Below are 72,089 nucleotides of genomic sequence, written 5' to 3'. Positions count from 1 at the left end.
GCACCAAGAGCCAATGTTTTTATTGATATCATTTGGGGGTAAATGTGATGTTTTGATCACCTTATTTTACAATTTTTTGTGTGTTGTTGCGGAGGCCCCAAAACCGCAACTGTGGCATTTTGATTTTTTTGAAATCAATAAGTCGTTTACCAAACAGATTAATTAATTTTATATTTTGCTACATGGGACTTTCACGAATGCAACTATACCAAATATGTATTATTTTTTTTAAATTTCTCAATTTTTAATGTGGGAAAAGGAGAACTTCTAGTTTTTTCATTTTTATTTTTTAAACCTATTTTTTTTTTTTTTACTTTTTACTATATTTTTAAGGGGTTGTCCGGTCTAAAATGATAAGTCTGCAGTCACTTTGTGTGACTGCAGACTTACGGTATGAATCCCCGCCCCCAACCCCCCAGTGCATGCACTGTGCGCTGCGAGGAGTCAAAGGTTTCCAAGAGGGTATATATCCATTAAGCATACTCCCGGGCAGTGGGCACGGCCTCTCTTCCGTGCACTTGTATAGAGCGAGGCCGTGCTCACTAGACGCATACGTACCCACCGGTCGACTGCGGGAGGCGGCTGTCAATCAGCATGCTGTTGGCAGTCATGACCCTCTGACAGAGCAGACCAGAAGAACAGCAGCTCTGTTGACTTGGAGCAGCCGAATCGCCGGCAGGAGCAGTCAATGACCGCTCTATGCCGCCACCGTGTAGAAGCGTTAGGTACATTGCAGCTATCTCCCCTTTAGTTTTTAGGCCCATAGTTAAGAAAAAAAGAAAACCATAGTCCTGGATAAACCCGTTCAAGCCAAACAATGCAAAGGGTCCAGTTGCTCTGAGCCCGAAGCACAAATAGGCACACCAGGAGCTGCTCTAACCTTAGCACAGCCCACCAATCCAGTTGATCCTCCATGATCTCCCTGCATTGCCGCTGTCTGTTCTGTAGACCGCAGGTCGCTTTAAGCCTGTGATCTACAGAAGGGCTAAGGTTCCAATGCACGCTCAGGACATCAAAGTCCTAGCACGGTGACGTCATTGTGCCGCGTCGGGACTCTGATGTCCTGTGTGTGTCGGTCTGCACAGCACGCTGGTCCACCCAAGCCTCGCCGGTGGAGTTGTAAGGATCCTGGGTTAGGTGAGTGCATGATGTTTTATTATTTTTATTAAAACTTGCGGGGGCATCATAAACATTGGGGGACTCTGAAATAGTGGGTGGCCCTCATACTTTGTAAGGACTACCTTGGGGGCACTTGTAACGTGTTGGGCCCATTATGCAGTGTAGAAGCTAATGTGAGGGCCATTAAGAAATTATAGGAGCTAAAGTGGGGCACATTATGCTGTGTAGAAGCTAATGTGGGGGCCATTATACATTATAGGAGCTAAAGTGGGGGTCATTATGCTGTGTGGAAGCTAATGTGAGGGCCATTATACATTATAGGAGCTAAAGTGGGGGTCATTATGCTGTGTGGAAGCTAATATGGGGGCCATTATACACTATAGGAGCTAAAGTGGGGCACATTATGCTGTGTAGAAGCTAATGTGGGGGCCATTATACATTATAGGAGCTAAAGTGGGGGTCATTATGCTGTGTGGAAGCTAATGTGGGGGCCATTATACACTATAGGAGCTAAAGTGGGGGTCATTATGCTGTGTGGAAGCTAATGTGGGGGCCATTATACACTATAGGAGCTAAAGTGGGGCACATTATGCTGTGTAGAAGCTAATGTGGGGGCCATTATACATTATAGGAGCTAAAGTGGGGTCATTATGCTGTGTGGAAGCTAATGTGGGGGCCATTATACACTATAGGAGCTAAAGTGGGGGTCATTATGCTGTGTGGAAGCTAATGTGCGGGCCATGCTACAGTTTGGGACTAATATGAAGGCCATTATACAGTGTGGAAGCTAGTGTTGGCGCCATTATACAGTTTGGGGACTAATGTGGTGCCATTATAGCTGTCCTGTGATCACTAGTATGTTCTGCAGCACTGGTACACTGTGTATGTCACCATATGGCAGTAACATCAGTGTGCCACCATGGTTGTACTCGGGGTTACTGCTTAGGGTCACACGCGTATGTTTTTCCTGCCCCTTAGGTGAACCCTTAGTTACGCCTTTGCTGACCATATAATAGTGAACCGTGAGTGTTGGCCTCCGAGCAAACCATGTTCAAGATTATGTGGCCATTGTGTTTGATAGATAATTCTAGCCGATATATGCTCCTCAATATTATGGTTGTTAGCCATGTTTTTATATTTTTCGAATTTCTCCATTTTCCTTTACCTACATTATGCATTTTTTTCTTTGTAGGGCCTCTTCGGTAAAGGTTAATAGCAGTTGCCTACCAAGAACCCACACAAAAAATTCCCCGAAAATTGGGCAGACAATGTCATGTGTTACAGAAATTCCAGAACCTGGTATAATTTATTTACTTAAGGAAAGCATCCAAAAATTACCAAAAAGAGAAGGTAACCTTGAAGATGACCATGTCCTGAAGAACCTTTGCTCTATGACTGATCAACACGTAAAAACCCTTTCTGTAAAGAACGGTTACAGCATGACACAAGCTCCTTCCACCATGACTGGTAATGCCATGGAGCTGCTAAATCTAATTAATATCAAATGCACTCACTTAAATAAATTAGGAGGAGATGATCTCAGGATAGAAGATATGGATCACCAGCGGAAACACAACGGTGGTCATGATGGGCAACCTAAAATGGTGGAAGATGAAATTGCAATTTCCGATCTTCTTACCTTGGCTTCTGCCAGTAAACCACAGAAGTTCTGGGAAAGTCCCAATATAAATGGCGGCCTGATATCTGACGAGCACAATTCGAGCACTCTAGGTGAAGTATCATCTGTGGAGAGAGTGGAAAACAAAACTGGAGAATCTTCCTTACAAAACTTCTCCACAGACTATGGGGGCTGTATCCGGAAGACCCCCCGAAAGCAACCGACACCAAGGAAAGGTGTGGAAAATCTGGACCCTTCATTCAAGGGCATTGAATTTCAGATGCATCTTTGCTTCGGGAAGGAGAAGTGCGACGACTGTCAGCTCATCGTGACTTCTTGTTACAGGTACGGAACGGAAATTAATGGGGGATGATGTACTGTAGGTTCTGTAATGAGGTATCCCTAGTAAACCAATGGTAGCACCCATGGGGAAGCGGCCAGTCATCAGAGCTGGGTCTTCTCCATCCATGGACGCCATAGCTGGGGTATGTGTTGTATATGTTCCTTCACCCGCTGAAGGCACAAAGTCTGTGGATGAGTAAATGTAGAACTGTATAATGCGCAGAATGAAATGTTACTAGCGGGACTCACCTTTTGGATTCTTTGCAGCCGAGGAAGAAGTAGGAGAAAGAGCGCAGAATCCAGACTCCGATTTAAGTCAACATCACTGTCCAGTGGATCAGAAGACGATCATCTGCCTGCAGCGTCCTCAAGTATATACCTCAATATACACTGTGATCTATGGTGATGATGACTATCCATGGATAATATCACACTTCACAATTAGATATCTATACACTGATATTAATTGCACCATATTAATTATATAGAATTAATTTCATATCTCCGTTTAGGAAACAAGCAATGTGCGTCTTGTAAGACCCAGAAAACTCCGCTATGGAGGGATGCAGAGGATGGGACTCCACTATGTAACGCCTGTGGAATCAGGTAATGTGTCAAGTGCACGACCGCTCATTTATTACTATGTCATGTTAAAGGACAGTCCCAATATCCCCGGTGTATAACATCCAGCCCCTCACCCCCGTGGTGTATAAAATCTGAGTCCTTCACCCCCCGATATACCAGTGTAGAAAATCTGCATCTTTGCTCCCTGGTGTATGACATCCTGACCCTTCGCCCCTGGTGTATGATATTCGTTCTCTTTGCCTCTGTGCATAACATCCGGCCCCAGGTTATAAGATCTGGCCCCCAGGTTATAACATCCGGCCCCTTGCCCCTCAGTGTATAACACCCGGCCCCCAGGTTATAACATCCGGCCCCTTGCCCCTCAGTGTATAACATCCGTCCCCTTGCCCCTCAGTGTATAACATCCGGCCCCTTGCCCCTCAGTGTATAACATCCGTTCCCTTGCCCCTCAGTGTATAACATCTGGCCCCTTGCCCCTCAGTGTATAACATCCGTTCCCTTGCCCCTCAGTGTATAACATCCGTTCCCTTGCCCCTCAGTGTATAACATCTGGCCCCTTGCCCCTCAGTGTATAACATCCGTTCCCTTGCCCCTCAGTGTATAACATCCGGCCTCCAGCCCCTTGAGCATAACATAAATCAGGAGGGCGCATGGAAGTTCATTAAAAAATAAACATAACTTTATTAAATAACACACATAAATACATACAACTGTCACATATTGACAGCGTAAACACAGACACAACAAGTAAAAGACACCAGAAAAAGTTGGGTCTACCGCATACAAATAGTAAACATAACACCAAACAATAAGGTATAGTAAGGTGCTGGTAAGAAGAAATCCCCACTAACGTCTCCCAATAGTCCAAGTCTCATATAAAGTCAATTCAGAGTATAATGTATAGGTAGTCGGAGACTCTCACCCACACTAAGTGCCTAGCATGAGCCACTATAAACGTAAAGGGGGGGGAGAGGGATAAAAAGGGGGGACTGTATTCTCACCTTACTGCGGGTAGGCCGCTTAACACGCCCCGACGCGCGTTTCGCTTCGCTTTCTCAAGGGGATAGTATGCTCTATTAGTGCCCATCAAACCCTTTATATAGTGTGCAGATTAAAAGCAGCTGTCCGGTCCCAGATTGCTGCCGTGAACGTCCGGCGCATGCGCGCGCTGCCCTCACAGGTCCACCCGCCCCCGCCCGGTCATATCCGGCCTCGGGAGCCAGCGGGCACCAACAGGTCCCGCCCGCGCCCGCTGCAGGAAGTCGCCGGAGGGGAGAGGGCGGAGCCGCGACGGAGGCGCGCGCACGCGCACCACGGCAGGAGCTCGATGAGACCCAGGCACCGCCTCCTGTGTTCGTTGTAACCTAGCAACACAACTTGCGCAGACATGGGAGGAGTAACTTCACATAAAGAAAAAGTCCGTAGCATTAAGGAGTCCGTGTCCAATTCAGTCTTTTTCGTGTGTAACATGTCTACAAAGAAGCCAGCAAGGAGACGTCTTTTCGTAAGTGCCGGGTATATAGCGAGATCTCATGACTCCCATAGACGACCACAAGCAATTCGATTTCCTCATTCCATTAAAGAGTAAATAAATGCCGTAGGCCGAGTGCATATCACCAATCTAGTGGAGAGTATCAATCACCGGAGAGCAATAAACAACCTAAATATCAACATAAAACAAATGAGCATTAAAAACATAGCTAAAATGCAGGGAGAGGGAAGAAAAGGGGAACAAAGGGAAAATGATGACAAAAAATAATGGAATCTTAGTTCACATGAACATCTTCATATTTATAAATAAGGACCAAAATTGAGGGCCTCATTAAGGCCGGCGGGCTTAATGGTACCAAGAGTGACTATCCACATAACTTCCCGTTGTGCCAGCAATTTTTTTATATTGCCACCCCTAATGCCTGTGTGTACGACATCAATCCCTCTAACCCTAAATTCTTTAGGATCACAATTGTGTGCCAATCGGAAATGTCTAGGGATAGTTTTGAGGGTGGATATATCATCTACTGTTCTAGCCGCATAGATGTCCCTAACGTGCTCCCTGATACGTATCCTCAATTCCCGTGATGTTAGTCCCACGTATATAAGGGGACAGGAACATGTAGCGTAGTAAACTACATTTTTAGTGCCACATGAAATATATTCTCTAATATCGAATATTTTTTGGTCCACAGAACTAAAGGTAGAAGTCTGATGCGTATTGACACATGCCACACAGTGGCCACATTTAAAGAAACCTTTTTTGGGGTGTGTACTACCAAAGAAATTAGGAGTCGGAGCAACATAATGGCTTTTAATGAGTAAGTCGCTCAGATTTTTAGAGCGACGGGGAGTCATGAGAGGTCTATCGGTGAGGAAGGGTCTCAGGGAGGGCTCCGCACTGAGAACAGGCCAATATTTCGTTAAAATATGACGCATATTGTCCCACTCGTGGTTAAATACTGAAATGAACCGTATATTTTCCTCTTTCTTGTCCGTTTTTCTTTTATGGTACAATAGAGAGTCCCGAGACACCGACTTAGCCCTATTATAGCCATTTTTGATGCATCTTTTACTATAGCCGCGCTGTTCAAAACGTCTCTTTAAGTCCAGTGCTTGATTTTCAAATTTTTGGTCCGTTGAGCAGATCCGCCTCACCCTTAGAAACTGTCCAACCGGGACGGCCCTAACTGTGGAATGACTATGAGCAGTGGTGGCATGTATTAATGAATTGACTGATGTTTCCTTACGGAAGACATCAGTCTGGATGGTAGAGGATGAATCCACCTCCAGACTGATGTCCAAAAAATCAATTTTCACTGCATCATATCTGTATGTCAATTTAATATTAAAGTTGTTATCATTAAGCATAGCCATGAACTCATCCAGCTGCTGCACCGTGCCCCGCCACAAAAATAAAACATCATCAATATAGCGTAACCAGCACAGCACATGGTCAGCGGCCCCCGCCCCCGAAACACCAAACACCAACCTCTCCCAGAAACCCAGGAAGAGGTTGGCGTACGCGGGGGCACAGGCCGCACCCATGGCTGCGCCGCGCTTCTGATGATAAAACTGGTTTTTAAACGTAAAAAAATTATGCGTGAGGGCAAAGTGCAGCAGCTCCAGGATGAGTTCACACAGTGGGCCGTCCAGGTTGGAGGTCTCCAGGAAGAAGCGGACCGCTCGGACCCCATCCTCGTGACTGATACACGTGTACAGCGTCTCTACGTCCGCAGTCACGAGGATGGTTTCCTTATCCACAAGGAGGCCGTCAACCCTAGCAAGGACGTCCGTTGTATCCCTCACATGTGAGGGCAATGTCTCTACGATAGGTTTTAAGTAGAAATCGATAAATTTACATATAGGGTCACACAGACCACCTATTCCAGATACAATCGGACGTCCCGGTGGGTTGACGGCGTCCTTGTGGACTTTAGGGAGTAAATATAGCGTCGGCACCTTCGGGCACTGCACTGTAAGTCCTTCAAGAGCCTTTTTGTTGATAATACCGGAATCAAAGGCTTTAATTAGAATCTTTTGGAGTCGTGCGGAGAAGGACGCCACCGGGTTATAACCTAATTTCGTATATACCTGGTTATCCCGTAATTGTCTGAACGCTTCGCGTTCATATTTAGTAATAGGCCAGACCACGATGTTCCCCCCCTTATCAGCCGCCTTGAACACTACATCATCCAATGATTGCAGTTGGCGTATAGCTTCCCTCTGTTTGTTGGTTAAATTATCATAACGGCGGTGTGGGGATAAAGTTTTTAATTCATTAGAGACTAATTTAGTAAATATCTCCACCGCCGGGCAGAGTGATAAGGGAGGGAACCTCGTGGATCTGGGAAAAATGGTACTGGGAAACCCACCTTCATCATCTGGGGTTTGTTCGTCAAGAAGTTCCTCCAGAATACGTATGGTGTCCCTCTCCGCAGGGCTCCAGCCCTCCAGGTCATTAGTACCCCTACAGTGCAGTTTCTTTAGGACCAATTTTCGCGAAAAGAGATGAAGGTCTTTCAGTGCTGTAAAGTAGTTGAAACCATTAGTGGGAGAAAAAGAGAGGCCTTTACTCAGTACCTCAATCTGACTCTCAGTTAATATGTGATCAGATAAATTAATTACCTGCAGACCTCCCTGAGACTTATTCCCCACCGATATCCCCTCAGATCCCTTCTTTGCGTTTTGTCTGGTGTTCATTTTCCTACTGGTCCCACTGCCTGTGGATCCGTCATTTGAGGCTTCGGCTCGATTTTTAGTTATAGTCTGCTGGATGAGTTCATGGCTATGCTTAATGATAACAACTTTAATATTAAATTGACATACAGATATGATGCAGTGAAAATTGATTTTTTGGACATCAGTCTGGAGGTGGATTCATCCTCTACCATCCAGACTGATGTCTTCCGTAAGGAAACATCAGTCAATTCATTAATACATGCCACCACTGCTCATAGTCATTCCACAGTTAGGGCCGTCCCGGTTGGACAGTTTCTAAGGGTGAGGCGGATCTGCTCAACGGACCAAAAATTTGAAAATCAAGCACTGGACTTAAAGAGACGTTTTGAACAGCGCGGCTATAGTAAAAGATGCATCAAAAATGGCTATAATAGGGCTAAGTCGGTGTCTCGGGACTCTCTATTGTACCATAAAAGAAAAACGGACAAGAAAGAGGAAAATATACGGTTCATTTCAGTATTTAACCACGAGTGGGACAATATGCGTCATATTTTAACGAAATATTGGCCTGTTCTCAGTGCGGAGCCCTCCCTGAGACCCTTCCTCACCGATAGACCTCTCATGACTCCCCGTCGCTCTAAAAATCTGAGCGACTTACTCATTAAAAGCCATTATGTTGCTCCGACTCCTAATTTCTTTGGTAGTACACACCCCAAAAAAGGTTTCTTTAAATGTGGCCACTGTGTGGCATGTGTCAATACGCATCAGACTTCTACCTTTAGTTCTGTGGACCAAAAAATATTCGATATTAGAGAATATATTTCATGTGGCACTAAAAATGTAGTTTACTACGCTACATGTTCCTGTCCCCTTATATACGTGGGACTAACATCACGGGAATTGAGGATACGTATCAGGGAGCACGTTAGGGACATCTATGCGGCTAGAACAGTAGATGATATATCCACCCTCAAAACTATCCCTAGACATTTCCGATTGGCACACAATTGTGATCCTAAAGAATTTAGGGTTAGAGGGATTGATGTCGTACACACAGGCATTAGGGGTGGCAATATAAAAAAATTGCTGGCACAACGGGAAGTTATGTGGATAGTCACTCTTGGTACCGTTAAGCCCGCCGGCCTTAATGAGGCCCTCAATTTTGGTCCTTATTTATAAATATGAAGATGTTCATGTGAACTAAGATTCCATTATTTTTTGTCATCATTTTCCCTTTGTTCCCCTTTTCTTCCCTCTCCCTGCATTTTAGCTATGTTTTTAATGCTCATTTGTTTTATGTTGATATTTAGGTTGTTTATTGCTCTCCGGTGATTGATACTCTCCACTAGATTGGTGATATGCACTCGGCCTACGGCATTTATTTACTCTTTAATGGAATGAGGAAATCGAATTGCTTGTGGTCGTCTATGGGAGTCATGAGATCTCGCTATATACCCGGCACTTACGAAAAGACGTCTCCTTGCTGGCTTCTTTGTAGACATGTTACACACGAAAAAGACTGAATTGGACACGGACTCCTTAATGCTACGGACTTTTTCTTTATGTGAAGTTACTCCTCCCATGTCTGCGCAAGTTGTGTTGCTAGGTTACAACGAACACAGGAGGCGGTGCCTGGGTCTCATCGAGCTCCTGCCGTGGTGCGCGTGCGCGCGCCTCCGTCGCGGCTCCGCCCTCTCCCCTCCGGCGACTTCCTGCAGCGGGCGCGGGCGGGACCTGTTGGTGCCCGCCGGCTCCCGAGGCCGGATATGACCGGGCGGGGGCGGGTGGACCTGTGAGGGCAGCGCGCGCATGCGCCGGACGTTCACGGCAGCAATCTGGGACCGGACAGCTGCTTTTAATCTGCACACTATATAAAGGGTTTGATGGGCACTAATAGAGCATACTATCCCCTTGAGAAAGCGAAGCGAAACGCGCGTCGGGGCGTGTTAAGCGGCCTACCCGCAGTAAGGTGAGAATACAGTCCCCCCTTTTTATCCCTCTCCCCCCCCTTTACGTTTATAGTGGCTCATGCTAGGCACTTAGTGTGGGTGAGAGTCTCCGACTACCTATACATTATACTCTGAATTGACTTTATATGAGACTTGGACTATTGGGAGACGTTAGTGGGGATTTCTTCTTACCAGCACCTTACTATACCTTATTGTTTGGTGTTATGTTTACTATTTGTATGCGGTAGACCCAACTTTTTCTGGTGTCTTTTACTTGTTGTGTCTGTGTTTACGCTGTCAATATGTGACAGTTGTATGTATTTATGTGTGTTATTTAATAAAGTTATGTTTATTTTTTAATGAACTTCCATGCGCCCTCCTGATTTATATATGTTAGTCATATGGAAGTATCTATGATGGCTGTGGCTGATGTCGGTCACTAAAATGAAGCTGGAAATTTTGAGACTCCTTGAGCATAACATGCAGCCTCCAGCCCCTAGAGTATAAAATCTGTCCCCTTGCCCCTCAGTGTATAACATCCGTCCCCTTGCCCCTCAGTGTATAACATCCGTCCCCTTGCCCCTCAGTGTATAACATCAGTCCCCTTGCCCCTCAGTGTATAACATCCGTCCCCTTGCCCCTCAGTGTATAACATCCGGCCCCAGGTTATAACATCCGTCCCCTTGCCCCTCAGTGTATAACATCCGTCCCCTTGCCCCTCAGTGTATAACATCAGTCCCCTTGCCCCTCAGTGTATAACATCAGTCCCCTTGCCCCTCAGTGTATAACATCAGTCCCCTTGCCCCTCAGTGTATAACATCAGTCCCCTTGCCCCTCAGTGTATAACATCAGTCCCCTTGCCCCTCAGTGTATAACATCAGTCCCCTTGCCCCTCAGTGTATAACATCCGGCCCCAGGTTATAACATCCGTCCCCTTGCCCCTCAGTGTATAACATCCGTCTCCTTGCCCCTCAGTGTATAACATCCGTCTCCTTGCCCCTCAGTGTATAACATCCGTCCCCTTGCCCCTCAGTGTATAACATCCGTCCCCTTGCCCCTCAGTGTATAACATCCGTCCCCTTGCCCCTCAGTGTATAACATCAGTCCCCTTGCCCCTCAGTGTATAACATCCGTCCCCTTGCCCCTCAGTGTATAACATCCGTCCCCTTGCCCCTCAGTGTATAACATCCGTCCCCTTGCCCCTCAGTGTATAACATCCGTCCCCTTGCCCCTTAGTGTATAACATCCGTCCCCTTGCCCCTCAGTGTATAACATCAGTCCCCTTGCCCCTCAGTGTATAACATCAGTCCCCTTGCCCCTCAGTGTATAACATCCGGCCCCTTGCCCCTCAGTGTATAACATCAGTCCCCTTGCCCCTCAGTGTATAACATCAGTCCCCTTGCCCCTCAGTGTATAACATCAGTCCCCTTGCCCCTCAGTGTATAACATCAGTCCCCTTGCCCCTCAGTGTATAACATCCGGCCCCTTGCCCCTCAGTGTATAACATCAGTCCCCTTGCCCCTCAGTGTATAACATCCGGCCTCCAGCCCCTAGAGTATAACATGCAGCCTCCAGCCCCTAGAGTATAACATCCGGCCCCTTGCCCCTCAGTGTATAACATCCGGCCTCCAGCCCCTAGAGTATAACATGCAGCCTCCAGCCCCTAGAGTATAACATCCGGCCACTCCCCAAGAGTTTACTGGCATGTGACAGAATGGCTGGTTAGAAAAATCGCCACCACTCTGCTGACCCCATAACTGCAGAGTCCAGACCTCCCGTGGTATTATCATCACAAACACTGCGCCCTCGCCGGGAGCTTTGTGGTCGAGCAGCTGCATACGGCTGAAGCAGTGCCTGCGCGACACTGCCGAGCAGAACTCAAATACGGTAGACGAGGAAGCAGAAACAAAACACCGGCTTTATTGAAAGACAAAGTAAATGAGACTAACGGTTGTTGTAATGATAACAGCAATAAGAGACACAAGGAGAGACAGCTGGAGCGTGTCATGCAAGCTGTGCTCCAGCTATGGCAATATAAAGTTCAATACAAACGGTATGTACTATTTCTACAGACTGAATTCTAAATCCCTGCTTGGCTTCCTATAATTGCGCTACAGTTGCCTAACAAGGGAAACCTGCTCTATACCATAACACAGTTGAACACTGGTGTCACAATCACAGTTCTGCAGCTCTGAGGAGAACATCTGCTAGCTTCTGCTTGGTCCCATTGTAGTGGAGCCGAGTTTGCCGTGTTGTACTCCTCCTTTAGGTTAACTTTTCCGTCTTCTTCTGGGTCTGGGGAAGTCTCGTCCCACCTTCAATGCTGAGGGGTCACTGGTACCTCTTTGTTGCTTGTAACCTGTTCTTTATGTTATAGGTGCTTGAGGCAAACTGTCTCGGCTGTACTATTCGACCCTTTCCTTCTGATATGGTCCTGCTAGTCGATCCTGCGGTAATCGGGCACTATCCTCTCCCTTAAAGCTGCTAATCCATTTAATTGTCTCTCCGTGTTATGACACCCTTATTGGTCTGTTTTACTGATGCATGCACAAGTCTCTCCGTCTCCACGTTTGGATCAGACACTTTCTACTTCTTGCTCAAACCAACACACAGCAAGCTGCAGGGGGTAAGGCTGGGTTCCCATTGCGTTATGGGACCGCGTTAAACGGACAGCGTTGCACGGCGAAATTAACGCCGTGCAACGCGGCCGTTAACGCGCCCATTCACGCTAATGGGAATGCGCTACACTAGCGCGTGCTATGTTCGGCACGCGCTAGCGACGCGCCGGAGATTCCTGGCGCGCCGCGGACGCTGCTTGCAGCGTCCGAGGCGCGCCCGCGGTCCGTTCCCCGCTCTCGCAGATCGGGGATCTGCGAGAGCGGGGACGTTACCGCGACCCCGAACGCGGCCCCATAAAAAACATTGCGTTAGCGCAATCCGCTAGCGCTAGCGCTAAACGGATTGCACTAACGCAATGTGACCCTAGCCTAAAGGACCAGTCCAAGTACACACAAATCAGAGAGGAGCATTGTCTCTTAAAGTCACAGAGTAATTCAGTTCTTGGCAGGGGCTGACCCCCCACACAGCCTTACATCTCCAAGCACAGTGCCGAGCATCCAATGCATTGGTGTTAAGCCGCCACCTCTGGACTCTGGAGGAATCGTGTTCTGTGCAGGGACGGATCACACTTCTCTATATGGCATCTTATGGATGAGTCTTTGGTGATTGTGGGAGGACATTACCCACCTGACTGCATTCTGCCTCTGTACAGTTTGATGGAGTAGGCTAATGCTATGGCTTGTTATCAGGGGTTGTCCTCGGCACCTTTAGTTTTTCAACACATAGTCAACAATTGTGGCTTCCAGCTTTGTGGGAACAGGTTAGGGAAGAACTTTTTCTGCTCTCCTTGACTGTGCTCAGTGCACGAGGTCCATACAGACATGGAGGGATGGAGTTTGATGGCAGAACATGACCGGCCGCACATAAGCTCAGCCCCATCCAATACCTGTGTACATTACTCCCTGTCCCAAATAAACGGAGACATTCAGTGTCCATATAAAGACTGTCCTGAGACTGCCATATATTTACCCCACTAAGCAATAAAAGGAGCCACAACATGGCAAACATAGAGCCAAGAGTTGCTGACAGAGCTATATAGTGCCCAGACGGAGCCATATAGTGCCCAGACGGAGCCATATAGTGCCCAGATGGAGCCATATAGTGCCCAGATGGAGCCGTATAGTGCCCACACGGAGCCATATAGTGCTCAGATGGAGCCATATAGTGCCCACACGGAGCCGTATAGTGCCCAGACGGAGCCGTATAGTGCCCAGACGGAGCCGTATAGTGCCCAGACGGAGCCGTATAGTGCCCAGATGGAGCCATATAGTGCCCAGATGGAGCCATATAGTGCCCAGATGGAGCCATATAGTGCCCACACGGAGCCATATAGTGCCCACACGGAGCCATATAGTGCCCAGATGGAGCCATATAGTGCCCAGATGGAGCCATATAGTGCCCACACGGAGCCATATAGTGCCCACACGGAGCCATATAGTGCCAAGATGGAGCCATATAGTGCCCAGATGGAGCCATATAGTGCCCAGATGGAGCCATATAGTGCCCAGACGGAGCCATATAGTGCCCAGATGGAGCCATATAGTGCCCAGATGGAGCCATATAGTGCCCAGATGGAGCCATATAGTGCCCAGATGGAGCCATATAGTGCCCAGATGGAGCCATATAGTGCCCACACGGAGCCATATAGTGCCCAGATGGAGCCATATAGTGCCCAGATGGAGCCATATAGTGCCCAGAAGGAGCCATATAGTGCCCAGACGGAGCCATATAGTGCCCACACGGAGCCATATAGTGCCCAGTTGGAGCCATATAGTGCCCAGATGGAGCCATATAGTGCCCACACGGAGCCATATAGTGCCCAGATGGAGCCATATAATGCCCAGATGGAGCCATATAGTGCCCAGAAGGAGCCATATAGTGCCCAGACGGAGCCATATAGTGCCCAAATGAAGCCATATAGTGCGTTACTATTTGAGGAGCTACTAAGGCTGCAACTCCACCTGCATTTCTTTCTGTGCTGTGTTTTCTCTCTTTTATGTTTTTTTCATGTAGAGAGGAGAGGTTTTTGGCCCAGGATGGCCCACCTCGCCCCTCACCTTTCTTGTATTTATGACTTGTTGATGCATCTGCAGAGATCTGTCTACAGCCATCATTTCTCATGCCACTCCTGCCCACACAGTGTTTCCACCCTGCCCTGGAAATCTTCCCACATTCCTCAGCCTGCACGGGAATTCCCATTTAGCACATATGCAACTAAGTTTTTCCACTGAACTAACTGAAATGTTGGAAAACATCTGCAAAACCAATGCGTGACGTAGGATGGGAGTCTCTCCTTTATAGGTTCTGTGCTTTGTACCTAAATCCCAGGACAGCGCTCTCCTCTGCTGCTCCAAAAAGCAGAGTCGGTGTCAACTGATTCAGCTCTGCTAGTGGTATATCACAGCTGTATAGCAGAGTTATGCTATAGTAATGTAGCAGAGCTGAGCGTGTCACAAGGCAGACCTAGCCAGCGATGTCGCAGAGTTATGCTATAGTAATGTAGCAGAGCTGAGCGTGTCACAAGGCAGAACTAGCCAGCGATGTCACAGAGTTACCCAGTGATGTAGCAGAGCTGAGCGTGTCACAAGGCAGACCTAGCCAGCGATGTCGCAGAGTTATGCTATAGTAATGTAGCAGAGCTGAGCGTGTCACAAGGCAGACCTAGCCAGCGATGTCGCAGAGTCACCCAGTGATGTAGCAGAGCTGAGCGTGTCACAAGGCAGACCTAGCCAGCGATGTCGCAGAGTCACCCAGTGATGGAGCAGAGCTGATCGTGTCACAAGGCAGACCTAGCCATCGATGTCGCAGAGTTACCCAGTGATGTAGCAGAGCTGAGCGTGTCACAAGGCAGACCTAGCCAGCGATGTCGCAGAGTTACCCAGTGATGTAGCAGAGCTTAGTGTGTCACAAGGCTGACCTAGCCAGCGATGTCGCAGAGTTACCCAGTGATGTAGCAGAGCTGAGTGTGTCACAAGGCAGACCTAGCCAGCGATGTCGCAGAGTTACCCAGTGATGTAGCAGAGCTGAGCGTGTCACAAGGCAGACCTAGCCAGCGATGTCGCAGAGTTACCCAGTGATGTAGCAGAGCTGAGTGTGTCACAAGGCTGACCTAGCCAGCGATGTCGCAGAGTTACCCAGTGATGTAGCAGAGCTGAGCGTGTCACAAGGCAGAACTAGCCAGCGATGTTGCAGAGTTATCCAGTGATGGAGCAGAGCTGATCGTGTCACAAGGCAGACCTAGCCATCGATGTCGCAGAGTTACCCAGTGATGTAGCAGAGCTGGGCGTGTCACAAGGCAGAACTGGCCAGTGATGTCGTAGAGTTACCCAGTGATGTCGCAGAACTGGCCAGTGGTGTAGCAGAGTTACCTAGTGATGTAGCAGAGCTGAACGTGTCACAAGGCAGAACTAACCATTGATGTCGCAGAGTTACCCTGTGATGTCGCAGAACTGGCCAGTGGTGTAGCAGAGTTACCTAGTGATGTAGCAGAGCTGAGCGTGTCACAAGGCAGAACTAACCATTGATGTCGCAGAGTTACCCACTGATGTAGCAGAACTGGCCAGTGGTGTAGCAGAGTTACCTAGTGATGTAGCAGAACTGGCCAGTGGTGTAGCAGAGTTACCTAGTGATGTAGCAGAGCTGAGCGTGACACAAGGCAGAACTAACCAGTGATGTAGCAGAACTGGCCAATGGTGTAGCAGAGTTACCTAGTGATGTAGCAGAACTGGCCAGTGGTGTAGCAGAGTTACCTAGTGATGTAGCAGAGCTGAGCGTGACACAAGGCAGAACTAACCAGTGATGTCGCAGAGTTACCCAGTGATGTAGCAGAACTGGCCAATGGTGTAGCAGAGTTACCCAGTGATGTAGCAGAACTGGCCAGTGGTGTAGCAGAGTTACCTAGTGATGTAGCAGAACATAGTAACATAGTTAGTAAGGCCGAAAAAAGACATTTGTCCATCCAGTTCAGCCTATATTCCATCATAATAAATCCCCAGATCTACGTCCTTCTACAGAACCTAATAATTGTATGATACAATATTGTTCTGCTCCAGGAAGACATCCAGGCCTCTCTTGAACCCCTCGACTGAGTTCGCCATCACCACCTCCTCAGGCAAGCAATTCCAGATTCTCACTGCCCTAACAGTAAAGAATCCTCTTCTATGTTGGTGGAAAAACCTTCTCTCCTCCAGACGCAAAGAATGCCCCCTTGTGCCCGTCACCTTCCTTGGTATAAACAGATCCTCAGCGAGATATTTGTATTGTCCCCTTATATACTTATACATGGTTATTAGATCGCCCCTCAGTCGTCTTTTTTCTAGACTAAATAATCCTAATTTCGCTAATCTATCTGGGTGTTGTAGTTCTCCCATCCCCTTTATTAATTTTGTTGCCCTCCTTTGTACTCTCTCTAGTTCTATTATATCCTTCCTGAGCACCGGTGCCCAAAACTGGACACAGTGGTGTAGCAGAGTTACCTAGTGATGTAGCAGAGCTGAGCGTGACACAAGGCAGAACTAACCAGTGATGTCGCAGAGTTACCCAGTGATGTGGCAGAACTGGCCAGTGGTGTAGCAGAGTTACCCAGTGATGTAGCAGAGCTGGGTTTTTTACAAGCCAGTGGTGTAGCACTGTAGTGTTTTATTAGCAGGCCGAGTTTTTCACAAGGCAGAACTACCAGCAGCGTAGTGTAGCAGAGTTACACAGTGATGTAGCAGAGCTGGGTTTGCCAGTTGGTTCTAAGCAGAGGAGTGTAGCTCTGGATACTCGCGGTAACACGCTACCTCAGATGGCCTAGAAGTAGGGATGAGCGAACCCGGTTCTCACGAAGGTACCACGAGAGCCAAAGTGATGAGCGGTGACGTCACACTGTCCTCGTGAGAAACCGTACTGACGTTCCCTCAGTTCACAGCGGAGCACAGAGGAGGCCCGGCAGTGGCTGCTGCTCCAGTGCTTCGCTTTACATGCACTGGATGAAGAAGTCTGAGATCGTCATGGGACCTTGAGTTGGATGTATCCATGGCCCTTCCCAGCCTATTAATATCAGTCCACAGCTTTCGGCTTTGCCTTAGCTGGTAATTAAAAATAGAGGGGACCCCACTTCATTTTTTAGGGTCCCTATATTTTTTAATAACCAGCAAAGACAAAGCAGGAGGCTGGGGGCTGATATATCCATGGCCTTCCCAGCCTATTTTTTATGGTACTAAATGGGGGAAAGAAGATAATACAGTGATTTTTACAAATAAAGGACTTTTCTCTGTGTGTGTTTCTTTTGACTACGAGGTTAGTAATGGTGGTGTCACACAGACGCCTATCCATTACTAATCCCTGGGCTTAATGTCTGCGAACATTACACATTTGACACCAACCCCAAAAACATTACTCCGATTGCCATTGCATCAGGTCAATCGGGAAGAGCCGAGGCTAAGTGTAAGAATTGGAGCATCTAATGGACGTGCCATTTCTGGGGCAGTTGAGGTCTCGTCTTATTAGGCTGGGAAGGGGCCAATATCCATTGCCCTTCACAGCCTATTAATATTAGCACCCAGCTGTCTATTTTGCCTTAGCTGGTTATTAAAAACAGAGGGGGCCCTGTTATGGCTGGCAATCAGGCAACACAGCGTGCAGTAATCAGCGCACATACAGAGATCTGGCAATAACCCAAAACAATAGGACGAGCTCTGAGACGTGGAATCTCTGTAGACTGCAGTACCTGATCTATCCTCACACAACTGGAAGCAGCAGTGGATTGCGCCTATCCACTACCTATGCAACTCGACACTGCCTGAGGAGCTGACTAGCCTGAAGATAGAAATACAAGCCTGACTTACCTCAGAGAAATACCCCAAAGGAATAGGCAGCCCCCACATATAATGACTGTTAGCAAGATGAAAAGACAAACGTAGGAATGAAATAGATTCAGCAAAGTGAGGCCCGATATTCTAGACAGAGCGAGGATAGCAAAGAGAACTATGCAGTCTACAAAAACCCTAAAACGAAAACCACGCAAAGGGGCAAAAAGACCCACCGTGCCGAACTAACAGCACGGCGGTGCACCCCTTTGCTTCTCAGAGCTTCCAGCAAAAGATAATAACAAGCTGGACTGAAAAAACAGAAAACAAACTAGAAGCACTTATCTAGCAGAGCAGCAGGCCCAAGGAAAGATGCAGTAGCTCAGATCCAACACTGGAACATTGACAAGGAGCAAGGAAGACAGACTCAGGTGGAGCTAAATAGCAAGGCAGCCAACGAGCTCACCAAAACACCTGAGGGAGGAAGCCCAGAGACTGCAATACCACTTGTGACCACAGAAGTGAACTCAGCCACAGAATTCACAACAGGGCCCCACTTCATTCTTTTAGGGTCCCTCTATTTTAAATAACCAGCAAAAGGCAAAGCAAAAAGGTGGGGGGGCTTATGTATCCATGGGCCTATTAATATCAGCCCCCTGGGGATATATGCCCCTTCCCAACATAATAAGACCAGCTCACAGCAGTCTGCTTCCCCTTGGCTGGTTATAAAAATAGAAAAATAGGAAGGGGGGGTCCTATGTCACACAGTAAAATACGCATGCAAGGCACTGCTCCACTCCTCCACCTGGACCACCTGGTTCAAGATTTTTTATTCTATGTTATTTTATGTCATTTTCGTATCTACATTTTTTTGCAGGGCAATTGTCCTGCTTTACCCCCATTTTGCTTCCTTTTTTGGCCCCTAGTCCTTACTACCACCATTTTACAGCCATTTTACAGCACAAACATGTGCACAGCCCCATAGAAAACATTGGCAAGAGTGTGATATGTTTTGTCAGATTTCACTTGGACCGACAAAATTTTGAAAAATCGAGTGAAGGGGTTAAAACTACAATAATTCTGTATTCAGAATCCACTATACAGTCTTGCAACTTCCCACACCTAACTGCTACCAGGTCTGCATGTAGGTATGATGCTTTTATTTTCTATTTGGACTTGATATCCTACCAATATATCCAAGATCTTGCCTGGCGATCATTCAGGTGTTTGTGATTTTTTTATTAAATGCCGGCATTGATGTTACTCTTGAGTGTCCGTGGCTTCCTCCTCCTGATCCCTCTCGTGTGACTCCCGCTCCCTTCTCATGGAGTCGTGAGCTCCGTCCTTATTTGCTGCCTGCAGTTTTTGGATGTTTAGTGACATTCTGCATGACTTATTACTGCGCCCATGGCTTATTTTTAGCACTCCGACTGCTTCTAGGAAGATCTGAACTGTTCCAAGTCTTTTTTTTTTTTTTCTTTCTGAGATCTCAAAGCTGGTCGTGGAAATGACTTTGTGGCCCTAAATATTTGTCATTAAATTTTCTTCTTTTTCTTGTGTAGTAGTAATCTGTAAAAAACGATTTTATTACAGTTACAGTATGCTGAGGTTTCGGCTCTTTCCGTAAGCTGTAGATGCCGCGTCGTCCCTTGTATATCAGTAGTAAAAGCGAATACTGGTTAATATCGTGAAAAGTTTTAGCTGCATGTTTTGCGTAAATATGTTGAGAAATGTTATCACTGTATTTCATTATGAGGGTGAAGGTAATTATTTCCCCTTCAAAGGAGGATCTGTCACTAGGTCAAAAGTGGCCAGTTTATACTCTTATTTTATTCCCATTAAAAAATGTTTTTTAATTTTTCCATACGGTAGCAGAGATATGGGCCAGCTTTTATACACTTTACAAAAAGGGGCATGGTTTAAAAAGGTATTAATACAGAGCAGTTTAAAGACACGTGAGTCGCCCGCCTGGGCCGTGGAGTACTCGGTACCGGGTCTGGTTCTTAAAGGGGATGTCACGGTGGCTGCGACCCGGTCCGTGGCCCTGGGCGCCCAATTAAAGGAAAAGTCTTTTAGGGGTTTTATGAATAAAGTCTATTGTTCATGACGCCACCTGTGGTATTCGGTCAGTGGGGACCGACGCTGCTTAAAGGAGTCCTCTGGGGTGATGTTATGGCAGCTAGATGGTATAACTTCCCACAGGTGAAGTAGGTCCCCAGGGCTCCCGGTGTATAGGTGAAGATGGTGAGAGGTGCAGCGAAGATCACAGGTTTGCAGTCTTTACCTGGTTTACTGTAGGCTTCAGGCAACCGCAGTCCAGGGCACCAGACAACAGGTACAGGCAGGGTCCGGCCGGCTTGGAAACGAAACCAGAGTCTCCCTCACCAGGTGGAGATCAAATCCTTCCTCCAAGTGCGGTGGTTATGTGGTCCCTTACTGCCTAATGCTTCACATAAGGTCCTCAGTTCCTCTCTGTCCCCATAAAGGTTAGGACATAACCCGTATGACAGGTGAACTGGGCCTTTTTACAGGGTCTCTAGAATGACCCAGGCCCTATAATTATCACTGTGTCTCCTGGGTATAAATGCGGACAGGTGATCTACAATCCAGCTGTCCTGCCGGTTTCAGCTATGCCACTATAGAGTTCAGCACGGCCACGGTCTTCCGGCTACCGGAATCTGCACTAGCCAGGGAGGTAGCCTCTTCTCAGCTCTGCTCCACTGGTGTTTCTCTCCTGTGCTTTCTCCCTCCTGCTCTCGTTCTACAAGGTGTTCGTGCTTTCTCAGTTTGCTCTTTCCGCCAGGAGCTGCAGACCCCCACGTCTGCTCAGCTATTCTCCTGTCGTAGCAGCTCTGCCTTGGCTGATGTTCCACGACAAGCTCCCTTCTGGCAATCTCTCTCTCCAGGGGCTGTAGTACCTCAGACTACAGGGCCCCTTCAGACTTTCTGGCACTCACTGCCGTATGCCCTCTCCTCTGTCTCTCTGACAGGAACTGACGCTTTCCATCCAACCAGAATGTATTTATAGGGGAGTTCACCCTAAACCAGGTTTAGAGCTCCCCCTTCTGGCCGGGAGTGTGAACGTGTTGTATGTGAGATTTACCTGGTGAAAGATATCCTTCATTGCTTCCAAGCGTGACATCCCTCTCCCCGAGGGGAAAGCAATGCCACTGTAACGGCCAGGACCCTGGGGCACCACACACACCCCAGAAGATCCTGTGAGCTAGACCCCTTTCTGTAAAAACTAGCACCAAATAAAATGGCCCATATATTAGGAACCATAAAGAGGATATGAAAAACAAAAATACCCAGAGGAGCAGTGAGAATAAAATAGGAGCATAAACTGGTCACTTTTGACCTGGTGACAGATGCCCTTTAACCCCTTAGTGACAGAGCCAATTTGGTACTTTAATGACCAGGCCAATTTTTGCAATTCTGACCACTGTCACTTTATGAGGTTATAACTCTGGAACGCTTCAACGGATCCCGCTGATTCTGAGATTGTTTTTTCGTGACATATTGTACTTCATGTTAGTGGTAACATTTCTTCGATATTACTTGCGATTATTTATGAAAAAAACGGAAATATGGCGAAAATTTTTAAAATTTAGCAATTTTCAAACTTTGTATTTTTATGCCCTTAAATCAGAGAGATATGTCATGAAAAATAGTTAATAAATAACATTTCCCACATGTCTACTTTACATCAGCACAATTTTGGAAACAAAATTTTTTTTTGTTAGGGAGTTATAAGGGTTAAAAGTTGACCAGCAATTTCTCATTTTTACAACACCATTTTTTTTTAGGGACCACATCACATTTGAAGTCATTTTGAGGGGTCTATATGATAGAAAATAGTGAAGTGTGACACCTTTCTAAAAACTACACCCCTCAAGGTTCTCAAAACCATATTCAAGAAGTTTATTAACCCTTTACGTGCTTCACAGGAACTGAAACAATGTGGAAGGAAAAAATGAACATTTAACTTTTTTTTGCAAACATCTTAATTCAGAACCATTTTTTTTATTTTCACAAGTGTAAAAACAGAAATGTAACCATAAATTTTGTTATGCAATTTCTCCTGAATACGCCAATACCCCATATGTGGGGGTAAACCACTGTTAGGGCGCACCGCAGAACTTAGAAGTGAAGGAGCGCCGTTTGACTTTTTCAATGCAGAATTGGCTGGAATTGAGATCGGACGCCATGTCACGTTTAGAGAGCCCCTGATGTGCCTAAACAGTGGAAACCCCCCACAAGTGACACCATTTTGGAAACTAGACCCCTTAAGGAACTTATCTAGATGTGTGGTGAGCACTTTGAACCCCCAAGTGCTTCACAGAAGTTTATAACGTAGAGCCGTGAAAATAAAAAATCGCTTTTGTTTACACAAAAATGATCTTTTCGCCCACAAATTCTTATTTTCACAAGGGTAACAGGAGAAATTAGACCACAAAAGTTGTTGTGCGATTTCTCCTGAATACGTCGATACCCCATATGTGAGGGTAAACCACTGTTTGGGCGCACCGCAGAGCTTGGAAGTGAAGGAGCGCCGTTTTACTTTTTCAATGTAGAATTGGCTGGAATTGAGATTGGACGCCATGTCGCGTTTGGAGAGCCCCTGATGTGCCTAAACAGTGGAAACCCCCCACAAGTGACACCATTTTGGAAACTAGACCCCTTAAGGAACTTATCTAGATGTGTGGCGAGCACTTTGAACCCCCATGTGCTTCACAGAAGTTTATAACGTAGAGCCGTGAAAATAAAAAATCGCTTTTGTTTACACAAAAATGATCTTTTCGCCCACAAATTTTTATTTTCACAAGGGTAACAGGAGAAATTAGACCACTAAAGTTGTTGTGCAATTTCTCCTGAGTACGTCGATACCCAATATGTGGGGGTAAACCACTGTTTGGGCGCACCGCAGAGCTTGGAAGGGAAGGAGCGCCTTTTTGGAATGCAGACTTTGATAGAATGGTCTGTGGGCATTATGTTGCGATTGCAGAGCCCCTGATGTACCTAAACTGTAGTAACCCCCCACAAGTGACCCCATTTTGGAAACTAGACCCCCCAAGGAACTTATCTAGATGTGTGGTGAGAACTTTGAATGCCCAAGTGCTTCACAGAAGTTTAGAATGCAGAGTCGTGAAAATAAAAAATATTTTTTTTTCCACAAAAAAGATTTTGTAGCCCCCAAGTTTTTATTTTCACAAGGGTAACAAGAGAAATTGGACCCCAGAAGTTGTTGTCCAATTTATCCCGAGTACGCTGATGCCCCATATGTGGGGGTAACCCACTGTTTGGGCGCACGGCAGAGCTCAGAAGGGAGGGAGCACCATTTGACTTTTTGAGCGCAAAATTGGCTGTCGTGTTTGGAGACCCCCTGATGTACCTAAACAGTGGAAACCCCCCAATTCTAGCTCCAACCCTAACCCCAACACACCCCTAACCCTAATCCCAACCTGATCCATAATCCTAATCACTAACCCTAACCATAATCACAACCCTTACCCCAAAACAACCCTAATGTCAACCCTAACCATAACCCTAATCAAAACCCTAAATCCAACACACCCCTAATCCTAATCTCAACCCTAACCTCAAACCTAACCCTAATCCCAATACACCCCTAATCACAACCCTAACCTTAACCCTAATCCCAAACCTAACCCTAATCCCAAGCGTAACCCTAATGCCAACCCTAACCCTAATACCAACCCTAATCCAAACCCTAACCCTAATCCCAGCTCTAACCCTAACTTTAGCCCCAACCCTAGCCCTAACTTTAGCCCCAACCCTAACCCTAGCCCTAAGGCTACTTTCACACTTGCGTCGTTTGGCATTCCGTCGCAATCCGTCGTTTTGGACAAGAAACGGATCCTGCAAATGTGCCCGCAGGATGCGTTTTTTGCCCATAGACTTGTATTGCCGACGGATCGTGACGGATGGCCACACGTCGCGTCCGTCGTGCACTGGATCAGTTGTGTTTTGGCGGAGCGTCGGCACAAAAAAACGTTCAATGAAACGTTTTTTTGTACGTCGCATCCGCCATTTCTGACCGCGCATGCGTGGCCGTAACTCCGCCCCCTCCTCCCCAGGACATAGATTGGGCAGCGGATGCGTTGAAAAACTACAGCTGCTGCCCACGTTGTGCACAATTTTCACAACGTGCGTCGGTATGTCGGGCCGACGCATTGCGACGGCCCCGTACCGACGTAAGTGTGAAAGAAGCCTAACCCTAAATTTAGCCCCAACCCTAACCCTAAATTTAGCCCCAACCCTAACCCTAACCCTACCCCTAACCCTACCCCTAACCTAACCCTACCCCTAACCCTACCCCTAACCTAACCCTAGCCCTAACCCTAGCCCTAACCCTAACCCTAGCCCTACCCCTAACCCTACCCCTAACCTAACCCTAACCTAACCCTAACCCTAGCCCTACCCTAACCCTACCCCTAACCCTACCCCTAACCCTACCCCTAACCCTACCCCTAACCCTGCCCCTAACCCTACCCCTAACCCTAACCCTACCCCTAACCCTAATTTTAGCCCTAACTGCTGTTCTCCTGCCGGCCGGCAGATGGAGACAGATGGCGGGTGCACTGGGCATGCGTCCGCCATGTTCTTCTGCCGGCGGCCAGGAGGAGCAGCAAGAGGATCCAGGGACCTAGGTGAGTATGCTAGGGTCCCCGAATCCCCCTATTTCTCTGTCCTCTGATGTGCGATCACATCAGAGGACAGAGAATTACACTTTACTTTTTTTTTTTTTTTGCGGTCGCCGGTAAACAGTTCATTACCGGCGATCGCAAAACAGGGGTCGGTAATACCGACCCCGATCATGCTCTTTGGGGTCTCGGCTACCCCCGGCAGCTGAGACCCCAAAGATTCTCCCGGTGCCGGCCGGCGGGCGCACTGCGCATGCGCCCGCCATTTTGAAGATGGCGGCGCCCACCTGGAGACACGAGGAGCATCGGGGGAGCTAGGTGAGTATTGGGGGGCCACCTGGGACCCCTTTTCTCTGTCCTCCGATGTGCGATCACATCGGAGGACAGAGAAATTAAAAAGAGATCGCTTTTTTTTTTTGCGATCGCAAATGCGGGGTGGGTTAAAAACCCCCCAAATCATGTTCTCTGGGGTCTCGGCTACCCCCGGCAGCCGAGACCCCGGAGAAAATCGGCCTGTGGGGGGCGCTATTCACTTTTTCCACAGCGCCGTTAATTAACGGCGCTGTGGTTTAAGTACCCTTAGCGGCCGCCGTTAAAAGGCGTATCGGCGGTCGCTAAGGGGTTAAAGGGGAAATCATCACTTTTACCCACATAATGAAATAGTGATAAAGGTTCTCAACATAATTCTTTAAAGGCGACCTCTCACCAGGTCAAACATGGCCAATTTATGCTCTTGTTTTATTCCCGTTACTTTCCTGAGTATTCTGGGGGGGTTTTTGTTGTTTTTTTTAACCCCTTCATGACCCAGCCTATTTTGACCTTAAAGACCTTGCCGTTTTTTGCAATTCTGACCAGTGTCCCTTTATGAGGTAATAACTCAGGAACGCTTCAATGGATCCTAGCGGTTCTGAGATTGTTTTTTCGTGACATATTGGGCTTCATGTTAGTGGTAAATTTAGGTCAATAAATTCTGCGTTTATTTGTGATAAAAACGGAAATTTTCACATTTTGAATTTTTATTCTGTTAAACCAGAGAGTTATGTGACACAAAATAGTTAATAAATAACATTTCCCACATGTTTACTTTACATCAGCACAATTTTGGAAACAAAATTTTTTTTTGCTAGGAAGTTATAAGGGTTAAAATTTGACCAGTGATTTGTCATTTTTACAACGAAATTTACAAAACCATTTTTTTTAGGGACCACCTCACATTTGAAGTCAGTTTGAGGGGTCTATATGGCTGAAAATACCCAAAAGTGACACCATTCTAAAAACTGCACCCCTCAAGGTGCACAAAACCACATTCCAGAAGTTTATTAACCCTTCAGGTGCTTCACAGCAGCAGAAGCAACATGGAAGGAAAAAATTAACATTTAACTTTTTAGTCACAAAAATTATCTTTTAGCAACAATTTTTTTATTTTCCCAATGGTAAAAGGAGAAACTGAACCACGAAAGTTGTTGTCCAATTTGTCCTGAGTACGCTGATACCTCATATGTGTGGGTAAACCACTGTTTGGGCGCACGGCAGGGCTTGGAAGGGAAGGAGCGCCATTTGACTTTTTGAATCAAAAATTGGCTCCACTCTTTAGCGGACACCATGTCACGTTTGGAGAGCCCCCGTGTGCCTAAAAATTGGAGCTCCCCCACAAGTGACCCCATTTTGGAAACTAGACGCCCCAAGGAACTTATCTAGATGCATAGTGAGCACTTTGAACCCCCAGGTGCTTCACAAATTGATCCGTAAAAATGAAAAAGTACTTTTTTTTTCACAAAAAAATTCTTTTAGCCTCAATTTTTTCATTTTCACATGGGCAACAGGATAAAATGGATCCTAAAATGTGTTGGGCAATTTCTCCTGAGTACACCGATACCTCACATGTGGGGGTAAACCACTGTTTGGGCACATGGTAAGGCTCGGAAGGGAAGGAGCGCCATTTGACTTTTTGAATGAAAAACTATTTCCATCGTTAGCGGACACCATGTCGCGTTTGGATAGCTCCTGTGTGCCTAAACATTGGCGCTCCCCCACAAGTGACCCCATTTTGGAAACTAGACCCCCCAAGGAACTTATTTAGATGCCTAGTGAGCACTTTAAACCCTCAGGTGCTTCACAAATTGATCTGTAAAAATGAAAAAGTACTTTTTTTTCACAAAAAAATTCTTTTCGCCTCAATTTTTTCATTTTCACATGGGCAGTAGGATAAAATGGATCATAAAATTTGTTGGGCAATTTCTCCCGAGTACGCCGATACCTCATATGTGGGGGTAAACCACTGTTTGGGCACTCGGCAGGGCTCGGAAGGGAAGGCGCGCCATTTGACTTTTTGAATGGAAAATTAGCTCCAATTGTTAGCCCCTGTGTGCCTAAACATTGGAGCTCCCCCACAAGTGACCCCATTTTGGAAACTAGACCCCCCAAGGAACTTATCTAGATGCATATTGAGCACTTTAAACCCCCAGGTGCTTCACAGAAGTTTATAACGCAGAGCCATGAAAATAAAAAATAATTTTTCTTTCCTCAAAAATGATATTTTAGCCTGGAATTTCCTATTTTGCCAAGGATAATAGGAGAAATTGGACCCCAAATATTGTTGTCCAGTTTGTCCTGAGTACGCTGATACCCCATATGTGGGGGTAAACCACTGTTTGGGCGCACGGCAGGGCTCGGAAGGGATGGCACGCCATTTGGCTTTTTAAATGGAAAATTAGCTCCAATCATTAGCGGACACCATGTCACGTTTGGAGAGCCCCTGTGTGCCTAAACATTGGAGATCCCCCAGAAATGACCCCATTTTGGAAACTAGACCCCCAAAGGAACTAATTTAGATGTGTGGTGAGGACTTTGAACCCCCAAGTGCTTCACAGAAGTTTATAACGCAGAGCCATGAAAATAAAATAAAAATGTTATTTTATCTAAAATGATCTTTTAGCCTGCAATTTTTTATTTTCCCAAGGGTAACAGGAGAAATTTGACCCTAAAAGTTGTTGTCCAGTTTCTCCTGAGTACGGTGATACCCCATATGTGGGGGTAAATCACTGTTTGGGCACACGTCGGGGCTCAGAAGGGAAGTAGTGACTTTTGAAATGCAGACTTTGATGGAATGCTCTGCGGGCGTCACATTGCGTTTGCAGAGCCCCTGGTGTGCCTAAACAGTAGAAACCCCCCACAAGTGACCCCATTTTAGAAACTAGACCCCCCAAGGAACTTATCTAGATATGTGGTGAGCACTTTGAACCCCCAAGTGCTTCACAGACGTTTACAACGCAGAGCCGTGAAAATAAAAAATCATTTTTCTTTCCTCAAAAATTATGTTTTAGCAAGCATTTTTTTAGATTCACAAGGGTAACAGGAGAAATTGGACCCCAGTAATTGTTGCGCAGTTTATCCTGAGTATGCTGGTACCCCATATGTGGGGGTAAACCACTGTTTGGGCACACGTCAGGGCTCGGAAGTGAGGGAGCACCATTTGACTTTTTGAATACGAGATTGGCTGGAATCAATGGTGGTGCCATGTTGCGTTTGGAGACCCCTGATGTGCCTAAACAGTGGTAACCCCTCAATTCTAACTCCAACACTAACCCCCCCACACCCCTAACCCTAATCCAAACTGTAGCCATAACCCTAATCACAACCCTAACCACAACCCTAATTCCAACCCTAACCCTAAGGCTATGTGCCCACGTTGTGGATTCGTGTGAGATATTTCCGCACCATTTTTGAAAAATCCGCGGGTAAAAGGCACTGCGTTTTACCTGCGGATTTTCTGCGGATTTCCAGTGTTTTTTGTGCGGATTTCACCTGCGGATTCCTATTGAGGAACAGGTGTAAAACGCTGCGGAATCCGCACAAAGAATTGACATGCTGCGGAAAATACAACGCAGCGTTTCCGCGCTGTATTTTCCGCACCATGGGCACAGCGGATTTGGTTTTTCATATGTTTACATGGTACTGTAAACCTGATGGAACACTGTTGCGAATCCGCAGCGGCCAATCCGCAGCCAAATCCGCACCGTGTGCACATAGCCTAATTCTAAAGGTATGTGCACACGCTGCAGAAAACGCTGCGGATCCGCAGCAGCTTCCCATGAGCTTACAGTTCAATGTAAACCTACGGGAAACAAAAATCGCTGTACACATGCTGCGGAAAAACTGCACGGAAATGCAGCGGTTTACATTCCGCAGCATGTCACTTCTTTGTGCGGGTTCCGCAGCGGTTTTACAACTGCTCCAATAGAAAATCGCAATTGTAAAACCGCAGTGAAATGCGCAGAAAAAAACGCGGTAAATCCGCCATAAATCCGCAGCGGTTTAGCACTGCGGATTTATCAAATCCGCAGCGGAAAAATCCGCAGAGGACCAGAATACGTGTGCACATACCGAAACCCTACCCCTAACCCTAGCCCTAACCCTAGCCCTACCCCTAACCCTACCCCTAACCCTACCCCTAACCCTACCCCTAACCCTAACCCTACCCCTAACCCTAACCCTATTCTAACATTAGTGGAAAAAAAAAAAATTCTTTATTTTTTTATTGTCCCTACCTATGGGGGTGACAAAGGGGGGGGTCATTTATTATTTTTTTTATTTTGATCACTGAGATATAATCTATCTCAGTGATCAAAATGCACTTTGGAACGAATCTGCCGGCCGGCAGATTCGTTCCAAAGTGCATTTTGATCACTGAGATAGATTATATCTCAGTGATCAAAATATCTCAGTGATCAAAATGCACTTTGGAACGAATCTGCCGGCCGGCAGATTCGGCGGGCGCACTGCGCATGCGCCCGCCATTTTGGAAGATGGCGGCTCCCAAGGAGAAGACGGACGGGACCCCGGCAGGATCGGTAAGTATGATGGGGTGGGGAGGACCACGGGGGGGGGGGATCGGAGCACGGGGGGGGGAATCGGAGCGCGGCAGGCGTGGAACGGAGCACGGGGGGCGTGGAACGGAGCACGGGGGGCTGGAACGGAGCACGGGGGGTGTAACGGAGCACGGGGTGTGGTGGATCGGAGTGCAGGGGGGGGTGATTGGAGCACGGGGGGGTGATTGGAGCACGGGGGGAGCGGACACGAGCACTGGGGGGAGTGGAGCACAGGGCGGAGGGGAGCCGGAGCAGTGTACCGGCCAGATCGGGGGGCTGGGGGGGCGATGGGTGGGGTGGGGGCACATTAGTATTTCCAGCCATGGCCGATGATATTGCAGCATCGGCCATGGCTGGATTGTAATATTTCACCAGTTATAATAGGTGAAATATTACAAATCGCTCTGATTGGCAGTTTCACTTTCAACAGCCAATCAGAGCGATCGTAGCCACGAGGGGGTGAAGCCACCCCCCCTGGGCTAAACTACCACTCCCCCTGTCCCTGCAGATCGGGTGAAATGGGAGTTAACCCTTTCACCCGATCTGCAGGGACGCGATCTTTCCATGACGCCACATAGGCATCATGGGTCGGATTGGCACCGACTTTCATGACGCCTACGTGGCGTCATGGGTCGGGAAGGGGTTAAAAATACTCTATTATACAGGTCCTGAGAAGTGGTCCTTTTATATTTCGTGCTAGTTTTTATAGTCCTTTAGAAAGGGATGTAGCTCACAGGATCCTCTGGGGCGTGTCTTTAGACTGTTTTGCATAATTACTCTGTAAGCCACGCCCTCTTTGTAAAGACTATGAAAACTAGCGCTAGATAAAAAAGCCCAAATCTCTGGAACCATATGGGGGATTTATAAAAAAAACAAAGAAACTGAATATACAAGGGAGCAGTGAGAATAAAAAAGAGCAAAACCTGTCCACTTTTGACCGGCTGATGAGTCCTCTTTAACTTGCAGGGTAGATGTAGGTACTGTCCTGTGAGATGAGTGGTGCTTTGTCCCGATGCCATGTTGTTGTAGCATACTGTCTTGGGTCCTGATACTAAGGGCATTATTTTGCCACTCTTGAGGAGTTGAGTGTGACCCTCTTGCTGATGTAAGATTCTCATGGAAAGCCAGAGATGGCGCTATAGCTTCCTACATAGCAATATAAGCCATATTATAGTGGCAGTGAACGTTGGGATGAGCAGGTCTAGATCCATAGCATCCATGGGCTAAGAGTCCGGTGCAGGCGACGAGCAAGTCTTGCTGCCTATCGGTTGGAGAAAGGAGGTTCCTCACATTGCGGAGAATGAGACCTGAGAGAGAAACGCTGTAAGGAATGGTCCGGTGTACTGTAGGGTAAAAAATATAATGGCCACAAAGGAGAACTCTCCAGTATAGAGCTCATCTACATGGCACTTTTCCAACTAATGACTTCCAAAAATTTTACCAAAATTCGTTTTGGGCAGATTTAATGTTGTCCGCTTTAAATTTCAGTCCAAATCAAATCTTCAATGAAAAGACATTTTTATATATATATATATATATATATATGTATGCTCTCCGGTCATTTCAGACCCCCAAAGTATAAGGATTTGTTTCCACGGTCCGAAAAATCGCTGCGGGTTTGACGCTCCATACAGCCGCAACGTCAAACTCGCAGCGTCCAGATGTTACAGCATAGTGGAGGGGATTTCATGAAATCCCATCTCCACCATGCTTTAAAAGACGCCGGCGGCAGACCTGCGTAACCGGACATGCGGCGCGTCTTTCTAGACCGCAGCATGTCTATTTACGATGCGGTGACGCTCCGTCCCCGCAGCGTAAATTTCCCATACACTATCATTAGATGCGGTTTTAGTGAAAAGCGTAATAACTGCAGGAACGCAGCTTACTGCGCATGTGTACTAATTTAAATAATGTCTTACCTTGTGACCGCCGGATGTTCTCGGCTGATCGTGAGAACTGCAGTGCAGATGACCGCCGGAGAGTTGTCTCCGGCGATCATCTGCAATCTCTGCTATGTCTGGATGTCAGGCATCCAGATGTAGCAGAGCTGAGCTTGTCGTGGGATACTCGTTATTTAGGACTACGTCGGAACAGTGAGTATTTGTGTTGGTTTATTATTTTATGTTTATTACAGGAGATTGAGGGCACCGCATGGACTAGCTGAATAATAAAGATGGGAAACTGTGTGGTGTTTTATTTCATTAAAATACTTTATTCTGTCTGTGTCTTTATTTAACCCTTTACCAACTGTAGGATTAGTAATGGAGAGGTGTCTTATTGACGCTTCTCCATTATTAAGCCAGGCTTGATGTCACCTTACAATACAAAGATGATATCAACCCCTCGACTATTACCCCACTTTGCGCAGCTACAAGGCTATTGGGAAGAGGCGGGTAAAGTGCCACAATTGGCGCATCTTTGGATGCAGCAGTCTGCTTTTTACTTGGCTGGTTAACAAAAATAGGGGGACCCCACGCTATTTTTTTTTTTAGAGGGAATCCCTCTATTTTTGCTAACCATCCAAGGTAAGCAGACTGCTGAGGCCTAGTATTATCAGGCTGATCAGGTTCGTGGATATTGGATCCTTACCAGCCTAAGAATACCGGGCCGCAGCTGTCTGCTTTTTTCTTAGCTGGATAACAAATATAGGGGGACTCCACGCTGTATTTTTTGGAGGGGATCCCCTATTTTTGCTAAGTAGACTGCTGCGGCCTGGTATTATCAGGCTGATATGGTTCATGCATATTGGTTCCTTACCAGCCTGAAATACCAGTCCCAGTAGTCTGGTTTACTCTGGCCGGTTAATAAATATAGGGGGACCCAGGGCTGCCACTAGAAATTTCGGGGCCCCATACTGACAAAATTTTCGGGGCCCCCTTGAGACTCCGCCCAGGCTCCACCCCAGCCCCGCCTCCAGGCTCCACCCCTCGAACTGTCCACAGTCCCACCGCTCTCTCTTGGAAAATCTCCACTTCTCACCTATCACACATTGACAGTTCCCATCACCAGATCACACATATAGCCGGCAGCTTTTGTTTTGGCCAAAAGATTTTTTAAGCCGCCACCAGAACACGGTTGACACTTTTGGCTGGGCCCTACTCTACTGTAACCTACTAAATATTTGTTAAAATATGCAATACAATTTAGGTATATTTTTATTTATTTTTCAATTTTTAAAATGACCTATAATACTACATACAAGGAACAAATACCACAGCACTATGACCAGACCACATATTACCACCACAGTGACCGAATAATATCAAATACAAGGAACAAATACCAGAACACCATGACCAGACTGCATATTACCACCACAGTGATCGAATAATATAAAATACAAGGAACAAATACCACCACATCATGACCAGACCACATATTACCACCAATGACTGAATACTACAATACTGATCAGTAATAAAAAAAAAAAAACACAATACTATCACCATCAGTTCCATTATAAGCAGGAGATCTGTAATTAGTAAGCAGTGTCTGTGTACAGGTAATACAGTGATCACCGGTGACATTATACACAGGACCTCTGTATATAGTATACAGTGTATAGTGTCAGTGTAAAGTTAACACTGACTCACCAGTGACGTCTCTAGGTGAAGTCCTTCATCTTTCATCCAGCACAGACCGCCATCATTTCTTCCAGCCAGGACTCGTTTCTGCAGGAAATAACACAGTTATCTCGAGTTCCACTTGTAGAACACATTACTTAATTTTCCCAGCCTCTACATTACACCACATAAAGAAGGTGACATAGTATCACTCTGCACAGTAACAGGACCTCCCCCCATTTAAAACAGTATACTCAAAAAATAAAATAAATACCTCACTGCAATAATAATATCCCTTAATTAGCCCCTATGGTAATATTCGCCATCCTAGCCCCCGTGTGTCTCATTGCAGGCTCCAGCCATATGTTCTCCCATCCTGCCCTCATGAGTATCCATTCTGCCCCATATGATCTCCCCATCCTGCCCCATCTGTCTCCATCGTATCCATTCTGCCCCATCTGTCTCCAATCCTGCCCCATCTGTCTACATTCTGCCCCATCTGTTTCTAATCCTGCCCCATCTGTGTCCAGCACTCTGCCCCATCTGTGTCCAGCACTCTGCCCCATCTGTTTCCAATCCTGCCCCATCTGTGTCCAGCACTCTGCCCCATCTGTGTCCAATCCTGCCCCATCTGTGTCCAGCACTCTGCCCCATCTGTGTCCAATCCTGCCCCATCTGTGTCCAGCACTCTGCCCCATCTGTGTCCAATCCTGCCCCATCTGTGTCCAGCACTCTGCCCCATCTGTTTCCAATCCTGCCCCATCTGTGTCCAGCACTCTGCCCCATCTGTTTCCAGCACTCTGCCCCATTTGTCTCCAATCCTGCCCCATCTGTGTCCAGCACTCTGCCCCATCTGTGTCCAGCACTCTGCCCCATCTGTGTCCAGCATATCTGCCCCATCTGTGTCCAGCACTCTGCCCCATCTGTGTCCAGCACTCTGCCCCATCTGTTTCCAATCCTGCCCCATCTCTGTCCAGCACTCTGCCCCATCTCTGTCCAGCACTCTCCCCCATCTCTGTCCAGCACTCTGCCCCATCTCTGTCCAGCACTCTGCCCCATCTCTGTCCAGCACTCTGCCCCATCTCTGTCCAGCACTCTGCCCCATCTCTGTCCAGAACTCTGCCCCATCTCTGTCCAGCACTCTGCCCCATCTCTGTCCAGCACTCTGCCCCATCTCTGTCCAGCACTCTGCCCCATCTCTTCCCAGCACTCTGCCCCATCTCTTCCCAGCACTCTGCCTCATCTCTGTCCAGCACTGCCCCATCTTTGTCCAGCACTCTGCCCCATCTCTGTCCAGCACTCTGCCCAGCACTCTGCCCCATCTCTGCCCAGCACTCTGCCCCATCTCTGTCCAGCACTCTGCCCCATCTCTGTCCAGCACTCTGCCCCATCTCTGTCCAGCACTCTGCCCCATCTCTGTCCAGCACTCTGCCCCATCTCTGTCCAGCACTCTGCCCCATCTCTGTCCAGCACTCTGCCCCATCTCTGTCCAGCACTCTGCCCCATCTCTGTCCAGCACTCTGCCCAGCACTCTGCCCCATCTCTGTCCAGCACTCTGCCCCATCTCTGTCCAGCACTCTGCCCCATCTCTGTCCAGCACTCTGCCCCATCTCTGTCCAGCACTCTGCCCAGCACTCTGCCCCATCTCTTCCCAGCACTCTGCCCCATCTCTGTCCAGCACTCTGCCCCATCTCTGTCCAGCACTCTGCCCCATCTCTTCCCAGCACTCTGCCCCATCTCTTCCCAGCACTCTGCCCCATCTCTTCCCAGCACTCTGCCCCATCTCTTCCCAGCACTCTGCCCCATCTCTTCCCAGCACTCTGCCCCATCTCTTCCCAGCACTCTGCCCCATCTCTGTCCAGCACTCTGCCCCATCTCTGTCCAGCACTCTGCCCCATCTCTTCCCAGCACTCTGCCCCATCTCTTCTCAGGACTCTGCCCCATCTATTCCCAGCACTCTGCCCCATCTCTTCCCAGCACTCTGCCCCATCTCTTCCCAGCACTCTGCGAGTCTGCCCCATCTCTGTCCAGCACTCTGCCACATCTCTGTCCAGCGTTTTGCCCCTGTGTCCAGCGTTCTTCCCTGGGCCCCCGGATCGCCGCTCTCAAGAAAAAAAAAAAAAGAAGTTCTTCTTACCTGGCCGCGCTCCTGCGGCGGGCGAAGCATCCACGCAGCTGCAGCGTGCATGCACTCGCCGGTGACTGACAATGATGTCAGACGCCGGCGACATGCACGCACGCTGCGGCTGACGTCAGCGCCTGCCAGCCTCAGATTGGCTGGCGGCGCCGCGGCTGTTAACTATTGACGTGCGGGCCCGCACGTCAATAGCTTTAAACAGCTGCAGCGTCGGCGCTAAGGGCCCGGTTAGCCTGCGGCTGCCGGTAGGGGCCCGGTGAGCAGATAAGACGGGGCCCGATGCGGGCCCCCTCTGCTCACCGGGCCCCATACGCCAGTCACGGCCGTCATGCCCTGATGGCGGCCCTGGGGGGACCCCATGCCATTTTTTTTTAATTTAGTAAAAAAAGGGAAGGACAGTGCATATTAGTGACCTCTGTCTACTTTCAGGAACTTCCTGTGTGGCCGGGGTCACACTTGCGAGTGTGATGCGAGAAACTCGAATCAACACCCGGGACTGCCGCCGGCACTCGGGACTGGAGTGTGAGACTGCATATATATCTATGCAGCCACACTTGTGGGTCCGAGTGCCGGCAGCAGTCCCGGGTGCTGATGCGAGAGACTAGCGCAAGTTTTTCGCATCACACTCGCAAGTGTAACTCATGCCTGTCACGTACTTCCTTCTGTGACACAGGATTCAACATGTGTAAATTAGAACACATGCATAGTAAGCTGCATTTCCACAGTTAATACACATGTGACTAATGATTAGATGCCGTTTTACTGCATGGAAATTTACGTTGCGAGGACTGAGCGTCTCCACATCGTAAATGGACATGCTGCAGTCTGGAAAGATGCGCCACATGTCCGTTTTCGCAGGTCTGCCGCCAGCGTCTTTGAACGCATAGTGGACATGTGATTTCTTGAAATCCCATCCACTATGCTGTAACATCTGGACGCTGCAGGTTTGACGCTGCAGATGTACGCAGGGTCAAACCTGCAGCGTTTACTGACCATGGGAACATACCCTAATATATCGGCAAACAGGAAATCACTTTTATTTCTTTCCCAGAAGCCAACTTTCAATTAGCTTTATTAAAAGTGACAAAAAAAAACAAACGCATGTAAAAACGCATCAAAAAACGCAGGTGACCTGCCAGTGACCTCAGGTGCAGATTTGGTGCAGATTTTACCTGCGTCAAATCCTGAGCAAATACTGAGCCATTCCTGACCGTGGAAACATGCTCTAATAAAAAGAAGATGGGAAGGGGTTAAAACATTAAAAATGATTCTACTCCCCTGGTCTAAGCCAGACCCTCACTTGTACTACCTCCTTCTCTCACTTTGGATTGATTTTCTTTTTGATCTTCATTTCTATCCAGATCTTTTAGCGCTGACTATTCTTTACCCTGTCACGTGGGGGCATCGACGCATGTCAGTGATGTTGGTCAGGAGGCTTAGTCAGTGGCGAAAGATCTGGACCGTAGAGAAGGTCAATCCAATGAGCGATCCAAAGTGAGCGGAGGACAAGGGGACAAGGAGCTGTGGGTAGCTGCACAAGTGAAGGGCCATGGATAGGTGAGGTGCCATGGACAGGTGAGGGGCCATGGACAGGTGAGGGGCCATGGACAGGTGAGGTGCCATGGATAGGTGAGGGGCCATGGACAGGTGAGGTGCCATGGATAGGTGAGGTGCCATGGACAGGTGAGGGGCCATGGACAGAGAGATGTGGCAGAACGACAGGTAAGGGGCCATGGACAGAGAGCTGTGGCAGCAGCACAGGTGAGGGGCCATGGACAGGGAGCTGTGGCAGCAGCACAGGTGAGGGGCCACGGACAGGGAGCTGTGGCAGCAGCACAGGTGAGGGGCCATGCACAGGGAGCTGTGGCAGCAGCACAGGTGAGGGGCCACGGACAGGGAGCTGTGGCAGCAGGACAGGTGAGGGGCCACGGACAGGGAGCTGTGGCAGCAGGACAGGTGAGGGGCCACGGACAGGTGAGGGGCCACGGACAGGGAGCTGTGGCAGCAGGACAGGTGAGGGGCCACGGACAGGTGAGGGGCCATGGACAGAGAGCTGTGGCAGCAGCACAGGTGAGGGGGCCATGGACAGGGAGCTGTGGCAGCAGCACAGGTGAGGGGCCATGGACAGGGAGCTGTGGCAGCAGCACAGGTGAGGGGCCATGGACATGGAGCTGTGGCAGCAGGACAGGTGAGGGGCCATGGACATGGAGCTGTGGCAGCAGGACAGGTGAGGGGCCATGGACAGGGAGCTGTGGCAGCAGCACAGGTGAGGGGCCATGGACAGGGAGCTGTGGCAGCAGCACAGATGAGGGGGCCATGGACATGGAGCTGTGGCAGCAGCACAGGTGAGGGGGCCATGGACAGGGAGCTGTGGCAGCAGCACAGGTGAGGGGGCCATGGACAGTGAGCTGTGGCAGCAGCACAGGTGAGGGGGCCATGGACAGGGAGCTGTGGCAGCAGGACAGGTGAGGGGGCCATGGACAGGGAGCTGTGGCAGCAGCACAGGTGAGGGGCCATGGACAGGGAGCTGTGGCAGCAGCACAGGTGAGGGGGCCATGGACAGGGAGCTGTGGCAGCAGCACAGGTGAGGGGCCATGGACAGGGAGCTGTGGCAGCAGCACAGGTGAGGGGGCCATGGACAGGGAGCTGTGGCAGCAGCACAGGTGAGGGACCATGGACAGGGAGCTGTGGCAGCAGTACAGGTGAGGGGCCTTGGACAGGGAGCTGTGGCAGCAGCACAGGTGAGGGGGCCATGGACAGGGAGCTGTGGCAGCAGCACAGGTGAGGGGGCCATGGACAGGGAGCTGTGGCAGCAGCACAGGTGAGGGGGCCATGGACAGGGAGCTGTGGCAGCAGCACAGATGAGGGGGCCATGGACATGGAGCTGTGGCAGCAGCACAGGTGAGGGGCCATGGACATGGAGCTGTGGCAGCAGCACAGGTGAGGGGGCCATGGACAGGGAGCTGTGGCAGCAGCACAGGTGAGGGGGCCATGGACAGGGAGCTGTGGCAGCAGCACAGATGAGGGGGCCATGGACATGGAGCTGTGGCAGCAGCACAGGTGAGGGGGCCATGGACAGGGAGCTGTGGCAGCAGCACAGGTGAGGGGGCCATGGACAGTGAGCTGTGGCAGCAGCACAGGTGAGGGGGCCATGGACAGGGAGCTGTGGCAGCAGGACAGGTGAGGGGGCCATGGACAGGGAGCTGTGGCAGCAGCACAGGTGAGGGGCCATGGACAGGGAGCTGTGGCAGCAGCACAGGTGAGGGGGCCATGGACAGGGAGCTGTGGCAGCAGCACAGGTGAGGGGGCCATGGACAGGGAGCTGTGGCAGCAGCACAGGTGAGGGGCCATGGACAGGGAGCTGTGGCAGCAGCACAGGTGAGGGGGCCATTGACAGGGAGCTGTGGCAGCAGCACAGGTGAGGGGGCCATGGACAGGGAGCTGTGGCAGCAGCACAGATGAGGGGGCCATGGACATGGAGCTGTGGCAGCAGCACAGGTGAGGGGCCATGGACATGGAGCTGTGGCAGCAGCACAGGTGAGGGGGCTATGGAGAGGGAGCTGTGGCAGCAGCACAGATGAGGGGGCCAAGGACAGGGAGCTGTGGCAGCAGCACAGGTGAGGGGGCCATGGACAGGGAGCTGTGGCAGCAGCACAGGTGAGGGGCCATGGACAGGGAGCTGTGGCAGCAGCACAGGTGAGGGGGCCATGGACAGGGAGCTGTGGCAGCAGCACAGGTGAGGGACCATGGACAGGGAGCTGTGGCAGCAGTACAGGTGAGGGGCCTTGGACAGGGAGCTGTGGCAGCAGCACAGGTGAGGGGGCCATGGACAGGGAGCTGTGGCAGCAGCACAGGTGAGGGGGCCATGGACAGGGAGCTGTGGCAGCAGCACAGGTGAGGGGGCCATGGACAGGGAGCTGTGGCAGCAGCACAGATGAGGGGGCCATGGACATGGAGCTGTGGCAGCAGCACAGGTGAGGGGCCATGGACATGGAGCTGTGGCAGCAGCACAGGTGAGGGGGCCATGGACAGGGAGCTGTGGCAGCAGCACAGGTGAGGGGGCCATGGACAGGGAGCTGTGGCAGCAGCACAGATGAGGGGGCGATGGACATGGAGCTGTGGCAGCAGCACAGGTGAGGGGGCCATGGACAGGGAGCTGTGGCAGCAGCACAGGTGAGGGGGCCATGGACAGTGAGCTGTGGCAGCAGCACAGGTGAGGGGGCCATGGACAGGGAGCTGTGGCAGCAGGACAGGTGAGGGGGCCATGGACAGGGAGCTGTGGCAGCAGCACAGGTGAGGGGCCATGGACAGGGAGCTGTGGCAGCAGCACAGGTGAGGGGGCCATGGACAGGGAGCTGTGGCAGCAGCACAGGTGAGGGGGCCATGGACAGGGAGCTGTGGCAGCAGCACAGGTGAGGGGCCATGGACAGGGAGCTGTGGCAGCAGCACAGGTGAGGGGGCCATGGACAGGGAGCTGTGGCAGCAGCACAGGTGAGGGGGCCATGGACAGGGAGCTGTGGCAGCAGCACAGATGAGGGGGCCATGGACATGGAGCTGTGGCAGCAGCACAGGTGAGGGGCCATGGACATGGAGCTGTGGCAGCAGCACAGGTGAGGGGGCTATGGAGAGGGAGCTGTGGCAGCAGCACAGATGAGGGGGCCAAGGACAGGGAGCTGTGGCAGCAGCACAGATGAGGGGGTCATGGACATGGAGCTGTGGCAGCAGCACAGGTGAGGGGGCCATGGACAGGGAGCTGTGGCAGCAGCACAGGTGAGGGGGCCATGGACAGGGAGCTGTGGCAGCAGCACAGATGAGGGGGCCATGGACATGGAGCTGTGGCAGCAGCACAGGTGAGGGGCCATGGACATGGAGCTGTGGCAGCAGCACAGGTGAGGGGGCTATGGAGAGGGAGCTGTGGCAGCAGCACAGATGAGGGGGCCAAGGACAGGGAGCTGTGGCAGCAGCACAGATGAGGGGGTCATGGACATGGAGCTGTGGCAGCAGCACAGGTGAGGGGGCCATGGACAGGGAGCTGTGGCAGCAGCACAGATGAGGGGGTCATGGACATGGAGCTGTGGCAGCAGCACAGGTGAGGGGGCCATGGACAGGGAGCTGTGGCAGCAGCACAGGTGAGGGGGCCATGGACAGGGAGCTGTGGCAGCAGCACAGGTGAGGGGGCCATGGACAGGGAGCTGTGGCAGCAGCACAGGTGAGGGGGCCATGGACAGGGAGCTGTGGCAGCAGCACAGATGAGGGGGTCATGGACATGGAGCTGTGGCAGCAGCACAGGTGAGGGGCCATGGACAGGGAGCTGTGGCAGCAGCACAGGTGAGGGGGCCATGGACATGGAGCTGTGGCAGCAGCACAGGTGAGGGGCCATGGACAGGGAGCTGTGGCAGCAGGACAGGTGAGGGGGCCATGGACAGGGAGCTGTGGCAGCAGCACAGGTGAGGGGCCATGGACAGGGAGCTGTGGCAGCAGCACAGGTGAGGGGCCATGGACATGGAGCTGTGGCAGCAGCACAGGTGAGGGGGCCATGGACAGGGAGCTGTGGCAGCAGAACAGGTGAGGGGGCCATGGACATGGAGCTGTGGCAGCAGCACAGATGAGGGGGCCATGGACAGGGAGCTGTGGCAGCAGGACAGGTGAGGGGGCCATGGACAGGGAGCTGTGGCAGCAGCACAGGTGAGGGGGCCATGGACAGGGAGCTGTGGCAGCAGCACAGGTGAGGGGGCCATGGACAGGGAGCTGTGGCAGCAGCACAGGTGAGGGGGCCATGGACAGGGAGCTGTGGCAGCAGCACAGATGAGGGGGTCATGGACATGGAGCTGTGGCAGCAGCACAGGTGAGGGGCCATGGACAGGGAGCTGTGGCAGCAGCACAGGTGAGGGGGCCATGGACATGGAGCTGTGGCAGCAGCACAGGTGAGGGGCCATGGACAGGGAGCTGTGGCAGCAGGACAGGTGAGGGGGCCATGGACAGGGGGCTGTGGCAGCAGCACAGGTGAGGGGCCATGGACAGGGAGCTGTGGCAGCAGCACAGGTGAGGGGCCATGGACATGGAGCTGTGGCAGCAGCACAGGTGAGGGGGCCATGGACAGGGAGCTGTGGCAGCAGAACAGGTGAGGGGGCCATGGACAGGGAGCTGTGGCAGCAGGACAGGTGAGGGGGCCATGGACAGGGAGCTGTGGCAGCAGGACAGGTGAGGGGGCCATGGACAGGGAGCTGTGGCAGCAGCACAGGTGAGGGGCCATGGACAGGGAGCTGTGGCAGCAGCACAGGTGAGGGGGCCATGGACAGGGAGCTGTGGCAGCAGCACAGGTGAGGGGGCCATGGACAGGGAGCTGTGGCAGCAGGACAGGTGAGGGGGCCATGGACAGGGAGCTGTGGCAGCAGCACAGATGAGGGGGTCATGGACAGGGAGCTGTGGCAGCAGCACAGGTGAGGGGGCCATGGACAGGGAGCTGTGGCAGCAGCACAGGTGAGGGGGCCATGGACAGGGAGCTGTGGCAGCAGGACAGGTGAGGGGGCCATGGACAGGGAGCTGTGGCAGCAGCACAGATGAGGGGGTCATGGACAGGGAGCTGTGGCAGCAGCACAGGTGAGGGGCCATGGACAGGGAGCTGTGGCAGCAGCACAGGTGAGGGGCCATGGACAGGGAGCTGTGGCAGCAGGACAGGTGAGGGGGCCATGGACAGGGAGCTGTGGCAGCAGCACAGGTGAGGGGCCATGGACAGGGAGCTGTGGCAGCAGGACAGGTGAGGGGCCATGGACAGGGAGCTGTGGCAGCAGCACAGGTGAGGGGCCATGGACAGGGAGCTGTGGCAGCAGGACAGGTGAGGGGCCATGGACAGGGAGCTGTGGCAGCAGCACAGGTGAGGGGCCATGGACAGGGAGCTGTGGCAGCAGCACAGGTGAGGGGGCCATGGACAGGGAGCTGTGGCAGCAGCACAGGTGAGGGGCCATGGACAGGGAGCTGTGGCAGCAGTACAGGTGAGGGGCCATGAACAGGGAGCTGTGGCAGCAGCACAGGTGAGGGGGCCATGGACAGGGAGCTGTGGCAGCAGCACAGGTGAGGGGGCCATGGACAGGGAGCTGTGGCAGCAGCACAGGTGAGGGACCACGGACAGGGAGCTGATGGGGCCATGGACAGAGACGGGGGCCATAGAAAGGTAAATGCATATATATATTTTTTTATTAACTACTTTCCAGCCTTAAAAATGTCTGCTAGCTGGTCGCTGATTTTTGCTGGATATATGTGAAGTGAATCCCTACAAATGTGGATTCTGGTGACTCTGACCTTTTTGGGGAAATTAATAACAAATTTGATTCCCTCATCTGTAGACTTTAGATATTGTCCCTCTCTGCGAGTCGCGGTGCTCCTGTGCCTTATTGAGGAGTACCTGCCATACTTGGGTGCTTCTTCTGAGAAAAGTGCAAGTCTGTTGTAATTTGCGAACCTTCTCTGTAAGTTCCCGCTGGGTGACTACACCTTGTGTCCGGTTATTACCCCCTGTGTTCTCCAATGTGGCGGCACCCTCGGCTTACTATCACATTTGCACATGCATTCACCCTTTCGCCCCTTAAAGAGAACCTGTCACCTGAATTTGGCGGGACTGGTTTTGGGTCATATGGGCGGAGTTTTCTGGTGTTTGATTCACCCTTTCCTTACCCGCTGGCTGCATGCTGGCTGCAATATTGGATTGAAGTTCATTCTCTGTCCTCCATAGTACATGCCTGCGCAAGGCAAGATTGCACCTTGTGCAGGCGTGTACTATGGAGGACAGAGAATGAACTTCAATCCAATATTGCAGCCAGCATGCAGCCAGCAGGTAAGGAAAGGGTGAATCAAACACCCGGAAACTCCGCCCATATGACCCAAAACCAGTCCCGCCAAATTCAGGTGACAGAGTCCCTTTAAATTTTGTGAATTATTGGGTGAATATATATATATATATATATATATTTATAGGCTGAGTTAACTCGTTTCTTTTTTTGTCTCAAATTAGCAGTGAATACTTTACGTATGTAAAAGGCGTCAGGGCATGCTGGGAGTTGTAGTTTTAATAAAGTACAATTCTCATGTAAAGTGGCTTCAGCTGCTGCGCTCTTCGCTTTCATGAAATTCTTGGCATCTTCACAGAGTAAGATCCACGCTCTGATCTCATTCCTGCCTTGTACTGAAGTCTGGCTTCTTCTGTAGAACATTGTTATAGTAACTGCGCTGTGTATTTCTGGTCGTCAAGAGCCCAGTTCAGGGTTTCTCAGATTTTTTTTTTTCCATTTCCAAATGTACAAAAATAGATAAGTTCACGGACGTTGCCTGCATGGGAAAGTGCTGTACAGTGAGCACCGTTACTCCCACTGAGCAGCCACATTCTTAGCATTGGTGGGTTTTCGTCAGTGGATACTGTATGTCATAACCTAATCTATGATCATATCCAACATAGCCTGTCGCTCGATTGTATGGCTTGCTTCCGATTGCATGGTTTGCTTCCGATTGTACGGCTTGCTTCCGATTGTATAGCTTGCTTCTGATTGTATGGCTTGCTTCCAATTGTATGGCTTGCTTCCGATTGCATGGCTTGCTTCCGATTGTACGGCTTGCTTCCGATTGTATGGCTTGCTTCCGATTGTATGGCTTGCTTCCGATTGTATGGCTTGCTTCCGATTGTATGGCTTGCTTCCAAGTAGTTTCTTCCTCCTACCTGGAATATGCAGTCATCTAACACCTTGAAAGTCGAAATTGTCATTTATTTTTGTAAAGGTTGTTCTATCTTAAATTGTTGTATTAATATCTCAGGGTTTTTGTTTTTTTTAATTGTCATTGTCATAAATGGAGTTATGACCTATGCACATTAAAGGCTGTAGGCACTGGGTCACTGCCGGCACCTGTGGTTTTGGAAAATGTTTTCTGAAACTTTTAAAAAACGTTTTTTTTTCTGGGTATTCACTTTGATGAGTCGGGGCCTATATGGACATTATCATCGCTGTCCCCATTGGGGCTCCCAATCTATAATCCCTATCAGTATGTCTTTGGAGTGTGGGAGGAAACCGGAGGACCCGGAGGAAACCCACGCAAACACGGGGAGAACATACAAACTCCTTGCAGATGTTGTCCTAGGTGGGATACATTTAAACAATTATAATACGTATACCTGTTATATATCAGACATAAGTGTAGAACTGCTTCTATAATCTTTTAGGTACAAAAAATATGGTCTGAAATGTGTCCGATGTTGGAATATCCCAAAAAGAGATGGGAAATCCTGCTCGAAATACTGTGGATGTGGTGGCATGTTCGTATAGAATAAGGTACCTTCATGTTTTGTCTACCTGAGCCCACACTGTACTCTAGAGATTGTGTAATAGCAACTCAAAGAAGATCGGCTGTAGTAATATTTTTATGAATTTTATTTAAGTGTCATCCATTTATCTTTTTGGATGTTTCAAAGACAAGCCAGTGCAGCATAAAGGGGCAGTGTCCTGTATAACATTCCTTCAGTAGGTTGTCACTCTGAGAATAGTAACCCTCCTAGGAGAGCAACCTCTGTAACCTGCAGTGTAACTTGATCAAAGTATTTGACACCTAACTAGTTAATTGTTTCAAAGTGGGCGTTACCAGAGAGATTTCACTGGGGGCGTGTACTTCTTTTTCTTTCGGATGCTGACTGACAGGCAGTAACACACTGGGGATAGAAGACCATGCCCTCAACAACAGCATTGACAAACAGTTTACTGAGTGATAACATGTGCCAGAGCACTGCAGAGCTGAGTGTGAGTAACCAACAGCTTTCTGCTCTCTTCTCTGGCAGTCAGTGTGGGGGGGAAGGGGCGGTGCTGCAGAAGGTGAGTCTCATTACAAACACTTCTGATAACTCTCCTCTCGAAATCAAATTAGCTTTACTGACAAAAGCAAATGCACATTTGCATTGCCAAAGGAAGTGTAGTACTAAGGACTCTGCAGCTCTCCACCCCGCTGACTGCTGGAGATGAGAGCTGAAAGCTGTCCGTTAATAACACTCAGATCTGCTGTGCTCCAGCACATGTAACCACTCTGCAATGAGTAGAGCAGACAGTTTGTCAATTGTGGGGGAGTGTTCTTTTTAACCAGTATGTTACTGGCTGCTTATGATTGGTCAGTGTCAGAAAGAGGAAGAAGTACACGTCCCCAGTAAAAGCTCTCTGGTAACGCCCATGTAGACGTATTTTTTTTTAACTGTTTAAGTACAAAATACTTTGATAATATCTCTGCAATGGCAAGCTATAAAAACCTCTTTGGAGGACTCAACGTGTCGACGCCATATTTCCCCTGCGGGGGCGCTGCAGTGTAATTAAATACTTGCTCCCAGGTTCCCCCACAAATTGATTGATAGAGGTCACAGCAGCAAGAAAGAGACCTTTTTAGCACAAAAAAAAAGTGTTGTCCAAAGTGAACCTTTAGGTATTTAGAACTGTTGCGCCTTCTCAGTAGTTTTCTATATACCCCCGATACAATTCACTTTAGTAAAAAAATTATCTTTTCTTTCCGTTTTAGGAAGACGAAGTCTCCCGTGAATTTTTGAAGCATAATTTGTGTTCTCTTGCTGCTGTTTTACAGACGTTTACAGATAAAATAAGAAGAAAAATAATAATATGAAAACGAAAAGGCAAATAAAATATTTCATATTTGTTAATTCTATCAATAAAGTTAATTTATATTGTTATAAATCTGCCTCTCTGATTCTGTGCTGACACAAAACTGGAAATATCACCTCTCTAAGTGATGGGCTGTGTGTTTCCATGAATGGGGCCGAACTGCAGTACTAGACAAAGCCTGTAGACATGTGTGGCGCTGTTTCATAAAAACGCCACAAAAAAAAATAGTCAGGTTTTTTTTTATAAACTTCTGCAACCCACTTTATATTCCCAGTGTAACCTTAATTTATAGTATACAAATGTTGGGTGTGATCCGTGGCGCTCTATATCAATATTATTATTTCCATAGGTAAAAAAGAAAACCTTGCAAAATATTTTAAAGGAATGTTTAATTCCGTTTTGTAGAAATGTAACAGCGCACATCGCTCTGTATGTCAACCAATAACGCAAAGGATTAAAGCAAATAATAGACACTTGCATAAGTCAGCACCGCGGAGATTCCAAAGTACGCCGCTCTCGTCTTCTCAGCGCCGTTTCCTTTGGTTAGTTTGCTGACATCGGTTTCTGGAACTGAAATAACGACATCTTTAGAGTTTGCACGTCAGAACTACACACTATAGATGTCTGCAACTACTTGCTCCCCCCAGGTCTCACTTTTCAGCGCACAGATGACGTACAGTGGGGGGAAAAAAAGTATTTAGTCAGCCACCAATTGTGCAAGTTCTCCCACTTACAAAGATGAGAGAGGCCTGTAATTGACATCATAGGTAGACCACAACTATGAGAGTCAAAATGAGAAAACAAATCTAGAAAATCACCTTGTCTAATTTGGCAAGATTTATTTTGCAGAATATGGTGGAAAATAAGTATTTGGACACCTAAAACCACGCAAGATTTCTGGCTCTTACAGACATGTAACTTCTTCTTTAAGAGGCTCCTCTGTCCTCCACTCATTGCCTGTAGTAATGGCGCCTGGTTGACCTTGTTATCAGTATAAAAGATACCTGTCCTCAACCTCAATCAGTCACACTCCAAACTCCACTATGGTGAAGACCAAAGAGCTGTCGAAGCACACCAGAAACAAAATTGTAGCCCTGCACCAGGCTGGGAAGACTGAATCTGCAATAGGCAAGCAGCTTAGTGTGATGAAATCAACTGTGGGAGCAATAATAAGAAAATGGAAGACATACAAGACCACTGAATCTCCCTCAATCTGGGGCTCCTCGCAAGATCTCACCCCGTGGGGTTAAAATGATCATAAGAACGGTAAGCAAAAATCCCAGAACCACACAGGGGGACCTAGTGAATGACCTGCATAGAGCTGGGACCACTGTAACAATGTCTACCATCAGTAACACACTACGCCACCATGGACTCAGATCCTGCAGTGCCAGACGTGTCCCACTGCTTAAGCCAGTACATGTCCGGGCCCGTCTGAAGTTTGCTAGAGAGCATTTGGATTATCCTGAAGAGTATTGGGAGAATGTCATATGGTCTGATGAAACCAATGTAGAACTGTTTGGTTGACACAAAACTTGTGTTTGGAGGAGACAGAATGCTGAGTTGCATCCAAAGAACACCATACCTACTGTGAAGCATGGGGGTGGCAACATCATGCTTTGGGGCTGATTCTCTGCAAAGGGGCCAGGACAACTGATCCGTGTACATGAAACAATGAATGGGGCCATGTATCGTGAAATTTTGAGTGCAAATCTCCTTCCATCAGCAAGGGCATTGAAGATGAAATGTGGAGAGGTCTTTCAGCATGATAATGATCCCGAGTACACTGCCAGGGCGACGAAGGAGTGGCTTCGTAAGAAGCATTTCAAGGTCCTGGAGTGGCCTAGCCAGTCTCCAGATCTCAACCCCGTAGAAAACCCTTGGAGGGAGTTGAAAGCCCGTATTGTCCAGCAACAGGCCCAAAACATCACTGCTCTAGAGGAGATCTGCATGGAGGAATGGGCCAACATACCAACAACAGTGTCTGCAAAATAAATCTTGCCAAATCAGACAAGGTGATTTTCTGGATTTGTTTTCTCATTTTTCCTCCCATAGTTGAGGTCTACCTATGATGTCAATTACAGGCCTCTCTCATCTTTTTAAGTGGGAGAACTTGCACAATTGGTGGCTGACTAAATACTTTTATCCCCACTGTATAATCCCCACTCCCGACTTTTCTGCATTTTAACATCCTCAAGCTGCATCATTCCTTGTGTGCTTTCCTCATCTTTCCTGTTATCATAGTGGTTGAAACATGAAACAAGTCAGTGTAACATGAGGGGGCAGTCAATCGCACAGCAAATAGGTCTTTCTGTGACCACTTTAGTAAATGATGCTACTTGCATGAGCCAAATCGCCCCAAGAAAAGCAGCTGATTTTTGCCCCAATAGTTAAAGGGGCCGTCCGGTCTAGTGAGAAGTCCGTAGTCATCCTATGTGATGTCAGACTTCTGGGTAATGCGAGCATGCGGTGCGCATGCTGTGAGGATTCCCTGGTATTGTGGGTGACAGCAGGCGGTCACGTGACTGCAAGTTGCATACATATGGTCACATGCCGACTAGACGTTCTCGGCTTCTCTCAATCCACTTGTATTAAAAGAGTCTGAGTACATCTAGTTGGTATCTGGCTGGAAGCATGCGAATCACATTCCTGTAGTCTTGTGACCAGCCACTCCTGCCCGCAATACTGGGAGGTCCCCGACATTGTGTGCACCGCCTGCTGTCATGACTCGGAATTTTGCAGTCACACAGGATGACGACAGACTTTTGGGTCAAGTCTGGACAACCCTTTTTAAGGGGTCAGTTTCCACTTGGACATAAGATGCAATTCTTTGACTTTTTTGCAATTTTTAATTGTGGCATCATAGGTTTCTTTTTTTCTGTACTGTGATGTCTACACAAACACGGTGCAATGAAATCATGTCATACATTATTCCTGTGACATCACTGTGTGTATTATCCCTGTACTGTGACATCACTGTGTTTATTATCCCTGTACTGTGACATCACTGTGTTTATTATCCCTGTACTGTGACATCACTGTGTTTATTATCCCTGTACTGTGACATCACTGTGTTTATTATCCCTGTACTGTGACATCACTGTGTTTATTATCCCTGTACTGTGACATCACTGTGTTTATTATCCCTGTACTGTGACATCACTGTGTTTATTATCCCTGTACTGTGACATCACTGTGTTTATTATCCCTGTACTGTGACATCACTGTGTTTATTATCCCTGTACTGTGACATCACTGTGTTTATTATCTCTGTACTGTGACATCACTGTGTTTATTATCCCTGTACTGTGACATCACTGTGTTTATTATCCCTGTACTGTGACATCACTGTATTTATTATCCCTGTACTGTGACATCACTGTGTTTATTATCTCTGCACTGTGACATCACTGTGTTTATTATCCCTGTACTGTGACATCACTGTGTTTATTATCTCTGCACTGTGACATCACTGTGTTTATTATCCCTGTACTGTGACATCACTGTGTTTATTATCCCTGTACTGTGACATCACTGTGTTTATTATCTCTGTACTGTGACATCACTATGTTTATTATCTCTGTACTGTGACATCACTGTGTTTATTATCCCTGTACTGTGACATCACTGTGTTTATTATCTCTGCACTGTGACATCACTGTGTTTATTATCCCTGTACTGTGACATCACTGTGTTTATTATCCCTGTACTGTGACATCACTGTGTTTATTATCTCTGTACTGTGACATCACTATGTTTATTATCTCTGTACTGTGACATCACTGTGTTTATTATCCCTGTACTGTGACATCACTATGTTTATTATCTCTGTACTGTGACATCACTGTGTTTATTATCCCTGTACTGTGACATCACTGTGTTTATTATCCCTGTACTGTGACATCACTGTGTTTATTATCCCTGTACTGTGACATCACTGTGTTTATTATCCCTGAACTGTGACATCACTGTGTTTATTATCCCTGTACTGTGACATCACTGTGTTTATTATCCCTGTGCTGTGACATCACTGTGTTTATTATCCCTGTGCTGTGACATCACTGTGTTTATTATCCCTGTGCTGTGACATCACTGTGTTTATTATCCCTGTGCTGTGACATCACTGTGTTTATTATCCCTGTGCTGTGACATCACTGTGTTTATTATCCCTGTGCTGTGACATCACTGTGTTTATTATCCCTGTGCTGTGACATCACTGTGTTTATTATCCCTGTACTGTGACTTCACTGTGTTTATTATCCATGTACTGTGACATCACTGTGTTTATTATCTCTGTACTGTGACATCACTGTGTTTATTATCCCTGTACTGTGACATCACTGTGTTTATTATCCCTGTACTGTGACATCACTGTGTTTATTATCCCTGTACTGTGACATCACTGTGTGTATGATCCCTGTACTGTGACATCACTGTGTTTATGATCCCTGTACTGTGACATCACTGTGTGCATTATTCCTGTACTGTGACATCACTGTGTTTATTATCCCTGTACTGTGACATCACTGTGTTTATTATCCCTGTACTGTGACATCACTGTGTTTATTATCCCTGAACTGTGACATCACTGTGTTTATTATCTCTGTACTGTGACATCACTGTGTTTATTATCCCTGTACTGTGACATCACTGTGTTTATTATCCCTGTGCTGTGACATCACTGTGTTTATTATCCCTGTGCTGTGACATCACTGTGTTTATTATCCCTGTGCTGTGACATCACTGTGTTTATTATCCCTGTGCTGTGACATCACTGTGTTTATTATCCCTGTGCTGTGACATCACTGTGTTTATTATCCCTGTGCTGTGACATCACTGTGTTTATTATCCCTGTGCTGTGACATCACTGTGTTTATTATCCCTGTGCTGTGACATCACTGTGTTTATTAGCCCTGTACTGTGACATCACTGTGTTTATTAGCCCTGTACTGTGACATCACTGTGTGTATGATCCCTGTACTGTGACATCACTGTGTTTATGATCCCTGTACTGTGACATCACTGTGTGCATTATTCCTGTACTGTGACATCACTGTGTGTATGATCCCTGTACTTAGGACATATTTGATTGACATTTCTAAGCACTTACCGATCTCCAGTTCATTTACAATGATTTTCTGTTTTAGCATCTGGATTCCGTGCTTGTTCTGTGCAATGCAGACATAAAATCCATCGTGTGCTCTCTTCACATCTTTAATTTGTATGGTCCGGTTGTCCTGATCATAAAGGATCTGGGTGGTGGGAGTGTGCCAGCTGTAGGACGGAGGGGGCACAGCATCCGCTTCACAAATCAGAGTCAGATTTCCCCCTTCCTCTACCGCGGATGATGGCTGGACTATGATCAGCGATATTCTGGGCTCATCTGTAGACACAATGTAGGGTAATGTGACTTGTCAGAACCGACCATAATGCTTTCAGAAGAAACCACATGCAAATGTTTTGCTGGACTTTGGAGGCCCAAAAAATGGCCTGTAATTATTTTTTTACTCCTTTTATAGGTTCTCTGAATATTCATAATCTGCTTCCCTCACCAGAAAATCCCTCTAATGTAAAATAGTAAATAGGACACACAGAGGAGGGGAGGAGGGAGATGGAGATGCAGCTGTAGTTTCTCACTCAGTGTTACAATGAAACAGTATGAGGAGGAGGCGATCTGGAAGAAGATAAATCCTCACAATAAGCTGTGCTGTGAGTGATCATGAGAATAAAAACACTATTTCTGGCTATGTGACTTGTATTCTACATTTTTCACCAGTTTTCCACTCTGCAAGTGGAGGCTAGTTGCTATCATGTCTCCCTTGCACAGCACAAACAAGCAAAAGGGATTCCTGCTCTACGGACTCTTTTGAGCACACGATCAGAAGCAGCAGGAGCCTGGAGGACATTAGTACTTTATTGACAGCTAAATCCTGTATAAAGTGAGATAAAACACTTACTAGAAATCACAAGCATAGGTTTTTGTGTGTGCATCTGCGCTTTTCACTCTGTTTCCCCCACCTCTCATTTGACTTTAATATGCAGCAGTAATCTGATCTCTCAGTGAGCTGGCAGTCTCTCTTGTTTTACGTAAAACTAATTTTACCAGTTTTTGGGAGTTTATAATTACATAGCTTAGGAGGTGGGAAGAAAAAGAAATGGCTTCTAAGTGGAGAAAGGAGCTGATTTAGCTGATAAGCTAATTTATAAAATGCCTTCTTATTGGCTGTTCTACTGAGTTATGCCAAAGACAGTGACCACTGCAATATACCGTGTCTCTACCAAGTTTTTTTTCTTACTACTATACAGAATATCTGGAAGTAACCAATAAACCTGGCACCTGAGTGCTCTAAGAGTTTTTTACAAGGGCATCTCGCCTACGTCTATGTCTCTCTACTTATCGTCTACATCTCACCTACATCTACATGTCGCCTACATCTCACCTACGTCTACATCTTGCCTACGTCTAAATTTTGTCTACTTCTCGCCTACGTCTACATCTCGCCTACGTCTGTCTAGACTATGTCTGCGTCTTACCTACATCTACATCTCGTCTACGTCTCGGATACATCTATATCTCACCTACGTCTCGGCTACATCTACATCTCTCCTTCGCCTACATCTACATCTCACCCACGTCTACATCTCTTCTGCGTCTCACCTACATTTACATCTCGCCTGCATCTCTCCTACGTCTACATTTCGCCTACATCTATGTCTTGCCTATGTCTGCATCTCGCCTACGTCTATGTCTAGACTATGTCTACATCTCGCCTACGTCTATGTCTAGACTATTTCTACATCTCGCCTATGTCTATGTCTAGACTATGTCTACATCTCGCCTACGTCTATGTCCAGACTATGTCTACATCTCGCCTACGTCTATGTCTAGACTATGTCTACATCTCGCCTACATCTATGTCTAGACTATTTCTACATCTCTCCTACGTCTATGTCTAGACTATGTCTACATCTCGCCTACGTCTATGTCCAGACTATGTCTACATCTCGCCTACGTCTATGTCTAGACTATGTCTACATCTCGCCTACATCTATGTCTAGACTATGTCTACATCTCACCTACGTCTATGTCCAGACTATGTCTGCATCTTACCTACATCTACATCTCGCCTACGTCCCGGCTACATCTACATCTCTCCTACGTCTACATCTCGCCCACATCTACGTCTACATCTCGCCCACGTCTACATCTCGTCTGCGTCTCACCTACATCTACAACTCGCCTGCGTCTCGTCTGTCTCGACTACATCTACATCTCTCCCACATCTTACCTACATCTACTTTTCGACTAAATCTACGTCTCACCTATGTCTACGTCTCACCTATGTCTATGTCTTGCCTATGTCTACATCTCATCTGCGTGTCGCCGACTTCTTTCTCTCGCCTACGTCTACGTCTCACCTACGTCTTCATCTCACCTACTTCCACGTCTCGCCTACATCTACAACTCGCCTATGTTTTTGTCTCGCCTACATCTTCCTTAGAAACACACCAGGATTGGGTTTTGGTGTTTGCCATAGGTTGAGTGACTGGAGATGATGTCCATAATGATTTAGGTGTCGGCGAGGGGACACATCTAGATGCCACCTTCACCCATAACCTTCATGCAGACACTCACATTGCACAGACACCGTTACTTTCTTGGATACGACATCAAAGTTTGTGGCTCTGCAGTAGAAGTCGCCAGACATGTTCCGGAATGTGGTGAACGTCTCCCCTTCCATGTACGCCATGTTGTCCTTCACGCAGGTCACGGTGGGAGGTGGGTGTCCTGTGGCCTTACAGTGGAAGCTGTTTTCCTCCCCTTCTATCCAAACCATCTTATCGGGACAGTCCGTAAACTCAGGTTCAGCTGGAGAAAAACAGAGAATAGCAGTGCGATTAGATCGTGTATGGAATTTTTGGCGTTTTTGAGGCTCATAGAGGAAGTGATGGCACCAGACATACCCCCATGACTATATTGAACATGCAGGAAGTGTTGTCATGGGGGCTTTAGAGCAGAAGAGCTTCAAATACTGAAAAAAAGCAGTAAAATATTTTACATGAACTCTGACTACCATGCTGAAGGAAATCAGTTTCAAATCGTCATTTTTGGCTCCTAAGATTATATTTTATGCGTTATATTCTACACTCTAAACCTACAGTAATAACTCCGGAATGCCAACCTTTGCACTCAGTTTTCTTCAGCAGAGCCCCTATTACAAGAGAGTCCAAGCGAAATTGGTACTGTTGATAATTATGTATATAATATGTTATTCTTCGTGCAAGTTATGAGTAAGGACACGCGTTCCACATTTTTCGCTTTCTTGTTTCCAAAAAAAAAACAAAAAACTTCTTATTAAATATTTAACAATGATACGAAAAGAGGAACCCATTGTGCTGGCAGAATGCTGATGAAGAGGAACTGGGGAGGTTCCAGAACCCATTGTGCTGGCAGAATGCTGATGAAGAGGAACTGGAAGGCAAGTTACAGAGCAGTGGAATCGAGGCTGTTCCTGGGCATACAGTCCTTGTATGATCCATAGGCTTTTCTGCTTTGGGGACCCAGTGAGGAAACCTGACAGCAAGTGTTCAATTTCCCTGCAGCGCCACCACAGGGGGCATAAAGCAGTGCAGGCTTTCTATGGATATCAATGGACTCTCCCTTTCCTTGGCTTAAAATGAGGGCGCTGACTGCACTGGTAACTCAGATTTCCCTATCGGATGAAGAAGTCACCACCGGGCCCCGGTGCCCATAGGGGCCCCAAAAGAAGGGAGCAGTATTATAAATGGCAGGTGATGGGTGGCCTAGGGACTGGTATTGATAATAGGGCATAGTATCCCCCCTCCTGGCCTTAATCCAACCACTTCATCAAAACCTTTACAGGGAAAGTCGCATCCACGGGGAGTCTTGGCCTTTTTCGGGTACAACAAGCTTTCTCCAAACTAAAAGAAATCCTAAAGTAACATAAAAAAAAAAGACTAAAAAAAATGCAATAGATGAGAAACTGGTCTGCAAACACGCTGTGTATGAGTCATGTACTCTGCTCCGTGCCAAGATTCCCCCACACAAGGGCCGGTGCCTGGCATTGTACGGCGCCCTGGGCACTGTAGAGAATAGCAGCGTTGTGCCGCGCCGGTAGGAGGGGGATTCACATAGCTAACGGGGGTGCACAAGTAGCTGTCACACCCTCGTCTGGAGCCGCCGCCACAATAGTAACAATCGATATTATAAAAGGCAGAGAAAACATTAGAGAACCTGTCCATGAGCCCATTGATTTGATTTCTGGAGGTGCGGCACCTGAAAACCTGCAATTTTTGCATTTTCATCTTTTTTCCGTTCACGGCATTTACCGTAGATAGAAAGATTGGACTTTCATGGATTTTGTGATACCAAATATGCCTCTCTTTTATTTCTTTATTTTTAACAATCAGAAAGTGGTAGAAATTAATTTTTATATTGTTTTTAAATTTTATTTTTTTTTCTACTTGTTTAGTCCCTCTAGGGAACTTAAACCTGCAGTATTATAGTATATACAGTGAAGGAAATAAGTATTTGATCCCTAAGGGTAGGTTAATTTTAACATTGAGACATAGAATATCAAAAATAAAAACTAGAAAATCACATTGTATAAATTATATAAATTTATATATTTATTTGCATTTTTGCAGTGAGAAATAAGTATTTGATCCCCTACCAACCATTAAGAGTTCTGGCTCCTACAGACCAGTTAGACGCTACTAATCAACTCATTACCTGCATTACAGACAGCTGTCTTACGTAGTCAGCTTTATATAAGACTTCTGTCCACAGACTTAATCAATCAGACTCTAACCTCTACAACATGGGCAAGACCAAAGAGCTTTATGAGGATGCCAGGGACAAGATCATAGACCCACACAAAGGTGGAATGGGCAACAAAGCCATAAGTAAGACGCTGGGTGAGAAGGTGATAACTGCTGGTGCAATAATAAGAAAATGGAAGAAATACAAAATGACTGTCAATGGACATTGATCTGGGGCACCATGCAAAATCTCACCTCGTGGGGTATCCTTGATCATGAGGAAGGTGAGAGATCAGCCTAAAACTACACAGAGGGAACTTGTTAATGATCTCAAGGCAGCTGGAACCACAGTCACCAAGAAAACCATTGGTAATACATTACGCCATAAATGTCTAAAATCCTGCAATGCTCACAAGGTTCCCCTGCTGAAGAAGGCACATGTGCAGGCCCGTCTGAAGTTTGGCAATGAACACCTGGATGATTCTGTGAGTGATTGGGAGAAGGTGCTGTGGTCAGATGAGACAAAAATTGAGGTCTTTGGCAATAACTCAACTCACCGTGTTTGGAGCAAGAGAAATGCTGCCTATGACCCAAAGAACACCATCCCCACTGTCAAGCATGGAGGTGGAAACATTATGTTTTGGGGATGTTTCACTGCTAAGGGCACAGGACTACTTCACCGCATCAATGGGAGAATGGATGGAGCCATGTGCCGTAAAATCCTGAGTGACAACCTCCTTCCCTCCACCAAGACATTAAAAATGGGTCATGGCTGGGTCTTCCAGCAAGATAATGACTTAAAACATACAGCCAAGGCAACAAAGGAGTGGCTCAAAAAGAAGCACATTAAGGTCATGGTGTGACCTAGCCAGTCTCCAGACCTTAATCCCATAGAAAACTTATGGAGGGAGTAGAAGCTCCGAGTTGCCAAGCGACAGCATCAAAATCTTAATGATTTATAGATCATGTGCAAAGAGGAGTGGACCAAAATTCCTCCTGACATGTGCACAAACCTCATCATCAACTACAAGAAACGTCTGACTGCTGTGCTTGCCAACAGGAATTTTGCCACCAAGTATTAAGTCTTGTTTGCCAGAGGGATCAAATACTTATTTCTCACTGCTCTATGCAAATAAATTTATATAATTTACACAATGTGATTTTCTGGATTTTATTTTTGATATTCTATCTCTCAATGCTAAATTAACCTACCATTAAAACTATAGACTGTTCATGTCTTTGTCAGTGGAGAAACATACAAAATCAGCAAGGGATCAAATACTTATTTCCTTCACTGTAGAGAAAATTATGTAATCCTATGAAGCTAAGCCAATGGCTGCCCTCACAACCTAATGATCACGTGCACTGGCAAGTGTGTAATTTAAATGCCATTGTCAGTGATTGACGGTGGCATTTACAGTGGGGAAAATAAGTATTTGATACACTGCCCATTTTCTTCCTGAGTCTGGGGCTCCATGTAAGATCTCGCCTCGTGGGGTAAGGATGATTCTGAGTAAGGTCAGGAATCAGCCCAGAACTACACAGGAGGACCTGGTCAATGTGTTACTAACACACTACCCCGTCATGGACTAAAATTCTGCAGGGCACGCAGGGTCCCCCTGCTCACGCCAGCACATGTCCAGGGTCCAGGCTGGTTTGAAGTTCACCAGTGATCATCTGGATGATCTAGTAGAGGCATGGGAGAAGGTCATGTGGTCAAATGAGACCAAAAAATAACTTTTGGTATCAATTCCACTTGCTGTGTTTGGAGGAAGAAGAAGGATGAGTACTACCCCTAGAACACCGTCCCAACTGTGAAGCATGGTGGGGGAAACATCATACTTTGGGGGGGCTTTTCTGCAAAGAGGACAGAACAACTGGACTGTATTAGAGGTAGGATGGATGGGGTCATGTATTGAGAGATTTTGGCCAACAACCTACTTCCCTCACGAGTTCATCCTTTTTTTTTTACCACCATTGCTGCTTTGGAAAGTTTCATTTCTGGGAACATTAGGAGAACATTGAAGGAAAATCCTTAGCGGAGAATTGAGGTACTCGTTGGCATTTGGACAGTGATGTGATCATTTCTGCCATGAAAGGCAAAATGCACTGAACATTTTAGGGCTTCCATTTATTTCAATGGGAAATGTGTGATGTAATGTATGAAGAAGAATGTCAGGAAATGTCGCTATCTATGTTTTGGGCACCTGATACCCCCCTGGGAGTGGTATGGATGGACGTGTCCTGCCTCCTCCTCCGCTGGGTTACATACATACTCTGAATGTTCAGCCTCTGAGGTTTGCTCTTGGTCCTGAACTGAGCCTCGCAGGATACCTCCACCTCGCGCATGTCTTTGGTGACTTCCAGTGTGCAGGTGACATTCGGAAAGTTTCCCTTGTGAGAGACACAGTTTGTGATATTTTCCTTGGTGACGATCTTTAATTCCACCTCCAGACATTGGCATTCGCTGGATGGCAGCACGCAGGTCACCTTCGTTTCATTATTCATTTTTGTCCTGTCTTCCAAACTTACTATGGGAATGGGTAATAGAGCTGTTGGGGCAAAATGAAACAGAAATAATAAACATATAACGTAATAATACACATAACAGTTACATAAAATTACATTTAAAAAATCTAAAGTTATTTGGTGATTTAAGGGAATTTATCAGCAGGTTTTTGCTATGCGATCTAAGAGCACCATATTGAAGGGGGCAGAGACCCTGATTCCAGCAATGTATCACTTACTGGGCTGCTTGCTGTTATTTTGATAAAATCACAGATTCCTCTTCGGCGGATCTAGCAGAGCGCTGTATATCCCCGCCCACACCACTGATTGGCAGCTTTCTGCATACATCATATGTTGATAGAAAGCTACCAATCAGTGGTGGGGGAATGGTTGGACTAGGAGGCACAAGGCAACTAGTCCTGTGGTGATAATCTCCTGCTGATAAAGCACTGATTTTATTGAAACAGCAAAACACAGCCCAGTAAGTGACACATCGCTGGAATGAGGGTGTATGTCTTTACATAATGCTGCTCTCAGATTACATAGCAAAACCTGCTGACGGATTCCTGACCATTTTTATGACCAGACGCATTTTATTTATTTTTTATCATTCATGTAGGTTTTAACATTTTTAGTTTCCAGTTTCATTTTTTTTTGGTTAACCAAATAATTTTTGTGTCTTATTTTGTAATGTAAAGAATAAGGAAATACATGCCTGTTTTTACATTTTTTTTTCTATAATACTAGGTGTTTCCTGTCAAAAGCAACAACAAAATAAAAGATGGCATTCACCTGCACACTTGGAAGAAAGCTGTAAGTAAATAGCATTTTACACATGTGCAGTGGGGTAACTGGAGGTGCAGCTGCAGGGCGAACATAAAGTTATATTCTCCTTGCAGCTGCACAAAATCAGGGCACTGAGTAATCCCTTCCCCTGCACCTTGACCGTCATCCTTGTCTGCAGCATGTGTGCAGTGTGTGTGCTGAACAGAATGTCAGTCAAGGAGCAAGAGAAGTGATTCCTGCCTGCTGATACAATTCCCTGCCCCGTTGACTGGAAACCAGCGGCTGCAGGGAGGATATAACTTCATTTTTTTCCCTGTAGCTGCACTTCCAGTTAGACTACTGCACATGTATGAAACAGTATAAATCTGTGGATTACCAACATGGCTGCAGATAAATGCCATTTTTCTGATGACATGTCCCCTTAAAGTTTTGATCACTTTTATATAGGTAACATATAGTAAGTATCATCAATTGTGGGGCTATAAACTGTGGTTTGGACAAGCAGTGGCGCTTTCCTCATTCAATTTTTTTAAAGTTTTGAGGGTTTTTTACTGCTTTTTAGCCCCAGTTACAGGGAGAACTCTGCCTTCTGTCTGTACTGTAGGGGTGACCTGGGTCTGCTCAAGCCGAATCTGGACATCTGTGTTTCGCAGTTGGAGTAAGGACCACAATGCACAGACCAGCCGTGGTTCTCCTAAACTGAAATCGACATCCTACTGGACCACAAAACACGGATGTATGAATCTGGCAGAAGACCCCGAACAGTGCACCCAATCCCATGCAAAATTGGACTACTTTTCCAAAGATATTTCCATAGACCAGGTATATTTGCAATTCCAATTTTTTTTTAAAGATTCAGGAGGATATCCAGGTTCATAAAGTAGTGATTGATGTTCACACCCAAATACTCTGTTATAACAGGTACCTTTTCCGGGACGCTGCCAGGACTTGTTGGCAGAGGAGGATGGTTACACATTCATAAGACGAGCCCTCAGGACAAACATATAGTTACCATTAGAATCTTGTTACACCGAATAGTGTATTTGATAAGAAGATGCGATCATGTAGAGGTTCTGCTCATCAGATCTAGACTTATGGATGACCTCATTGATTTGCTTTGCCGTACCCATGGCTGTCCCATGCTCTGCAGTCGTGTATCTGAATATCTTGAGCTCTCTGACTCACATTATGGCCCTTAACCCATTAGGAGTTTGGATCTTGGCAACATGGTACTAGGACTTTCCATGACCAGGTTCTAGTTCATGGTCCTCTTCTTTAAAGCACTTTCCTGCAGACTATGGTGACTTTGTGGCTCACTGTGTCACACTGCAGCCGTCTAAAGCCATGGTTGCAAATTTTACCAAGACTTGCATGGACTATGTATGTTGCACAAGGCATATGGGGGGGACGTGTCCTCCGTGGTGCCGTATGAAATTACGCAGCGTTAGTAAAATTAATATAAAAGCTGTAATGGAAACAGGGATCAGTCATATCTCGAAAATCTTTCAACACATTCAAGATGAAAATTGCTATAGACCCATAGACAATACTTGAATACTTGAAAAATGTGCCATGTGACAGAGCATTGCACTTTTCTTTCACAATTTTATAGGAATCAGTGCCAAAACACTTCCTTGGACCTAAAATTGTAAGCATATGGCAGTATAGTATAGTAGTACAACATCTATTCATGATATCGCCATATCATTGAGGCCTAATACGCACATGATATTGCTGAAACTATAGCATGAACTTTGCCTAAATAATAGCACCAGTACCATTAGCTATAATGCCCATTTAAAACCATGTTATAGTGTTGATATAGGAAGGTAGCAAAGGATATTTTTTACCTTTTCTTTTGTATGCACATAATAAAAAAGAGGTCTCCATGGTACTAGAAATTTGTACAAAAACAGACTGAGTCATAAAATGGGAACAGTTACAAGGGAATGCTAGATTTCCCCAGAGCATGGTAAGTGAATATCCTGGATTTTTGTTTAAATTGCTATGGAACAATAGAGACATGATCCATCCATTGTTTATGATGACAGATTTCCACTGCCTGACTCACACCACTAATGATTTGATCACACACTGTTATATCTTCCTATCAATGCACCTGCATGTCCACAAGGGTTGGAACAGACCCCATGGCGGTCCCTTTTTGAATGTAACAAGATACTTTTCATTTTTCTTTTCATGTCTGTTAAATTCCAGTTTTGAACTTTCCCTGGAAGATTCAGTGCACACAATAGGAAAAATCAGGGATGGACTGAGAGTTATTTAGATCCTTGGGCAATAAAAAGGTCATGGGCTTTTAACCAATCATAATAATTGTGACTCAATGGAGGGATGTTGTGCTGGAACAGTATTTTTATATGAATGTGCTGCACCTACATTTTAACAAGAACTGAATCTTACATTACAGATGTGATATGCACCCCCTTTGGTCAGGAGCGAAATGCCCATATAGTCAGTCTGTAGATTTGTCACCCTTTAAAGTCCAATTGTCCCTAATATTGGTGTATCATTGTCCTGAACTCCAAATTTTAGTGAGCATGTGATCATAATCCGGTGTGTGTAATTTTCTAAATTAGGAATCAAAGACCTTAAAGGATTTTTCCTACAAAGAACATGATTTTCTCATATGTGGAGAAAAAAACAAACAAACAAACAAATTCACCACCTTTTCCATTCTAACAGTCCAAGTGTGGTCTGATATTTTCATGGACCCATTGCTGATTTTAATCCAATCCTCAGATCAAAATCGGACATGCCTCCGATATTTTCTGCAGAGCACTCAGCTGTTTTCCCCAGACTGGTCGTGCCGCTCACAATATTATCACGCCCGTGTGGGTGAGATAACACGATTAGCAAGGACTGGCGTGATCACTGTCTTCCGTAAATCTCGTGCACGCGTGTGACTTTTTTTCTTACACGTCAGTGCACCTCTGAAGCCGGGTGTACGCTCTCCAGTCTCAGAGGTGCACCCACATGAGCGGGAACAAAGAGGAAGCCTGACTATAGAACTCTAGAAGAAATGTCTTTCACTCTTTCACCGAGTTGCCGACTGATCTTCTGCTCCTCAGGCTTCTTCTTTCTTTCCTGACATGTGCAGTGTACCTCAGCAGCCGGAAAGGGTACACTCCACTTCAGAGGTGCACTAATGGGTAAGAAAGAAGGCAAAGCGCATGCACAAGAGATGCGGAGAGACGGTGATGATGCCGGCGCTTGCGCAGGGGGCGTGACAACATGCTGATTGGAACGACTAGTCTGTGGAAACCAACGCCCCATCGACTAGTTCCCTTTAAGCAGGAGAACGAATAAGTCTTCAATACTCAAGTCAAACTCCATCCAGTCCTGCAGTGAGGAGGAAGAGTGGGATGGGGACGTCCATTCTGGTGATCGTTGGGGGTCCCAGAGATCAGATATCTATCACCAATCCTGTACACATTGACCTCAATGCACTGGGCCCATTTGCGCATTAGAAAGGTCCCAGATCACATTGATCAGGTCAGGATCAAATACAAAATATCTTCACGCTCCCCCCATCTGCTTATATTGTGGGTACACTCTCCGTCCTCCGGAGGACCCCTTTAAAGATTGTATTTTTTGAATAAAGCATGATCCCTTCATAGATGACACTTTCCACACCTTTCTCATAGATTTAGATGTAATGTATCATTATTTTCAAGAAAAGTGAAGGAGAAAAGGTATTTATGCTGCAAACTCCTGCGGAGAAGTAGATACAGAGGTATCCAGTGTAGAGATCTCCTGGGCTTTAGATACATTAGATACAGTTGTACCAATCGGATACTTGGCTACAATGTATCAGTCTGGGGTCCATTCCTCTGGATGGGATACACATGTATCCACTTTTCAGCTCACTCCCTGTGTGCAGATTTACTGTCTCTGAAATTTAAAGGGAAATTGTCATTAAATTTGGGCACGTTGAGCCGCGGAGAGCATGAACCCGAGCCGGCAGCCTGATAAGCCCTTCTCCGAAATGCTGCAGTGTTACAGAGAAAACATAGTTGGCTGAGAACCCTAGGGGGAGACCTGACCGGTCCGGTGCAGACCCCCGGCCGGCTTCTCCCTGCCCAGCATCAGATGATTGACAGGTCTCTCCTATGTACACAGGGCAGTGACTATTGATGAATTCTGCAGGCGCCGCTATTTCCCATCCCGCTCATGAATTGCTACATTTATGTGCAACTTCACATTGTGCAAAAATTTTGCAAGTTTGATGAATCGGCCTCTATGTTTTCTCTGAAAAAAATCACATACCTTGCTGAAATCGTGTAGGTAGGATTATGTTCATCCTGCTTGTTGTTTAGTGCCCCTCCCCCCCCCAAAAAAAAGGTACTGTTTACAGATGGTTATTTTGTTTGGCTGCCATGAGTTACTTTACATGGTTTTTGCCATTGCAGTATTGCCTTTAAAAAAGTCTCAATACATAGTTGGATTCAGTGGCGTAAATAGAGTCTGATGGGCACGGAGGCAAAATTAATATCTGTGCCCCCATCGGCATGTTGGTCAGATGTATGGGCCCATCTAGCCTTCTAGATCCTATAAAGACATACGTTTTCGCCCTTCATGTAATAATGTCCCTGCCCTGGCCGCTTCCTGTGATAATGTCCCCCATCCTGGACACCTTCCTGTAATAATGTCCCCCATCCTGGACCCCTTCCTGTAATAATGTCCTTTGTCCTGGCCCCTTCCTGTAATAATGTCCTTTGTTCTATCCCCTTCCTGTAATAATGTAACTTGTCCTGGCACCTTCCTGTAATAATATCCCCCATCCTGCACCCCTTCCTGTAAATATGTCCCCTGTCCTAGTCCCTTCCTGTAATAATGTCCCCCATCCTGGGCTCCTTCCTGTAATAATGTCCTTTGTCATGGCCCCTTCCTGCAATAATGTCACTTGTCCTGGCACCTTCCTGTAATAATATCCCCCATCCTGGACCCCTTCCTGTAATAATGTCCCCCATCCTGCACCCCTTCCTGTAATAATGCCCTTCATCCTGGGCCCCTTCCTATAATAATGTTCCTTGTCCTGGCACCTTCCTGTAATAATGTCCCTTGTCCTGGCACCTTCCCGTAATAATGTCCCTTGTCCTGGCCACTTCCTGTAATAATGTCCTTTTGTCCTGGCCCCTTCCTGTAATAATGTCCCTTGTCCTGGCCCCTTCCCGTAATAATGTTGCTTGTCCTGGCACCTTCCCGTAATAATGTCCCTTGTCCTGGCCTCTTCCTGTAATAATGTCCTTTGTCCTGGCCCCTTCCTGTAATAATGTCCCTTATCCTGGCCCCTTCCTGTAGTAATGTCCCTTGTCCTGGCTCATTCATGTAATAATGTCCCTTGTCCTGGCCCCTTCCTTTCCTGTAATAATGTCCTTTCTCTTGGCCCCTGTCTGTAATAATGTCCCTTCTCCTGGCCCCTTTCTGTAATAATGTCCCTTGTCCTTGTCCCTTCCTGAAATAATGTCCCTTGTCCTGGCACCTTCCTGTAATAATGTCCTTCATCCTGGGCCCCTTCCTATAATAATGTTCCATGTCCTGGCACCTTCCTGTAATAATGTCCCTTGTCCTGGCACCTTCCTGTAATAATGTCACTTGTCCTGGCACATTTCTGTAATAATGTCCCCCATCCTGGAACCCTTCCTGTAATGATGTCCCTCATCCTGGGCTCTTTCCTATAATAATGTCCCTTGTCCCGTCCCCTTCCTGTAATAATGTGCCTAGTCCTGGCCCCTTCCTGTAATAATGTCCTTTGTCTGTCCCCTTTCTGTAATAATGTCACTTGTCCTGGCACCTTCCTGAAATAATATCCCCATCCTGGACCCCTTCCTGTATTAATGTCCCCAATCCTGCACACCTTCCTGTAATAATGCCCTTCATCCTGGGCCCCTTCCTATAATAATGTTCCTTGTCCTGGCACCTTCCTGTAATAACGTCCCTTGTCCTGGCCCCTTCCTGTAATAATGTCCTTTGTCCTGGCCCCTTCCTGTAATAATGTCCCTTGTCCTGGCCCCTTCTTGTAATAACGTCCCTTGTTCTGGCACCTTCCCGTAATAATGTCCCTTGTCCTGGCCCCTTCCTGTAATAATGTCCCTTGTTCTGGCCCCTTCCTGAAATAATGTCCCTTGTCCTGGCACCTTCCTGTAATAATGTCCAATGTCCTGGCCCCTTCCTGTAATAATGTCCCTTGTTCTGGCCCCTTCCTGTAATAATGTCCCTTGTTCTGGCCCCTTCCTGTAATAATGTCCCTTGTCCTGGCCCCTTCCTCTAATAATGTCCTTTTGTCCTGGCCCCTTCCCGTAATAATGTCCCTTGTCCTGGCCCCTTCCTGTAATAATGTCCTTTGTCCTGGCCCCTTCCTGTAATAATGTCCCTTGTCCTGGCCCCTTCTTGTAATAACGTCCCTTGTTCTGGCACCTTCCCGTAATAATGTCCCTTGTCCTAGCCCCTTTCTGGAATAATGTCCTTTGTCCTGGACCCTTCCTGTAATAATGTCCCTTGTCCTGACACCTTCCTGTAATAACGTCCCTTGTCCTGGCACCTTCCCATAATAATGTCCCTTGTCCTGGCCCCTTCCTGTAATAATGTCCTTTGTCCTGACCCCTTCCTGTAATAATGTCTCTTGTCCTGGCCCCTTCCTGTAATGATGTCCTTTGTCCTGGCCCCTTCCTGTAATAATGTCACTTGTCCTGGCACCTTCCTGTAATAATGCCACTTGTCCTGGCACCTTCCTGTAATAATGTCCTTCATCCTGGGCCCCTTCCTATAATAATGTTCCATGTCCTGGCCCCTTCCTGTAATGATGTCCTTTGTCCTGGCCCCTTCCTGTAATAGTGTCACTTGTCCTGGCACCTTCCTGTAATAATGTCACTTGTCCTGGCACCTTCCTGTAATAATGTCCTTCATCCTGAGCCCCTTCCTATAATAATGTTCCATGTCCTGGCACCTTCCTGTAATAATGTCCCTTGTCCTGGTACCTTCATGTAATAATGTCACTTGTCCTGGCACCTTCCTGTAATAATGTCCCCCATCCTGGACCCCTTCCTGTAATAATGTCCCTCATCCTGGGCCCTTTCCTATAATAATGTCCCTTGTCCCGTCCCCTTCCTGTAATAATGTCCCTAGTCCTTGCCCCTTCGTGTAATAATATCCATTCTCCTGTCACCTTCCTGTAATAATGTCCCTTGTCCTGGCACCTTCCCGTAATAATGTCCCTTGTCCTGGCCCCTTCCTGTAATAATGTCCAATGTCCTGGCCCCTTCCTGTAATAATGTCCCTTGTCCTGGCCCCTTCCTGTAATAATGTCCATTGTCCTGGCACCTTCCTGTAATAATGTCCCTTGTCCTGGCCTCTTCCTGTAATAATGTCCCTTGTCCTGGCTCAGTCATGTAATAATGTCCTTTGTCCTGGAACCTTCCTGTAATAATGTCCCTTGTCCTGGCCCCTTCCTGTAATAATGTCCTTTGTCCTGGCCTCTTCCTGTAATAATGTCCCTTGTCCTGGCTCATTCATGTAATAATGTCCCTTGTCCTGGAACCTTCCTGTAATAATGTCCTTTGTCCTGGCCCCTTTCTGTAATAATGTCCCTTGTCCTTGCCCCTTCCTGAAATAATGTCCCTTGTCTTGGCACCTTCCTGTAATAATGTCCTTTGTTGTGGCACCTTCCTGAAATAATGTCCCTTGTCCTGGCACCTTCCTGTAATAATGTCCCTTGTCCTGGCACCTTCCTGAAATAATGTCCCTTGTCCTGGTACCTTCCTGTAATAATGTCCTTTGTCCTGGCACCTTCCTGTAATAATGTTCCTTGTCCTGGCACCTTCCTGTAATAATGTCCTTTGTCCTGGCACCTTCCTGAAATAATGTCCCTTGTCCTGGCACCTTCCTGTAATAATGTCCCTTGTCCTGGCACCTTCCTGAAATAATGTCCCTTGTCCTGGCACCTTCCTGTAATAATGTCCTTTGTCCTGGCCCCTTTCTGTAATAATGTCCCTTGTCCTGGCACCTTCCTTTAATAATGTCCCTTGTCCTGGCACCTTCCTGTAATAATGTCCTTTGTCGTGGCACCTTCCTGAAATAATGTCCCTTGTCCTGGTACCTTCCTGTAATAATGTCCTTTGTCCTGGCACCTTCCTGTAATAATGTCCTTTGTCGTGGCACCTTCCTGAAATAATTTCCCTTGTCCTGGTACCTTCCTGTAATAATGTCCTTTGTCCTGGCACCTTCCTGTAATAATGTCCTTTGTCGTGGCACCTTCCTGAAATAATGTCCCTTGTCCTGGCACCTTCCTGTAATAATGTCCTTTGTCCTGGCACCTTCCTGAAATAATGTCCCTTGTCCTGGCACCTTCCTGTAATAATGTCCTTTGTCCTGGCACCTTCCTGTTATAATGTCCCCCACTTTGGGCCCCTTCCTGGTATAACTAAAAAAAAAAGTTCTTAGCTGCCTCCACTCCCACAAAGTACAAAGTCCTCTTCTACAGACTGCAGCTGATTTTGGTATGCCCTAGACAGGCAGGCCGACATCAGCTGCCGCCCTTTGATTGGCCGGTGGCGTGTATTGTGGTGCAGGGAGCCAGCGGATCACTCTACCATAATACATTTCAGCTGAATTTGTGTCCTCGGATGCTCATTCAGCGGAAACAGGCGCTAGCTTTGGCAGATCCCTTCCTGCATGGACCCAGTCGTGGTCGCACCCTCTATGACTGCGATTTTTACACCCCTGGTTGGGTCTCTTCCATAAAAGCCAATTTTCACCCTGAGCTGCTCTAAAAGCAGAGACCCTTAAAGACAATGTTCATACAGAGTTTTTCTTTTTTGAGGTGTTTAAAAACAAATTTTTCAAACAAAAACTTTTCCAATTTTTGATGAGTTTTTGGAGCACTTATCTTTTCTTGACGATATTTGTAAGGGTGTGTGCACACAGCGTATTTTTTTTTTTTAAGGCGGATTACGCCGTCAGTCAAAACTGAGTGAAAATCTCTCAGAAAGTGTTCAAAACAATCAACTTGTGGATTTTTATGTAAAAAAAACAACAATGCTGTTCATATGTTCAGGCTCTTGAGACTCTTTTAACCTCTTCATGTATCTAAAGGCGTCATCTGGCTAGGTGGACGCGAAGACCTTTAGCCACCAGCGCAGCCACGGAGGTTTCCTGGGCGAAACCATTTCAGGAAAAAGATGGACAGAATCCACCACCTTGCCAACCACAGCTAGTGGTTTAAACAAGAGAGCTGACCTTTCTTCAGACATTTTCTGCTCGGAAGACACCACGCAGTACACAATATATGTCAATGATAAGCCTCAAAACACACCCCGAAAAATCAACGAAAAAAAAAAACGTCTAGGAAACGACAAAAAAAAAAAATTTCAGCAAAGTGGATGCGTAAATTTGCAGGGCGGGTTTGAAATCTGCAAAATGGTAAATTCTCTTGCGGAAACGGTGAGTTTCTTATACAGAATTTCCCTATTAAATTGCATTGAATGTTTAATATAGAAAATGCATTGAATCCACATATGACGGTATAAATGTTTCTGTTCTCAAAGTCAAATACCAGGAATAATAAAAACATGATGAGAGAGACAAAAACCGAGCGTCAAAAATGTGATAAAAACGTAAGAAACTTGATTTAGCAAATTGGTGCAGAAAATCTGCGAAAACTCAGCAAATACTCATCGTGGGAAGATAGCCCTAGAGATCTGGAGGAATATTTTTTCCTTGGGTTTTTTAGATGGGGCAGTACATAGCAGATCTGAGGGAAACTTCTCCAAAGTAAGAAGGGTCCTCCACTTTTATTATTCCACCAGGGATTTTTCAAAACCTCTTCATGAAAAACGCTCAAAAAAACTCCTCATATGAAGAGCAAATAATCTTTAAAAAAAAATAACTCCTCAAAAAACTAAGTGTGAACACACCGCATAACAATGTCATAGAAAATCGAAATCAGGTCTCCAGATGAGTCTCATTTATGATCTGAGGAGAACAAGTACTAAGTGGAACCAGCCCTGAACCAAGGAGGTTTCTTCTTGACTCTAAGCCAACGTCGACTTTTTTGAATTTTTTCTTCCCCTCGTTCCCACAAAACAATCTTTTCAGAACCAGAAGAAGTTCCAACATTCCTCTTTACAGTGCTACATAGCTTTCTACAGACTGGGAAAGACCTGTCAGGATCTGGAGATGAAGAGCTTCCAACACCACAAAGTTACCAAACTCTGCTCATCTGGAAAACTATATTCCCACCATTGACTAACCCCACAGATTGTGCAAAAAAAAAAAACCTACCATGTATCCTGCAGATCCTGAGAAGGGAGATGACCATTAGGGACCAGAGACAAGACAACTCCATAGTGAGAAGATTGTAGAAGGTCTGGGATGTCAGAGAAGAACTTGATTGATGGACGTCAGAAGTGGATCAGGACGATCTGCTTCTCTCCGAGAGGTCGGGAGGTTCCAGCGCTGCGGGCTACGGAATAAACTGCTAGTAAAAATGTTGGAAGAGGTTTATTATGACACGTGTTATGATGAATGGGTGGGATTGTTTAGAGCAACAGTAACCATTTATGGTTCAGAGACAGAAAAGCTAGAAGGAGATGTGGTGTAATGAGTCACATAGGACTGTAATATGGAGTAATAGGAGGAGATATAGGGAGGATATATGGAGTAATAGGAGGAGATATAGGGAGGATATATGGAGTAATAGGGGGAGATATAGGAGGATATATGGAGTAATAGGAGGAGATATAGGGAGGATATATGGAGTAATAGGAGGAGATATAGGAGGATATATGGAGTAATAGGAGGAGATATAGGAGGATATATGGAGTAGTAGGGGGAGATATAGGAGGATATATGGAATAATAGGAGGAGATATAGGGAGGATATATGGAGTAATAGGGGGAGATATAGGGGGATATATGGAGTAATAGGAGGAGATATAGGGGGATATATGGAGTAATAGGAGGAGATATAGGAGGATATATGGAGTAGTAGGAGGAGATATAGGGAGGATATATGGAGTAATAGGAGGAGATATAGGAGGATATATGGAGTAGTAGGGGGAGATATAGGAGGATATATGGAATAATAGGAGGAGATATAGGGAGGATATATGGAGTAATAGGAGGAGATATAGGGGGATATATGGAGTAATAGGAGGAGATATAGGAGGATATATGGAGTAGTAGGAGGAGATATAGGGAGGATATATGGAGTAGTAGGGGGAGATATAGGAGGATATATGGAGTAGTAGGGGGAGATATAGGAGGATATATGGAATAATAGGAGGAGATATAGGGAGGATATATGGAGTAATAGGGGGAGATATAGGGGGATATATGGAGTAATAGGAGGAGATATAGGAGGATATATGGAGTAGTAGGAGGAGATATAGGGAGGATATATGGAGTAATAGGAGGAGATATAGGAGGATATATGGAGTAGTAGGGGGAGATATAGGAGGATATATGGAATAATAGGAGGAGATATAGGGAGGATATATGGAGTAATAGGGGGAGATATAGGGGGATATATGGAGTAATAGGAGGAGATATAGGAGGATATATGGAGTAGTAGGAGGAGATATAGGGAGGATATATGGAGTAATAGGAGGAGATATAGGAGGATATATGGAGTAATAGGGGGAGATATAGGAGGATATATGGAGTAATAGGAGGAGATATAGGGAGGATATATGGAGTAATAGGGGGAGATATAGGGGGATATATGGAGTAATAGGGGGAGATATAGGGGGATATATGGAGTAATAGGAGGAGATATAGGGGGATATATGGAGTAATAGGAGGAGATATAGGGGGGATATATGGAGTAATAGGAGGAGATATAGGGGGATATATGGAGTAATAGGGGGAGATATAGGGGGATATATGGAGTAATAGGAGGAGATATAGGGGGGATATATGGAGTAATAGGAGGAGATATAGGGAGGATATATGGAGTAATAGGAGGAGATATAGGAGGATATATGGAGTAATAGGGGGAGATATAGGGGGATATATGGAGTAATAGGAGGAGATATAGGGGGATATATGGAGTAATAGGAGGAGATATAGGGGGGATATATGGAGTAATAGGAGGAGATATAGGGAGGATATATGGAGTAATAGGAGGAGATATAGGAGGATATATGGAGTAATAGGGGGAGATATAGGGGGATATATGGAGTAATAGGAGGAGATATAGGGGGATATATGGAGTAATAGGAGGAGATATAGGGGGGATATATGGAGTAATAGGAGGAGATATAGGAGGATATATGGAGTAATAGGGGGAGATATAGGAGGATATATGGAGTAATAGGAGGAGATATAGGGGGATATATGGAGTAATAGGAGGAGATATAGGAGGATATATGGAGTAATAGGAGGAGATATAGGGAGGATATATGGAGTAATAGGAGGAGATATAGGGAGGATATATGGAGTAATAGGGGGAGATATAGGGGGATATATGGAGTAATAGGAGGAGATATAGGAGGATATATGGAGTAATAGGAGGAGATATAGGAGGATATATGGAGTAATAGGAGGAGATATAGGGGGATATATGGAGTAATAGGAGGAGATATAGGGGGATATATGGAGTAATAGGGGGAGATATAGAGAGGATATATGGAGTAATAGGAGGAGATATAGGAGGATATATGGAGTAATAGGGGGAGATATAGGGAGGATATATGGAGTAATAGGAGGAGATATAGGAGGATATATGGAGTAATAGGGGGAGATATAGGAGGATATATGGAGTAATAGGAGGAGATATAGGGGGATATATGGAGTAATAGGAGGAGATATAGGAGGATATATGGAGTAATAGGAGGAGATATAGGGAGGATATATGGAGTAATAGGAGGAGATATAGGGAGGATATATGGAGTAATAGGGGGAGATATAGGGGGATATATGGAGTAATAGA

General features: G+C 47.0%; 1 protein-coding gene and 1 long non-coding RNA gene across 3 annotated transcripts; one reads left to right on the top strand and one right to left on the bottom strand.

Annotated features, from left to right (window-relative positions):
• The first annotated feature begins 11,599 nt into the window (after window positions 1–11,599).
• Window positions 11,600–46,327, top strand: LOC138677171 (uncharacterized). Of its 2 annotated transcripts, none has more exons than XR_011320868.1 (3): window positions 11,600–11,839; window positions 44,633–44,741; window positions 45,964–46,327. It is a non-coding gene; the product is annotated as an uncharacterized lncRNA (long non-coding RNA). The 2 variants fall into 2 exon arrangements; XR_011320867.1 differs by lacking the exon at window positions 11,600–11,839 and adding an exon at window positions 43,476–44,550.
• Window positions 46,328–46,436: 109 nt separating this feature from the next.
• On the bottom strand, window positions 46,437–69,755 carry LOC138677170 (intercellular adhesion molecule 5-like). Its single transcript, XM_069767085.1, has 5 exons — window positions 69,441–69,755; window positions 58,124–58,399; window positions 53,701–53,934; window positions 51,175–51,447; window positions 46,437–46,634 (listed from the first exon to the last, which is right to left on the bottom strand). Exons 1-5 carry the CDS (start codon window positions 69,502–69,504, stop codon window positions 46,519–46,521), a joined length of 963 nt encoding a protein of 320 aa, XP_069623186.1. The 5' UTR covers window positions 69,505–69,755; the 3' UTR covers window positions 46,437–46,518.
• Window positions 69,756–72,089: the final 2,334 nt, after the last annotated feature.

The sequence above is a fragment of the Ranitomeya imitator genome, chromosome 4 (assembly GCF_032444005.1).
Source record: "Ranitomeya imitator isolate aRanImi1 chromosome 4, aRanImi1.pri, whole genome shotgun sequence".
Classification (NCBI taxonomy): domain Eukaryota; kingdom Metazoa; phylum Chordata; class Amphibia; order Anura; family Dendrobatidae; genus Ranitomeya; species Ranitomeya imitator.
This window is presented reverse-complemented; position numbering and strand designations above follow the sequence as displayed.

What these genes read in the sequence shown, in the direction of transcription:
- LOC138677170 (XM_069767085.1), bottom strand. Translation starts at nt 69,504, where the DNA reads ATGGAGTTGTCTTGTCTCTGGTCCCTAATGGTCATCTCCCTTCTCAGG. An exon ending in TCAGAGGCTGAACATTCAGA is followed by an intron (nt 53,935 to 58,123) that starts GTATGTATGTAA and finishes GTTTTTCTCCAG; the next exon opens with CTGAACCTGAGTTTACGGAC. An exon ending in AGTAACGGTGTCTGTGCAAT is followed by an intron (nt 51,448 to 53,700) that starts GTGAGTGTCTGC and finishes TTGTGTCTACAG; the next exon opens with ATGAGCCCAGAATATCGCTG.